This window comes from Suncus etruscus, chromosome 14 (genome assembly GCF_024139225.1).
Source record: "Suncus etruscus isolate mSunEtr1 chromosome 14, mSunEtr1.pri.cur, whole genome shotgun sequence".
Lineage (NCBI taxonomy): Eukaryota > Metazoa > Chordata > Mammalia > Eulipotyphla > Soricidae > Suncus > Suncus etruscus.
This window is the reverse complement of record NC_064861.1, coordinates 30,497,522-30,567,640: the sequence shown is the minus strand read 5'-3', so window position 1 is coordinate 30,567,640 and position 70,119 is coordinate 30,497,522. Positions and strand designations below refer to the sequence as shown.

Here is a 70,119-nt window from a genome sequence, read left to right as displayed (position 1 = left end):
GTCCATTCCCATATGCTAGGTCAGCTTGGTTCAATCTTGGGAGGTTATTAGAGTCCAAGAATTTTCCATTTCTTCCAGGTCAGAGATCTCAAACTCGCGGCCTGTTTACGGCCCTTCGTACAACATTTTGTGGTCCTGCCCTAGAGGAATCTTTTTTTGTTTTGTTTTGTTTTAGTTGTTTGGGTCACACACCCCAATGTTCAAGGCTTACTACTGACTTTGCACTCAAGGATCACCCGGACTTTGCCTCCTGCGGCCCCCAAGTAACCTGAGTTCCCTGTTCCAGGTTCTCTTATTTTGTGGCCTAGCATTTCTCAAAGTAACCTCTGGTCACCCTTTGAATTCCTGTAGTATCTGTAATAATAATCCCTTTTTTATTCCTAATTCGGTTGATTAAATTTCTCTCTTTTTCTTTGCTAGTTTTGCTAGTGGTTTATTGGTTTTGTTTAGTTTTTCAAAGAGCCAAGTCTTGGTTTTATTGATCTTTCATATTTTGGATTTCTAATTCATTAATATCTGCTTTAAGCTTTATTATTTCCTTCTGTCTGCCTATTTTGGTTCATTTTGTTGATCCTTTTCTAATTTTATAAGGTGTATCATTAAGTTATTTATGTAGGCCCTCTTTTCCTTCCCAATGGGTGCTGCAAAGCTATCAATTTTTTTAGTATCACTTTGTCGTTTTTTTTTTCTTTTTGGTTTTTGGTTCACACCTGACAGAGCTCAGGGGTTACTCCTGGCTCTACGCTCAGAAATCACTCCTGGCAGGCTCGCAGGATCATATGGGATGCCGGAATTTGAACCACTGACCTTCTACATGCAAGGCAAATGCCTTACCTCCATGCTATCTTTCTGACCCCAGTATCACTTTTTTTTCTGGGTCCCACAAATTCTGATAATTTATGTCTTCATTTTCATTTGTTTCCAGGGATATTTTTATTTCCTCTGATTTAATCTCTGGCCCACTGGTTGTTTCCAGGTGTTAAAGTTTTTCCTTTGTGTCTGTTTATAAATCACTTATAATTTCAGTGCATTATAATCTGAGCAGGTAGTTCATATAATTTCTATTCTCTTTATTTTTTGAAGGTATATTTTATGGGCCAGGATGTGGTCTATCTTGGTGAATGACCCATGTGCATTGAAGAAGAATATGTATCCAGTTTTCTGGGGATGGAGAGCCCTATGTATATATACATATCTATACACATATACATATATGTATACATATACATATACATATATATATATATATATATATAGTAAGCCACTGTCTTCTTTTTCTCAGTGTCAGTATATTCTTATTAGGTTTTAGCCTGGTTGATCTGTCAAGGGGTGAGTGACATGTGGTGTTGAAGTCTCCCACTGTTATCAACATTTGATTCTTGGGAATAGTAATCAAAGTTATTTTTATAGCTTTTTATTTAAAATTTTAAAAAAGTTTTTATTGTGAAAGCCACACCTCATAGTGTTTAGGGGCTCCAAGGACTTTCAGTGGTATATAGGTCCACTGTTGTTTGTGGACCATGGGGTGCCAGGGATCAAACCCAGTACTGTGCATATGTGGCATGTACTCTATTATTTGAGTCATATTTCTGATCCCTTAAAACTTTTTGATTATTATTTAGTTTGGTTTTGGGGTCATATCCAGTAGTGCTCAGGGACTATGCCCAGCTTGTTGATGCACAGAGGACCCTGGTATACTGGGAATTAAATCTTGGTTTCCTGTATGCAAAGCCTGTTGTGCTAAATTCATTGGGCCTTATCTCTGGTCCCTGATTGATTATTTTAAGTGGAGGAAATGAGTAAGCTAAATATGCTTTTCCAATTTAGTATAGTGTTTGCCTATAAGATTATTTTCCTACTGAGAATGATCATACATACATACATGTTTTAGAACACCAGATACTGAAAGCCCTTCCTTGAAGTCCACATAGATAAGGTATTTAGAAACATCAACTTTATTTTTCATGTTTTATTTTATTTATTTTTTTGTTTTTGGGCAATACCCGACAGTGCTCAGGTATTGCTCCTGGCAGGCTTAGGGGACCATATGAGATGCCAGGGATTGAATTTGCATCAATCTCAGGTTGGTCCCTGGTCAGCCTCATGCAAGTCAAACACCCTACCCACTGTGCTATTGTTCTAGCCCCAGAAACATCAACTTTTTTGTTTTGTTTTGTTTTGGGCCACACCCATTTGATGCTCAGGGGTTACTCTTGGCTAAGCACTCAGAAATTGCCCCTGGCTTGGGGGGACCATGTGGGACACCGGGGGATCCTTCCTTGGCTAGCACTTGCAAGGCAGACCCTTACCTCTAGCGCCACCTTTCCAGCCCCAGAAACATCAACTTTAAAATGAACAAAGCTAGATCCTTGAGTAATGTTAATATTTGTTCATTATGATAATAGTGAATATATTCCTTTGGGGCCAGAGAGAAAATGGGTAAAGCACTTGCACTGCACTAACCTGGCTAACTTGGGTTTGCTCCCATACATTCCTGTACACTGCATATGGTCCCCTGAGCCCTGCTCAGAGTAAGCATTTCTTGTGATCTCCCTCTCTCTCTCTCTCTCTCTCTCTCTCTTTCTCTCTCTCTCTCTCTCTCTCTCTCTCATACACATACTCACACACATATCAGTTCCCTCAGTATTCACTAGGTTTCTTTTTTCTTGACAATGTCAGAAGAACAGTGTATTAAAGAACCTTATATTTGAGGTCCTTTCCTTCAAGACATGGCTTATGCTGTGCCCTTTTGCTCTGAGAATCTCAGAGAATTTTTCTTCTTCCTCTTAGGTGAACTTTATTCTAACACATTGTTTTTTTTGGGGGGGGCCACACCCAGCAACCTAATAACTCAGAAGTTACTCCTGGCAGACTTGGGGACCATATAGGATGCCAGGGGTTGAACCTGGGTTGGCTGCATGCAAGGCAAATGCTGTGCCTGCTGTGCTATCACTCCAGCTCTCTAAAACATTGTTGAAGGACTTTTGTCTTGTTTTTACTATTTCTGGCTTCACAGTTCTTCAAGTGGGGTCCTTATAATTACCACATTTTTTTGCTTCTCCATGGTGTCCAGTATCCTTGAGAAGAGAAAATTTGTAGATAGAACTGTTAGGGCATTCTGGAATATTTGAGTGACCTCAGAAAGCAAGAATTCCACCTTTGGAGCCTTTTCTGTGACCTCAGAATCTGGATTTCAAAGAAATCCCTAAGCAGAAAATTTCTTTTGAATATTTAAAAGCAAGGAAAAAAGTGAGAGAGAAATTGGAAACTTAGATATGTCTGAATCATATCACCAGAATCACCGAAGATCCAGTGCTGTATCTCTGTCTGATAAAATAGTAATAGCGTGCTGTGGCAAAGTCTGGACATTTCAGTAAATATTGTTTTTACTTTTTTTGATAACAAGTGTACAAATGGCAGTGTGGGTATAGGGTGCCGCATGGAGGTACATGTTGTTATAGAGCATGTTCCTCTGTTTAATGATCAGCCAAACATTTAGCATTTAGAGGGCCCGGAGAGATAGCACAGCTGTGTTTGCCTTGCAAGCAGCCGATCCAGGACCAAAGGTGGTTGGTTCGAATCCCGGTGTCCCATATGGTCCCCCGTGCCTGCCAGGAGCTATTTCTGAGCAGATAGCCAGGAGTAATCCCTGAGCAATGCCGGGTGTGGCCCCCCCCAAAAAAATTAGCATTTACTTGCTTTGCTTTTGCGATTGGCTGGGTAAGGTAGATGTTTGACTTTTGTGTGTTAATTTTGTAGCCTGCCACTTTGCTATATGAATCTGGTTTCTAGACGCTTTTTGGCAGTCTTTAGGGTTTTCTAAATATATTATTATGTCATCTGCAAACAGTGAGAGCTTGACTTCTTCTTTACCTATCTGGATGCCCTTGATATTTTTTTCTTGCCTAATTGCTCTGGCAAGTACTTCCAGTACTATGTTGAATAGAAGTGGTGAGAGAGGGAAGCCTTGTCTTGTACCAGATTTTAGAGGAAAGGCTTTTAGTTTATATCCATTAATAATAATATTTGCCATTGGCGTGTGGTAGATGGCCTTGACTATATTGAGAAAAGTTCCTTTCATTCCCATCTTGATACGGTTTTTTTTTTATTATCAAGAATTGTTGTTGACCTTATCAAATACTTTTTCTACATCTATGATCATGTGATTTTTGTTTTTCTTTTTGTTGATATGGTGTATTATGCTGATTGATTTACAAATGTTAAATCATCCTTGCATTCCTGGGATGAAACCTACTTGGTCGTGGTGAATGATCTTCTTGAGGATGCATTGAATTCTATTTGCTGGTGTTTGTGGACCATGGGGTGCCAGCTACGTGCATATGTGGCACGTACTCAATTATTTGAGTCATATATGGGACGCTGGGGGATCGAACTGCGATCTGTCCTATGCTAGCACTTACAAGGCAGACACCTTACCTCTAGCACCACCTTCCCGGCCCCTGTTCCTGTTTCTTCAATTTTATGAAAGAGCCTAAAAGGGATTGGTAGAAGTTTCCCTTGAAAGGTTTGAAAGACTTCATTAGTGAATCCATCTGGGCCTGGGCTTTTATTTTTGGGAAGATTTTTGATCACCATTTTAATTTCCTCAATAGTGATGGGGCTGTTCAGATATGTTACCTCATCCTTATTTAACTGTGGGAGGTTATAAGAACCCAAGAATTTGTCCATTTCTGCCAGATTATCATGTTTCATGGCATAGAGTTTCTCAAAGTAGTCTCTGATTACCCTTTGAATCTCTGCAATATCTGTAGTGATTTCCCCCTTTTCCTTTTAATCTGACTTATCAAGTTTCTCTCAATTTCTTTGTGAGTTTTGCCAGAGGTTTATCTATCTTGTTTATTTTTTCAAAGAACCAATTTTTGCTTTCGTTGATCTTTTGGGTTGTTTTCTGGATTTTCACTTCATTGATTTTTGCTCTAATCTTTGTTATTTCCTTCTGCCTATCTATTTTTGGTTCCATCTGTTGATCATTTTCTAATTTTATAAGGTGTGCCATTAAGCTATTCATGTAGGGCCCTTCTTTCCTGATGTGTGTTTGCAAAACTATAAATTTTCCTCTCAGGACCACTTTTGCTATGTCCCATAAATTCTGATAATATGTGTCTTTATTGTCATTTGTTCCCAAGAATGTTTTGATTTGCTCTTTGATTTTATCTCTGACCCACTGGTTGTTCAGTAGTAAGCTGTTTAATTTCCAGGTGTTAAAGTTTTTCTTCTGTGTTACTTGAAGTTTACATCTAATTTCAGTGCCTTGTGATCAGCGAAGGTAGTCTGCACTATTTTTGTCCTCTTGATTTTATGGAGATATGTTTTATGAGCTATAATGTAGTCTATCCTGGAGAATGACCCATGTGCATTGGAGAAGAATGTGTATCTAGGTTTCTGAGGATGGAGTGCCCTATATATATCTACTAGTCATTTTCTTCCATTTCTCTTTTTAGAGCTAGTATATTTTTGTTAGGTTTTAGTCTGGTTGACCTATCAAGGGGTGACAGGGCCGTGTTGAGGTCTTTCACACTTATTGTGTTGTTATTGATATCTTTTTTGAGATTTGTCATCAATTGTATTGTATACTTTGTTGATTCCTCACTGGGTGTGTATATGTTTCGGAGTGTGATTTCTTCCTGTTGTACATATCCCTTGATTAGTACAAAATGTCCATCTTTGTCCCTTACAACTTTTCTGAGTTTAAAGTCTGTGTCATCTGATATTAGTATGGTTACTCCAGCTTTTTTAAGGGTGGTGTTTGCTTGGATGATTTTCCTCCAGCCTTTGATTTTGAGCCTATTTTGTTCTGAGTATTCAGGTATGTTTCTTGTAGGCAGCAGAAGGTTGGATTCATTTTTTTGATACATTTAATCACTTTGTGTCTCTTAACTGGTACATTTAGTCCATTGACATTGATAAAGATAATTGTCATGAGATTTAATGCCATCTCTGTGTAGAGGTTTGGTGTGTCTGTTGGTCAGTCTTGTCTTAAAATAGATCTTTCAGTTTTTCTTTTCTTTTCGTATTTTTTTGTTTTGGGGCCACACCGGAAGTGTTCAGGGGTTACCCCTGGCTCCATGCTCAGAAATCGCCCCTGGCAGGCACAGGGGACCATATGGGATGCTGGGATTCAAACCACTGTCCTTCTGCATGAAAAGCAAACGCCTTACCTCCATGCTATCTATCTGGCCCCTCAGCTTTTCTTTTAAGACTGAATATGAGTCTGCAAAGTTTCTGAGTGTTGTTTATTCGTGAAGCTATGTATACTTCCTTCAAACCTGAAAGTGAATCTGGCTGGGTGCACTATTCTAGGCGAAGCATTTATTTAATTGAGTTTTGTCACTATGTCCCACCACTGTCTTCTGTCCTTGAGGGCTTCTTGTGACAGGTAGTCTGTGAATCTCAAGGATGCTCCCTTGAATGTAATTTCCCTTTTTGATCTTGCTGCTTTTAGTATTCTATCCCTATCTGTGGGATTTGTCATTGTGATTAAGATGTGTCTTGGGGTGCTTTTCCTTTGGTCTCTTTTAGCTGGACTCTTCGGGCATGTAGGATTTGGTTGCATGTAGTTTTTAGCTCTGGTAGTTTCTCTGTAATGATGTCCTTGACTGTTGATTCTTCCTGGGGATTTTATTCCTGGGTCTCTGGACTCCAATGATTCTTAAATTGTTTTTGTTAATCTTATCAAAGACTTCTATTTTCATCTATTCATATTCTTTGAGTAATTTTTCCATTGTCTGACATTTGCTTTAAGGCTTTTTTCCAATCTCTTTGGTTGTATGGCATTGTTATGCATCTCATCTTTTTTTTTTTTTTTTTTTTTTTTGTGGTTTTTGGTTCACACCCAGCACTGCTCAGGGGTTATTCCTGGCTCCATGCTCAGAAATTGCTCCTGGCAGGCACGGGGGACCATATAGGACTCCGGGATTCAAACTGATGACCTTCTGCATGAAAGGCAAATGCCTTACCTCCATGCTATCTCTCTGGTCCCTATGCATCTCATCTTCCAAGTTACTAATTCTATCCTCAGCTGCTGTTACCATATTGGAAAGACTTTCCATTGAGGTTTCAATTCATCTACTGAGTTTTTCAAAGCTGTTATTTCAGTTTGGAGTTTTCTGATTTATATCTTCATATCCTCTTGATTCTTATTAGTGTTTCATTCAACTTGATCTATGATTTCTTTGAGTTCTGTGAACATCCTCTATATTTCTTCTCTAAACTTCATATCTGAGAGACTAACTAGGTGGTTGGCCATTTTCAGGATATCAGAGTTGGCATCTTCGTTCTCTATGCCTGGTGTTGGCCTGCGTTGTTTCCTCATTGTCACGCTTGTATTGTGGATTATTCTATGTGTTGTGGTGGTATTCACCGACTAGGTGGAGTGTGGCTCCTCTGGCTCTACCCTTTGTGGGTGGGACAACTCACCTCAGGAGAAGGTGAGCCCTCAGGGAAGGATGCCAGAAAGATCAAAGTTCCCCGGCCAAAGCAAGCAGAGAGAAGGCCCAAGGTATTTGTCCTGCTTCAGAGACACAGCAGAGTCCTGTTTCTAAGTTTTGACTTCTGTGAATAATTTTGTGTAAACCTGTTTGCCTACTGCCTACTGTTTGCCTATAATATTTTTTGTTTATTTGTTTTTTTGGTTTGATTTTGGGCTACATCCATCAGTGCCCAATATTTACTCCTGGTGATGCTCAGGAGACCATATGTGTTGCCAGGGATTGAGTCTTGTTTGATCATATTCAAGGCAAGTGTCCTATTTACTGTACTATATCTCTGACCCTCAAATGATATATTGTTTTGTTTTGTCTGAGGCCACATTCAGCAGAGCTCAGGGTTTATTCCTGGTTCTGTGCTCAGGTGTCATACCTGGAGTGGCTTGGGGAACCTTTGGAGTGCCAGGAATCAAACTTGGATCAACTTCATTGCAAGGCATGCCATTGGATTATTTCAATCATTCAAATTATATTCTTTTGGGATAAATTCTATGACTCAAAGGATAGAAAAAGTTCTAAAGTTATTCAGAAAAATGTGTCAATTTATATTCTCTTGGAAATTTATAAGACATTCCATCATATTATATTCTTATCAGCATTATTACATATTAAATGCCAATATTCATCTTTTATATACTCATTTTACTTCATGTCTTTAATTATTAGTATTACTGATTATTTGGGGAAAACCTTGTCATTAGCATTTATCTCCTGAATCAGTTGTGTGCTTCCTATCTTTATAGGGCATTTGATATTTTGTTAATAACTTTTAGTACCTGCATGGGTGATTATTTGATTATGAATTTCCCAACTGCCTACTGTATTATCTTGCATATAGTAGTAGTAAAACTGGTTGAAAGAGTAAATGAGTGGGTTGAATAGGGACCCAAAGAATTTTGTTGAGTAATTTCAGATAAAGCTTTGTTTTGTTTGAAAAGGAGCAGTGGCCCTTTTTTAGAGGTTTATGGAAAAGAAACTGAGTCATCGATTGGGAACATACTGGCAGTATTCATCATATATATATATATATATGTTTTTGGGTCACACCTGGCAGTGCTCAAGGGTTACTTCTGGCTGTAGGCTCAGAAATCGCTCCTGGCAGGCACGGGGACCATATGAGATGCTGGGATTCGAACCACCATCCTTCTGCATGAAAGGCAAATGCCCTACCTCTATGCTATCTCTCCGGCCCCCATCATACATATTTCATTGATGTTTTTAAGGTTTATTTATTTATTGGGGGACTACACTAGACTGTGTCCCTAGCTTGCTTCTGGCTCTATGCTCAGGAATCACTCATATTGGGGCTTATAACTCGTCATTCCTCATCGCTGAAGAATCACTCATACAGGGGCAGGGGAACATGTGTGGTCCCTGGGATTGAACCTGGGTTGACCACTTACAAAACAAACGTCTTCATCCCTGTTCTCTCTCTTTGGTCCTACATGGCACTTTTAAAGTATTTACAAGTTCATATTCACAAAAAGGGAATGTACATTCTAATTTTATTATTATTATTATTATTATTATTATTATTATTATTATTATTTTGGTTTTTCGGGCCACACTCGTTTGATGCTCAGGGGTTACTCCTGGCTAAGCACTCAGAAATTTCCCCTGGCTTGGGGGGACCATATGGGACGCAGGGGGGTCGAACCGCAGTCGCGATCTTTCCTTGGCTAGCGCTTGCAAGGCAGATACCTTACCTCTAGTGCCACCTCGCCGGCCCCTAATTTTAAAATGTGTGCTATTTAGAGATCTAATTCTATTATGATAAGACCTCTTATTCAACTTTTTGACAGGAGGAGAGATACTGAGTTTCGGGCATTTGTGAAGAGATTTCTAATGAGTCGTCTTTTCAGAATCACTATGATTAGCACCATTTCTATGAATGCCATTTTTGTGGTCTTATGGGCTAACTTTACTATAAGACTCAAATTTTACAAAGTGTTTGAGGTAAGTAGGCAAAGTGGGTCCATTTTCCTGTTTTCCCCTGATTTATTCCTGAAAATATAAGTTTTTTTTTTAAAGCATTTTATCAAAGACATTTTTTCTATAGAAAATTGCTAAGGATTAAAAAACTATCTATTCTAATATCTCAAAAAATGGCAGCAACAGTATCAGCACTGACAAGTTTTTTCTATCTTTGAAAAGACAGGGAAAGCAGGGCCCGGAGAGAGCACAGCGGTGTTTGCCTTGCAAGCAGCCGATCCAGGACCAAAGATGGTTGGTTCGAATCCCGGTGTCCCATATGGTCCCCTGTGCCTGCCAGGAGCTATCTCTGAGCAGGTAGCCAGGAGTAACCCCTGAGCACTGCAGGGTGTGGCCCAAAAACAAAAAAGAAAAAAAAAGAAAAAAAGAAAAGACAGGGAGAGTAGATAGCAAGACCAAAAATGTGTACCATATTTACATCCAAGTTGATTGACAAGTTCTTTACTCAGGGCCCCAACCGTCTCTTTGGGAGAGGAAGCAAAGGGCAGTGAAACAGACACTCACTGTGACGTGCCCTCAACTGAATTGAGAACAGCTGGTGACTGGGAGAGTGGAAAGGTGTGCCCAGTCTCATACTAGAGCAGGGGTCTCAAACTCAATTTACCTGGGGGCCGCAGGAGGCAAAGTCGGGGTGATCCTTGAGTGCAAAGTCAGTAGTAAGCCTTGAACATTGAGGGGTGTGACCCAAACAACTAAAACAAAACAAAACAAAAAAAAGATTCCTCTGGGCCCGGAGAGATGCAAAGCGGCGTTTGCCTTGCAAACAGCCGATCCAGGACCAAAGGTGGTTGGTTCAAATCCCGGCGTCCCATATGGTCCCCCGTGCCTGCCAGGAGCTATTTCTGAGCAGACAGCCAGGAGTAACCCCTGAGCACCGCCGGGTGTGAAAAAAAAAAAAAAAAGATTCCTCTAGGGCAGGGCCACAAAGTTTGAGATCCCTGTACTGGATGGAGTGTTGCAAGAGGTTCTGATACATTCTGAAGGAACTAAAATAGAATAGCCTGGTCTCTGTGAATTTACAAAACTGACCACTGAGTTATCTTCAAGAACAGGGCTCCCCACAGGAGAAAGATTGGAAGTACATAAAATTTGAGTATGTTGGGGGCATAGAGATAGATAGTTCAGGGATTAAGGCATTTTTTTATTTGCATTTGGGCAATGCTGGTTCAGTCCTTGGCATCATATGTGATCCCGTAAGCACAGAACCAGTCCTAAGCCCTGAGCACCAACAATTGTGATACAAAGCCAAGAACATAAATAAACAGTTTAAAACCCTGGAGATTCAGATAAAATTGGAGGAGGAGGGGCCGGAGAGATAGCATGGAGGTAAGGTGTTTGCCTTTCATGTAGAAGGTCATCGGTTCGAATCCCAGCATCCCATTTGGTCCCCCAAGCCTGCCAGGAGCGACTTCTGAGCATGGAGCCAGGAGTAACGCCTGAGTGCTGCCGAGTGTGACCCCAAAAAAACAAAACCAAAACAAAAAATTGGAGGAGGAAAAATAGAACCAAATAGGAAAAAAATGAAAGCATAATATAAAACAGAAAAATGGCAATATTTAGTTTTAAAAACCCGATATTATTGTCATAGTCACTTTCATTTCTAACTTATCTTTAGGCTTAGTGCAAACAAAGTGTTGTTCACAAGGTAAAGCAATTAATATTGGTTAAGTGAGGAGAGAGCTATAGTGAGCAATTTTCCCTTTTTTCTTTTTCCTTACATTTCTCCTCCCTTATCTTCCTTTTTTTATCTAAGTATCTTTTCCTTTTACTCCCTCTACTTCCCTTTATCTGCCAAATGTGATTCAAAACAAACAAACAAACAAACATAAGAAAAAGTACCAAACGGGCCCGAGCAGTGGCCCAAGTGGTAAGGCATCTGCCTTGCCCACGCTAGCCTAAGACGGAATGTGATTCAATCCCCGGCATTCCATATGGTCCCACAACCCAGGAGCGATAGCCAGGAGTAACCCCTGAGTGTCACCAGGTGTTCCCCCCCCCAAAAAAAAAAGAAAAAAAAAGTACCAAGCAAAATAAGATATTGAAAAGTACAATAGCAAATTTAAAGATCAGTGGATCAGTGGTTTTAAGCCACCAGTGGTTTTTAGCCACCAGTGGTTTTTAGCCACCAGTTGTCATTTAAGTTATTGCTACTTAATTGGCAGTGGTTTTCAACCAATGGTCTGTGAATCAAAGTCCTGACACATCCATCAGGACAGAGTGAGCCATCTGTACCTCAGACCAGACTGTCCTTCATCCACCAAGATAGTTGTTACCTTTTTATTCAAGAAGCTGTAAAAATAGAAAGCATAGAGGATGTCAGCAATCAATGCACTGCCTACAGAGCAGACATGGTGAGTGCATACATAATGAAGCAGAAAATACTTTTATATTGGATACTTTGAAAAACCAATGTAAAGGCCCTAATGATATTCTACTGGGCATACTTTTTGACATAGATGATGCAAGTTGCAAGTGGTTGAATAACTCAAATGTGACATTTGATAAGTGGACAGATGAAGAAGTGAGTGAAAATTTAATTGACACCTGTGTCTTTTTGCACACCAAGACAGGTGAATGAAAAAAGGGCAATTGTGAAGTTTCTTTTGTAGAAGGAACCCTTTGCAAAACAGCGATTCCATATGAAACAAAGTATTTATCAGATAACCATATTTTAAAATTATTTATTTATTTTTGTTTGTTTTGTTTTTGGGTCAAACCCGGATATGTGCTTAGAAATCGCCCCTGAATATGGGATGCTGGGATTTGAGCCACCGTCTGTCCTGCGTTTGTCACATGCAAGGCAAACGCCTTACCGCTGTGCTATTGCTCTGGCCCCCAGATAACCATATTTTAATATCAGCCTTGGTGATTGCTAGCACAGTAATTTTGATAGTTCTGGGAGCAATTATTGGTTCCTATACAAAAGGAATTTGGATTCTGGTTTCACCACAGTTTTTTCAACTGCCTCTTAATCGCCTTAGATGACTGTTTAGACAGGAAAATGAGTATGCTGTTCAATTTGACTAAGATTTCGGAATTCTTGACAGTGTTTCCCATGCAAGATTTTAAAATACAATGAGAATGACAGCTTATATGTATATCTTAGAACATTATGACAAAAGACCTTTAGCTTTATTATAAATATAAAACCTATCAAAGAAGTGGTTTTATTACCTACACATTTGAAGCTTAAATCAAATAGAAATAAAACCTAATCTATTTGTCTTAAACTTTTTTAATTAAAAAAAATAAGAAATACCATCAGGAAAATAAAAAGAAATGAAAAGGTATATTACAAAAAACATATATGATGAAAGCAGTAATGTATTGAGGACTCAAAAAGATGTGATATAAAAAAATTGAAAAATAACAGAGGTGGGGCCGGAGAGATAGCATGGAGGTAAGGCATTTGCCTTTCATGCAGGAGGTCATCGGTTCGAATCCCGGCGCCCCATATGGTCCCCTGTGCCTGCCAGGAGCAATTTCTGAGCCTGGAGCCAGGAATAACCCCTGAGCACTGCCAGGTGTGACCCAAAAAACAAAAAAACAAAAAAACAAAAAAAAAAAAAAAAGAAAAATAACAGAGGTAAAGTCTTCCAAATTAATAATAAATAAATACATTTGTTGTTTTTGGACCACATCCAGTGATGTTCAGGAGTTATTCCTGGCTCTACACTTCAGAATCACTCTTGTTGTTCTCAGGGGACCATATTGGATGCCAGAGATCAAATTTTAGCTGATCACATGCAAGGCAAGCATCTTATCCAATGTTAACTATCACTACTCCACTTCCTCCATTTTAATTTTTTAATTATTATTATTATTATTTTTTTTTTACCATACACTGGGCACTGTGGGTTTACGTCTGGCTCTGTATTCAAGGGATTGTTTCTGGTAATACTGGAGGATTATTGCAGTGCTGGGCATTGAACCAGAATCAGTTATGTGCAAGGGAAGTGCATTAATCCCTATACTGTTTTTCAGGCACCAGGATTCATTTTAGATTCAAAGATGCAAATAGGCTGAACATAAAAGAAGAAAAAAGTCGTGTAGTTAGAAACTAAAAGAAAATTGCCAGAGAGATAGCATGTGGGTAGAGCAAATGGCCGACCTGGGTTCGATCCCCGGCATCTCATGTAGTCCCCCTAGTCTGCCAGGCACAATTTCTGAGCACAGAGCCAGGAGTAACCCCTTGGTGTGTTTTCCCCCCAAAAAGCTAAAACAAATGATATAGCTGTTCTAATCCTAGACTAAATATGCATTAATACATAAACTACAAAACACAAACAGAACATATTGATAAAGGGCAATTAATTGAGAAGTTATAAAGATGCTTTTCTCATGCATATGATGCTTTCTCTAGGATAAACCTATTAAATTATAAAACAAATATCAATAACTTAAAAATATTAAAATTAGATAAAGTATCTTCTCTGGTCATAATTAAATTAAAGAACTCAATAATTGCAGGATAGCTAGAAAAGCTGGAAATATTTAGAAATTAAACAATGAGGGGCCGGAGAGATAGCATGGGAGATAAGGCGTTTGCCTTTCATGCAGAAGGTCGGTGGTTCGAATCCCGCATCCCATATGGTCCCCTGAGCCTGCCAGGAGTGATTTCTGAGCATAGAGCCAGGAGTAACCCCTGAGCGCTGCCGGGTGTGACCCAAAAACCAAAAAAAAAAAAAAAAAAATTAAACAATGAAAAAACTAATATGTCAAATTAAGGGAGATTAGAGAATATGTTATTTATCATTTTTATAATTAATATATTAACCATATTAATGATACATTAAACACAATTAACATATGCTAACTTATCTTTGAAAATAAACAGTATTATGTTATGAGACCTACAGGATGCAGCAGGAACACTAATTGGAGGGAAAATTATACCTGTATTCTAAAAGATCTCAAATTTGTCATCCAATTTTATACCATAAAGAAATAGAGAGGGGGGGAAAGGCAAAAGTAATATAAACAGAGCCAGAGATATAAGACAGGGAAGAAGGTGCTTGCTTGCCTTTATATAGTCTTCTCCATCCAGTTTAATCCCCAGCACTGCATGATTCCCTGAGCATAGCTGGGAGTAACCCCTGAGTAACACTGAGTATGACCAAAGTCACCCAATGTTTTAAAAAGCATATAAAGAGAATGGAGAAACTAGAAAAAAAAATCAAAATTTTGTTACATGAAAACAATGGACAAGTTTTTAGCTATGTTGACTAAAAAAAGACTCACATTTGATGCCTTTCTTAAACCCTCCCCAAAAATAGAGGGCTACTTTTCTTAAATTAAACTCTTCCCGGGCCCGGAGAGATAGCACAGTGGCGTTTGCCTTGCAAGGAGTCGATCCAGGACCAAAGGTGATTGGTTCGAATCCCGGTGTCCCATATGGTCTCCTGTGCCTGCCAGGAGCTATTTCTGAGCAGACAGCCAGGAGTAACCCCTGAGCACCGCCAGGTGTGGCCCAAAAACAAAACAAAACAAAAAAAATAAATTAAATTCTTCCCAAATATAGAGGGGTACATCTGAAGTCATTCTATGAAACCAGTATTTATTATCCTCAAAGAGCATATAAAGATAATAGGAGAAAAGAAAAATATTTTTCTGGTTTTGGGGTCACACCCAGTGGTGATCAGGGCTCTGTGCTCAGGAATCACTCTTGATGGGGCTCAGGGAACTATATGAATACTAGGGAGTGAAACCTGCCTGGCCACACATACGGCAAACACCTTACCCTCTGTACAATCTCTCCATCTCAAAAATAAATATTTTCATGCATATAGAAGCAAAAACACATAGTTGGTAGTAACTGAATCCAGCAGCATAGTTTAGAGGATTTTACATTGTGACCAAGTGAAATATCCTAGAAATGCAAAAGTGTATATAACAATAAAAAAAATCACTGTAATATACCAGTAGAATGAAGAAAAATTACCCCATTTAAAAATTGTTTTGGGGGGGCACACCCAGTGATACTCAGGGGTTACTCTTGGCTATGCGCTCAGAAATTGCTCTGGCTTGGGAGACCATATGGGACACTGGGGATTGAACCGCAGTCTGTCCTAGGCTAGCACATGCAAGGCAAACACCTTACCTCTTGTGCCACTGCTCTGGCCCAAATTACCCCATTTTTTATGCCAAAAAGGTTTTGATAATTTCTAGTATCCCTTTTTTGGGGGAGGCACTTGATGGCACTCGGGTTACTCCTGGCTCTGCTCAGAAATCATTCCTGGAAGGCTAGAGGGAACCACATGGGGTGCTAGGAATCAAACCTGGTTTGTACTTATGGATTTTAGGTTTGTTAAGATATGTTTGTTAAGTAGGGCCAAAAGCATCAGTATAGTGTAGGACACTTGCCTTGCATGTGACCAAACTGGGTTTGCTCCCTACCACCTCATATGGTCCTCATATGGTCACCAGGAGTGATCCCTGAGTGCAAAACTAGGAGTAAATCCTGAACACTGCCATGTATAGCCCCAAACAAAAACAAAACAAATGTAAAAAAGACTTGCTAAGACTATCCTAAAGTGATTTAGAAGTTCAGTTTATTCCCTATCAAAAATTTCAACACCTTTTTTTTTTTTTGGTTTGTTTTTGTTTTGGGGCCACACCTGGCAGTGCTCAAGGTTTAGTCCTGGCTCTGCACTAAGGAATCACTCTTGGTGGTGCTTGGTGGACCATATGGGATGCCAGGGATTGAACTTGGGTCAGCTGAACTTGAGTCAGCCATGTGCAAGGCAAGCGTCATACCTGTTTAGGGGTTACTTCCTGGCTTTGTGCTCAGAAATTACTTCTGGCATGTGCAGGGGACCACATGGGATACTAGGGCTTGAACCTGGGCCAGCTGCATGCATGCAAGGCAACTAACTGCCCTACCTGTTGTGCTATTTTTAACAGATTTTTAACAGATGTGATGAACATTCATTCAGTGAGGGTAACAATAGTCTCTAACTCAAGAGAAACGTATCTACTGGAATTTCCTACTAAACAAATACAAAAAAGGGATGAAGGAAACTACATCTACATAAGGAAATACACAATAATCATACCTATTAAAGAAATCTAAAGGAATATAGAAGGAAATATATATCCCTTTTAAATCCTTTGAGGTAGTCTGGGGAGTGGATGGAATAAAATCTAGAGCACAGCTTCATCTAGCGACATGGTTTTGTGGAATCTGAAAAATGGCTCCCAGCAAGTCAGGGATCAGGAAATGTCCTTGATCTGGAGTCTCTCAAAAACTGTATCAAGCAATAGTCCACAGTAAAGGGAGGTGGGAGAAAAGGGGCCACTGAGAGCAAATCAGCAGCAGTGGTGGTGACAGCTTCTTCTGGGCTGAGGCAAGGCTTTGGGAGCTGGTTGGCAGCAGATTGGGATTGGGGGGAATGTTCCAATTCTTGAGGAGTTAAGAACTGAGAGTAAAAAGAGTAAAATATAGAGAAATAACAGATCAGGCATCCCTAGTCTTTAGAATGATAAGTGCAAGTCAGAATTAATTTCAGATTTATACTCAAGACACAGCTGTTTTTTTAAAAATAGGGGGCCAGAGAGATAGCACAAAGGGCTGGAGTACATATTTTGCCCAGTTTTGATACTGATACCATTAGAAGTGATCCCTGAGCATATAGCCAGTGGTAAGCTTTGAGGATTTGGCATGACCTAAACCTTCCTGACATCCAAAAGTAATTACAGATAAAGAATAACGTAGATGATTTGGGTAGGGATGAAGTTTTGGGCCAGAGAGGTAATTGGGCTTAGTACCTAGGACGAGCACACCTTTGCTTTGCATCTGGGAAGCTCAGGTTCTATCCCCAGAACTGTATTGTCCCTGAGCACTGCTGAGTGTGTTTTTAAAAACTAAAATTACAACTTTATATGAGACTAATAATTAAGGTAAGATTCTGGTGCATAGATAAATAGATCAATGGAACTGGATAGAGTACTCATAAACAACACGTAACTTCCATGAAGTATAGTATGTTAGCTAGTGCTGTGGACAAGACAACTAGTCAAAAAAGATTAGACTCTTCATTGAATTGGCATTATAATGATGGGTTGTCCATAGGGAAAAGACTAATGTTGTTGCTCTTCCTAATTGTATATAATTGGATTAAAATTTTAATTTGAAAGGAGAAACTTTAAAATGTACTCAGAAGAAAATGTTTAGAAGAAACACTTCCAAATGATTAGAAGGAAATATTGAATATTTATATGACCTCAGGAGGGAAAAGTTTCTTAAGATACAAAATATACAAATCTTGAATACCAAGTTTGGTCAATTTAATCCCATTAAAAAATTTAAACTTCTCAGGGCCGGAGAGATAGCACAGTGGCATTTGCCTTGCAAGCAGCCGACCCAGGACCTAAGGTGGTTTGTTCAAATCTCGGCATCCCATATGGTCCCCGGTGCCTGCCAGGAACTATTTCTGAGCAGATAGCCAGGAGTAACCCCTGAGCACAGCCGGGTGTGACCCAAAAATCAAAAAAAAAATTTTTTTTAAACTTCTGATTGAAGAGAGAGCACAGAAAATAAGGCATTTGCCTTGCATACAGCTATTCTGGGGTTGGCACTGCATTTGGTTCCCTGTGCCCTACCAGGGGTAATCCCTGAGCACTGATGGATGTGCCTCCCCTCAGAAAATTAAATCTTTTATAGTTAAAGAAGTAGAGGATCATATCATCAAAAATTTTTGGTACAAAAATAGCAGGTAAAAGATTAGTATTTAAACACAAATAGGAAGTATTTTATTTTATTTTATTTTTTTAAACTTCATTTTTATTGATTGATTGGTTTTTAAGCCACACTGGCAGTGCTCAAGGGCTGCTTCTGGCTCTGCACTCAGAAATCGCCCCTGGCTGGCTGGAGGGAACCATATGGAATGCCTAACACTGTGCTATCTCTCTGGCTCCAAATATTGATTTTAAACCAGTAAGAAAAGACAAAACAATCTAGCAGATTCATTAAAAGACTAGGGGTGGGGACAGAACAATAACATAGTGGATAGGGCATTTGTCCTGCACTCAGCTGACCTAGGTTTGATCCCTGGCATCCCATATAGTCCCCTGAGGTTTCTAGGAATGATTTTTATTTGATTTTTGGGTCACACCTGGCAGCACTCAGAGGTTATTCCTGGCTCTCTGCTCAGAAATCGCACCTGGCAGTCACAGGGGACCATATGAGATACCAGGATTTGAATCATCGACCTTTTGCATGCAAGGCAAATGACTAACCTTCATGCTATCTCTCTGGCCCTTAGGAATGATTTCTGAGCACAGAACCAGGAGTATCTCCTGAGTGCCACCAGGTGTGGCCCCCCAAAAAAGGACTAGGGAAGGATTTTTTGGTGTGTATCATACTCAGACCTCAGCCATGCAAGGCAGGCACTTTTCTGTGAACCACAAAAGAGGTAATTTGCTATTTAAATATATAAAAAGGTGCTTCATTAATGTAATTTCATTAGTAGAAAAATGACAATAAAAATTAAAAATAAGATACAACCTAGTATTTATCGTGCTGACTTCAGTCTCTCAGAACAGGGCTGGAAAGATTGTGCAGCAGGTAAGGAGCTTGCTTTGCATGAGACTGACACAGATTTGGTCCCTTACACACGCTGAACCCCACAATCCCTCTGATCCCTGAATGTAGAACTAAGAGTTAGCTTTGAGCATCCACCACTAGGAGTGACCAAAATGCAAACAAACAAATAAAAAGTCTGTGAGGATCAATCCCACTGCCACATTTCAGACCCTCTGATTTCTCCTTCAATCTTCCAGGTAAGATTAACCTTCCAGGGCCCGGAGAGATAGCACAGTGGCGTTTGCCTTGCAAGCAGCCGATCCAGGACCAAAGGTGGTTGGTTCGAATCCCGGTGTCCCATATGGTCCCCTGTGCCTGCCAGGAGCTATTTCTGAGCAGACAGCCAGGAGTAACCCCTGAGCACCGCCGGGTGTGGCCCAAAAACCAAAAAAAAAAAAAAAAAGATTAACCTTCCAACTGACATTTCCAGGGCTTTTCTGGAACTGGACGAGAATTCCTATTCCTTCAAGCTAAGTCCTGGCATCCTTCATACCTAGCCTTTGCCATCTTAGTAGGCTCAAGTCCTCATTTCCTGAACTGTGTCTGACTGCTCTTCTCATCACACCCCCCACTGCTCACACTTGTACCTTCTGTTACTTAGTGAAGACAGGGAAGCTACCTACAAAGATTGACTGTTAGCACAGAAGTCACAGAGCAACCCATCAAGCTCAATGAGTAAAAATTACAATATGTAAGGCTCTACCAATACCAAACAGCTCTGCAGATCCTCAGAAAACGACTTTCATAACATAAGGTTGAAGATGTTTATGAAATAAAATCAACAATGGCAGTCAGCAAAATAAGAGAAAGTAGGAGAGTGGAAATGAGAAAACTACAATCAGAAGTGACAAGAAATAGTGTATAGGTGATATAAATATTAAATAGAAAGTCTGAATAGCAAGATATCAGCAGCTGACACTTTATTATCAAAATGACAAAATCCAAAGACAGAAATAATATTGAAAGCAAGATTTAAAAAAAATGGAACTACATGGACTAATGTGATACTACAGCAAGTAAGGTTTTTGCCTTGCATGTGACCAACTGGGCTCAATCTCTGGCACCCCATATGGTTCACTGAGCACCATCAGGAGTGTTTTTAGGCCACACTAGGCTGTATTTAGGAATCACTCTTGGCTGTTCTCAGGAGACATATGCTGTGCTAGGGATTGAACTCAGCTCAACTGCCTGTAAGGCAAACATCTTACTCCCTGTACTATCTGGCCTCTCAGGTAAATATTTTCAACAAGTAAAGCAAATCTTTGGTGCTGGAAAGATAACTCAAGGAACACAGACATGTTTTACATGTGGGAGTCCCAGGTTCTGATGCACAGAACCCCAAGCACCATTCTGAGAGTAGCCAGTAAGCACAACAAGGGATAGTCCAAAAATAGAAACAAATTGCTGGAGTATTTTCATTCATCTATTCATTTAATAAGTTTTCCATAAATACTATTTATACAATGCATAGAATGGGTAACAAAATCAATCATTGTTAGGGATAAATATTAAGTAAAAGTATGAAATATGAGAATATAACAGAATTCCGAATTTGCAGAACGATTTTTTTTCGGGCCACACCCATTTGATGCTCAGGGTTACTCCTGGCTAAGCATTCAGAAATTGCCCCCGGCTTGGGGGGACCATATGGGACTCCGGGGGATCGAACCGCAGTCCTTCCTTGGCTAGCGCTTGCAAGGCAGACACCTTACGTCTAGCACCACCTCGCCGGCCCCTGCAGAATGATTTTGTGGCAAGGGAAAGGAATTTGATCATAGTGGAGTCCACAAGAGACTCTTTTACTATTTAAGTGGGCCATAGTGTATGGCTATGCATCGCAATTTTTATACTATTTTATATAAAATGTCACAAAGTAGTTAAAAATAACAGTGTATATAAATAGTTGTCATGTGGAGACCGCAAATATAAATATAGAGGACAAATAAAGACACCAGCTGCTCTAATGTTATCCAAGTGGAGAGTTGTGGCTTGAGTTTGCATTTCCTGTGAGACCATTTGACACATATTTTAAAGTGGTTTAGCTTCTTCTTCTTTTCTTTTTTTAATCTTTCAAAGGGCATACCTTTCTATTTCCTCCAGAAAACTTTTGACTGCCCTTCATTCCACTGCAAACTCACTTCAGATAGTCTCACCATTTACTCACTCTTGGAATGCATTCACCCAGGTTTTTGTTACAGCTTCATTCCCAGCTTGACTGAAACCTCCAGCCACCCCTACTGCCTGCCGCATCTTCCTTTGATCAGCTTGTCCTTCCCAAGTTCCCTGGGTCAAAGCTGGTCCCAGACTTGAGTCCCAGGGTGTGAAGATGCAGAAAGAGAAGGGAATGGGACTCACATTGTTCTCTCTGGGTAACTTAGAAATGTCTGTGCTGCTGTCCTCCTCTCCCCCCAAGCACACACTCCAGATTGGGCAGCCCAGGTGGGGCAAGGACATGAACAAAGGCTCTGCCTCTGGTTCTCACCTACAATCCTTGTCACCCATGCAGGTGGGAGAGGTCATCTTTGTGTCCATCTATAGTGCCGAGTTCTATGCAAAGCTCTATGTAGACCCCATCGGTTATTGGAAAGACGGCTACAACGTGTTAGATATGTTGGAAATCATCATTCTCAGCATCCCCTTTACTCTCAAGAAGATCAAGGGCAAGCACTATCCCTACCTCAACGTTGCTCATGGTTTACAGTCTCTGCGCATCCTCAAGCTCATTAACTATAGCCGCGGTATGCGGGTAAGCAGGCTAGAAGTGTCCTGGTCCTTCGGGAGCAGGCCATAGAACCCATCTGTTTGTTGGCACATTGCAATAATAATCTTACTATTGTTGTCTAGTTTAGTTGTTCCCACTGTATGACAGGATAGTCTCTTCTAACATTATAACAGTAAAATATATGTGTTTAGAGAAATATAAGAAGCAGAAAGAGGTATCAGAGTGACAGCACAGTAGGTAGTATACTTACCTTGCTTACAGCCATATTGGGTTTGATTCCCCAGAACCTGCCCAGGAATTATTCCTGAATTCAGAGCCAGGAGTAACCCCTGAGCACCACTGAATGTGGTGCGAAAATAAAGAGGAGGAAGGGATCAGAGGAGGGAGGAAAGCAAGATAGAGAATGAAAGAAACATTGTAAGTTATATTGTTAACAAAGAGAATATGCTTCTTCTGGTATTCAATCCTTTTTGGGAGGGTGAAGAAATTGAAGGAAATTGAAGGCTCAGAGTGTTGTTTCTTTTACTTCATTTATCCTTTCATGGCGCCTAGAACTAAATCCAGGGCCTTCTGCATGTAAGGCAAACACTGTGCCACTGAGCAACACCCCTGCATGTGTTGGATGGTTCCAGCTCAAAACAAAGTCATTACTTTCCCCAAGAAATCTGGGGATTCAGAATCTGACCCTCTACTGGGGACTAGACTATTGATTGCAGAATCTCAATGATTTCTTTGGAGAAGGGGCTGTGTTAGCCTGGAGGGATCTGGACCACATCTCTAGTACTAGATTTCTGTGCCTGGATTGTGTTTGAAGGCTGTGGCCATAGCTACAAGGCTGAGACCAAGACTGCTCTGCTTTGCCCTTGATGGTTCTGAGCTCTGCAGGCCTGCTTGTCTGTCCCAGCAGGGATTTCTCCACCCTTTGGTCTGCCTCAGCTACTCTGTGAGGTGCCCTTCTCCACTACCACACTGCTGCTGCTGTAGTATTTCTCCTAATTCTTGGAAGAGAAGTTCTTGCTTAGTCTTCCAGGCAAAGAGGAGTTTCTCTACATTTTAGTTCTTTTAGAAATTTATCCAAATCATAGATTTTTCTGGTGTTGGGGAGAGATAGTACAACAGATAGGGTGCTTGCTTTGCACATTCTCAACCTAGATTTAATCCCTGGCACCACATAGGGTCCCTTAAGCCCCACAAGAACTGATCCCTAATTGCAGAACTAGGAGTAAATTCTGACCACCAATGGGTGTGGCCCAAATTGCCCCCACCCCACCAGCTAAAAACAAAACAAAACCCAAACCTATGGATTTTATTTCTTCAAGGGGAGGAGGGAAACACGCTGCAAGCAGCTGCTGTCAGTCAGTCCACATGCAGGGCAGACCCGTATTTTTTTTGAGTATCACACTACCACAGATGGCCTCAACTCTACTGTCCTGTGTCCAACTCCCTCAAGGATCTTTTTTCATAGCAGATGATGGAATGTTATTAGTTGAAAGGGCAACACCAGGAAAGGATTTGGAAGTGGTACCTGCTCTGCTGTAGTATTTTAAGTGTGACCTTGAGTAAGCCTTTGTGCTGGTCTGAGCCTTCGATTCTGGAAATGGGAAGTGGGATGATATCTGCCCACCTTGAGATTGTGTCTGTGCCAACATCCAGGGAGGGGAACAGGCACTGAGCAAGACTCTAGGTCAAACTGAGGAGGAGGAGTAGCCATACACTACTCCCCTGGAGTGGACAATGTACTAGGAAAGAAGACAAACACCCCTTCCCTCAGGGATTGGAGGAGAGACAGGTCACAATTTAAAGACGCATGCTTGAAAATAGGGTCCAGAAACATTTTGTTCTCATTCCTGGAGTGGATACGCTACTCCCATTCAAGTTGAGTTCAGCTGAGGAGCAGTAGGAGGATACCTTGGGTTGAACATAGATTCAGGTCAGATTTCAAGTGGGGTGGTTAGTGAGGTTCCCCAGACCTGAGATGGCCCATGCCATCAGCCAACAGATGCTGACGATGGGAGTCAGGCATTGGTAAGCTTGATCTCACCTTCTATCTGACATAGTTAGGATTCTTTTATTCATCCACCCTTCTACCTGTTCTTCAACCACTTATTTATTGAGCATCATCATGTACAAGGCATGGCCTGGATGCTGAAGACAGCCATAATCTGGGAAACCCTAACCTCTCTCTTATAGACCCTCATCAATGCCGTGGGACAGACCGTCTTCTCTGTGGCCTCTGTGCTCTGCATGTTCTTCATTCTGATGTACATCTTTGCTATCCTGGGCTTCTGCCTGTTTGGATCATCAGATATGGGTGACCAGAAAAACTGGGGGAGCCTGGCCCTGTCCTTCTTTACCCTCTTCAGCTTGGCCACGGTACTGTATTAGGCAGCAGCGATGGGAGTCCTGAAAAGGATCCACTGGTTCCTGTGTGTGGATATTCTGGGCTTCACAGAACTTGGGTGGAGTGGGATAGTTAAGGCCTGTGCCTTGGCTGGGGGTAGGAGCTCTCCTCTTAGCAAATCTTGACACTCCCTAAAGGGTGCATTTTGTCCCAGAACATTATAACCTTTTCCAAGAGCTCTAAAAAGATCCTTCATTTGGCAGAAGCATAGAATGAAACCCACTCCATGTACCTTTTCAGAAACAGTCAAAGATACACTCAGAATAAGCCTTCAAGGCCCAAGTCCAGAGGCCGACTGTTGGACTCTAGGAACACTGGAGTCTTCCCAAAGCAAAGAGAGACAGGGACACCTTGACCTGGAGTGCCTCACCACGTGGGGTTCCTGCACTCCCAGACCACCATGTATAAATTAGTTTGTGGACTGGAGAGCTGAGAAGACAGAGCCAGTTTTGTCTTTGGTGAAGCTGTGAGAGACATGACTCTGCCTGACACACTGCACCCTGTCCGAGCAGGTGGATGGCTGGACAGACCTGCAGGAGCAGCTGGATGCACGGGGCCTTTACTTCAGCCGGTTCTTTACCATTATCTTCATCTCACTTGCCTCCTTCATCTTCCTCAACATGTTTGTGGCAGTGATGATCTTCCACACTGAGGTGAGAACATATGTTTGGGGTTGGGGTTGGGGTTTCGGCTGGCAAGGGGGCCAGTTGGCCTGGTTTATAAGCCCTCCCTTAACCACACCTGGTCTTCTCCCTGTACCTGTACATTTACTCATGTGGGTGATGGTTGGATCGAAGGACTCAGGAAGCTATTGGAGTTGAGGGCTGGCCCTGGGTGGGGATGTTGTCTTCCTGCTGAGAGAACTGTGCCCCAGTGCAAGTTTGGAAAAAAAGAGGTGGACATGGGAAGAGCCTACAGCGTACCTCTGTCTTCCTGCCCCCCCAGGATTCCATCAACAAATTTGAGCGGCAGCTGAAGATTGAGAGGCAGGTAACAGTCATGGAAGAGAAGCAGGTGATTGTGAAGCAGCAGCAGGAGACCATTAACATTCTGATGCAGGCACAGGTAGGGAAGCTCCATGGGCAGGTCAATGAGTTGGACAATGAGGGCTGAGGGAATGGCTAGGGAAGAGGGAGGGTCTGGAGGTCATGGGGAGGGTTGGGGCCTTAGACACCTCTCATCCTAGGTAAGGCCCTGGTTTTTCCAGAGTCAAGCTTTGGGCTGTGCATATTTAAATCTGTATGGCAGAGCTCTTTGTAGAACCTTTGTGACTCTGAGCTCAGTAGGGAGGCATGGGGAATCCTGACAGGCGCACTTCACCTTGGTTTTTCTAAATCGGAGCAAGAACACACACAACCAGTGGGAGATTTTCTGTCAAGCAGATACAATTGTGGGGTGAGACTGTCAGCCTGAGTGCTCTGTGTTCCCCATGTCGAGGTCCTGGGCACTTGGCCAGGTCCAGACATGCTGTCTCTTCTTCTGAAGCCTATGCCTTTCCCCTGAGCTTTTTATTTTTCCCTCCTCTGGGATGGGGACATTGTCTGTCTTGCTCTGCTCAAGGTTCTCACTGGCTCCTTCCAGCCAATGTCAGGAGAGCTAGTGCCTGCTGAGCCTATGACTCAGGCCCAGGATACATTCTGAGGCCAGCATCAAACTATCCATGAGAGTTCCCCAGGTCTGTATATGTTGGTTTTGCCTGGTTTTTCATCACTGCTGTCTCTGTGCTTACTTCTCTTGAAGAATATTGACTGCAGATGCTTCAGTAATCTGGTGAAGGACTTCAAGAGTACCCTGAAGCATGATGACCCCATGGTTTTGGATGATTTTGGCACCAGCCTCCCCTTTATTGGTGTCTACTTGGCTACTTTGGACAACCAGGACAAGACCATCTACAAGTCAGTTCCTACCCCTGGCCGACAGAGATAATGTCTTCAGGCATTATTGAGGACAGGAATGTTTTGGGTCTTTAGAGAGAGCTGCAGCAAAGCATAATGAGCAAAGGGGTGAAGTCACCCATTTTGCCAAGGGCAGAATTTCATGTAGGCATGTGTGGACTCTATTCCCCTACCTTTCCCAACTGCTCCAGCTTGTACTTAAATGCAGGCTCCTTCTACTATCCAGGGTTCATTCCTCTGATTGCTTTTCAGAGGTCAGAGGAGAGATCACTCACAGAATAGCAGCGACAGAAGCTCCCCACCTGGTTCAAAACACTCCCTGCCCATGTGGTGTGTGGTGTGGTTCACATCTCTGCCCTTCTGCAGCTTTCCATGAGGGGCTGATGCTATAAAAATAGGGACTGGGAGTCTCGAAGTGTGGCCAGCCCCTGAGCTATGCTGAGTGGGGCTCATAGCAGGTCATCTTTGTGCAGAAAGGGGCAGGCAGGGCATCAGTCTCTGACACAGGGGCCACAAGTGAAGTGGTACTTAGATCCTAGCCCAGGTGATCCCCTGACCCCCCTCAACTTGGATGTGATGAATGACAGAGTCTAGAGTGGGGAGTGAGTGGCAATGTTCAGAGTCAGGCCCTGAGTATCCCTACACCCTTTTGTTTCTAGGCTGCAAAAGCTGTACTATGAGATCGTGCATGTGCTGAAACTGATGCTCGAAGAAATGCACAGGAAGGACTCCCAGTCGTAGGAAATGGTGGATGGTGTAGTTAGGCTGGAGACAGATGGGCACTGAGATAGTCCTCATTAAACACTAGCTGGTTACATTGGATACCCCACAGAGGCTGTGATCATGGAGTTTCTCCCTCTTGAGGGATTTGGCTGGGGGTGGTGTGAAATCAAATTCCTGGGAACTCCACTGCAACCCTCACTCTTGTGATAGAGTGAGATGCTGGGAGGGAGAGAAGCAGCATGGACCAAGGCCAGCAGCCATGTCAGGCCCAGACACGGCCTCCTCCTTCTCCTCCTTCTCTTTCTCCTCCTTTTCTTCTATCTCTGTCTCTTCCTCCAGTCCCACAATGAAGACTGCTGAGCTTCTGGGAATGCAGCCGGAAGCCAGGCTGCCAGCAGCTGAAGGAAGATGTGGGCCACCTCTGAGCCAGTGTGGCTCCACTGGTGTGGGCAGCTTCTGCCAGGCTCCTCTGTGTAGGAACTTCCACACCTGGCAGAGCCGTGTCTCTCTCCATGGACCCTTCTCTGGAAGCCTGTTCTACTCATAGAGGCTGTGACTCTGCTCAGAGAGATTGGTTGTGTGTTGCCATTGCATTCAGGCAGGGGTCTGACCAGAGTGTGTGACAGGCACCTCAGAAAGGTTTTGGGGTCATTTCCCCTTCACAATCAGATTGGGTCAGGTTGTACAGCCCTTTCAGTAGCAGGGGAGACTGTTCAACAGGTGGGAGCTCTGGCTTTGCATGTGGGAGGCCTCGGTTTAATCCCCAGTACCACATGGTCTCCTGAGCACTATAGGAAGTAGCCCTTGAATATTGCTGTGTATGTCCCTTATCTCCATGGTGAGAGGAACATTTTTTGGTGTCCTTCCACCAAAGGGTTGTCTGAGTCTGAAAGGTTCTGGCATCTCAGGACAGATTAGACTGGTTGCTCTGGCCTAGCCACTCCCTTCTCTTATTGTTTGTCCCCTTATTGGGCCATCACAAACTGAGTGGTAAGGCCTTGGTTTATCTTCTGTGGGGACCCAGGAGTCAGAGTATAGTCTCTGGGTGGCCTGTGGGCTCCTGGTCTGGGGACAGACTCCCCTGAGGTGACAGGGAAGGGCAGGTCTAGCTCACCTGAAACTTTGTTCAAGCATCCCACACTAAACTGGGTTGGTTTGGGTGGGGGTAAAAAGCCTGCCCTCTGGTCACTGCCCACTAAGTGCCTGTGGCCTGCTGTCCTGGGTGTAGTTGCCCTTCTGAATGCGGAGACTCTGCTGGGGACGGACAATGACGGTGGGATGTGGATAGAAAGTTCTGCCAAGATGCGTGGGTGCTGCATTCCACACTTTGAGAGCCAAATAGAGAATCTTTTACATGAGACCAGTAAAAAGCTGCTGGAGATGAGGCCATCACCCTTCCATGGGGAGCCTTGTCTTCCCGTGGTGGGGGTACTAGGGAGAATTCTGTGGGCACCTGGGCAAGTGAGCCTGAAGGAAAAGGAGTGCCTGTGCCCTTGGTGGCTGCTAGGGTGCAACCACAAGGGCCAAGGACTTCAGGTGGGCACAGCAGGCAGGCAGGGACTGAATCAGGGCAGAGGCAGAGCCCTACTTGTTGCCAAGCTCATGCTTGGTTGTGCCCACATGGCTCAGGGGAATGTGGAAATATCCACCTGCTCTTTCCGGAGTAAGGGACGTGTCCTCTGCAGCTGGGAACAAAAGATTGAACAATTGGCTTTGGGGCCAGGAGATGCACAACAGGTTGGAGCATGCGCTTTGCATGTGGAGCTCGGGGGAGGGGTTCCATCCCCAGCATCCCAGAGATCCATGAGCAATGCTAGAAGTGACGCCTGAGCACTGAGCCTTGAAGAGTCTTTGTACACAGCCCAGTGTGGCCCAGAAACTGAAAAGAAAACACAAAAATAGGCTTCATGGAAACAAATTAGAAAGCACCATGATGGGCCAGAGTGGTGGTGCAACGGTAGGGCGTTTGCCTTGCACACACTGACCTAGGACGGACATGCAGTTTGATTCCCCCGTGTCCCATATGGTTCCCCAAGCCAGGAGCGATTTCTGAGCGCGTAGCCGGAGTAACCCCTGAGCGTCACCAGGTGTGGCCCAAAAACAAAAACAAATAAAAAGCACCATGATTTTGGAGTCAGACAACAGAGATTTCTCTTTGAGATCATGATAGTGACAGAAATAAGGCATTTGCCTTGCATGCAACTGACCCGGATTTGGTCCCTTGTACTACACATGGCATGGCATGTGGTCCCCTGAGCACTGTCAGGAGTTAGTCCTGAGTGCAGAGTCAGGAGGAAGACTGCCAATGGCTCAATATCTTCTCTCCAGACTCCCACCACCTATAAACCTGTAAACAGGTAACCTAGGGCAGAGTATTGGGTCTTAAAGAGCTTTTGCTATTTCTGTTGGGAAATGGGCTGATTGAGTGAAGCAATGCCCAGCATCAAATCAAATCCTCTGGGGGGTTTGAAGGAGGAGTCAAGTCCTGTTTCCTGATGCTCATCGCTGCCTCTGCTGAGCACTGGCTGCAGGGGAGGGGTGGGAAGCCCCTCCCCCCCTTGGGGGGACCTTGCTGTCAGGGCTGAGTGGCACTGGGCCCCATCCAGTGGCAGACAGGAAAGTTGGAGTCTGAGAGCAGGAAATAGAGGTCAGGAATCCTGAGAAGGGCACGAGCAAGCGGGTCTCCAAATGGAGCTGGTGCCAGTGGAACAGACGGGCCTGTGGGAGCAAGAACATTTGGGTCTCCTGCCTGGCAAGGAAGCCAGGCCACAGGGCTGGGTGTGGGGCAGCCTTGAAGGGCACAGGCAGAAAGGCTGTCACAGGGCAGAGAACAGGGAGGGTGCAGAGGGCTGGCCTAGCATGTTGGCAGAACAAGCCAGTGGATATTTGGCGCAAAGTCCTAAAGCAGCATTTCTGTTTGGCTCGTTCGCCTGCAGAGCAAACACTGGCAGATTGGAATTCCCACTTGGGCTCTCACCAACTCAAACAGGCTTGGCCAAGACTTTCAATTGATTTGCTTGGGGCAGAAAGACTGCTTGCCCAGGCCTGGTGGTGGAAAGCAGGACCGTCCTCCCTGCCCCGCAGCCCTAGAAGCTAGCAGAGCTAGTCCTAATGGTTCACTCATCTCCAGCCCACCAGCCTGATGTTGTCTGGCCTGGGGTTGTCTAGGTTCAACCCCAGTTTGTGGGAAGGTTCTAGAATCCAACTCCAGACCTGTCTGGACAGTAGCCATATTTTTACTTATTGAATTTATTTTTAACTTTATTTGCTTGCTGATTCCACCAGTAAGAGGAGACCCTATAATACAGATATCCCTCATACTTACTTGGCCTATGGTCTACTTTTCAGGAAAAAAAATCACTCAGTGCCCTACCACCAACCCCTAAATCTACCTCCTTTAAAAGAATAAATAGAAAGCACACTCTCCCCCACATTGTACTCAAGGCCACTCGCAGCCCCTAGCACCTTCCTGTCCTTGCAGCATGCGGTGGTTCTGTCCACCTTGGGAAGCACTGCCCTCCAGTACTCTATAACATGGGCCTTCCTGGGAAATGAACACTTCCTGTCAACAGTTGCAAGAAAGCCACCCTGCACCAATCTCATCTGCTTGAGTGTAGGGAAGCCTCGTACCTGCCTCAGATCAGGCTCCTATGTGTGTGTCGCTGTCTCTGGTCCTTTGTTGCCTGGATCTGATCAGTGTCCCACAGGCTCTCTTTTGCTCTCAGGAAAAAAAGAGGTACACACACACACACACACACACACACACACACACACACACACACACACACACACACACACACTTTTGAGTCCCCAGAGACACTACCATGCTGGTTCTTCCCTGCGTTGTGCTTCAGGGCAGAGGGAAGAAAAACGTTTGCTTTTGTTCACAGGCCTGTTCAATCATCAGGTTTGCAGGATGCCTGGACCTCCATGGTATGGCCATGGTGGGAGCATTCTGATCCCCCTGGAGCCAGTGAGCAGCCTTATTTGGTGAGAAGGGTCCCCTCTAGTGTCTAAGAGGGACATGCTGTGATTGCAGGTATCTGTGAGCCAGCAGGGCCTTTTACAAAAAGTGTCCAGGAGTGGGCTTGGCCATGTGGCCTCTCTTCTGGCGTGGAGGCCACCACGTACAAAAGTGCACAAGGCTTTACAGATACCCAAACCTCCAGCTGGGCTCCGAGGCCGCTAGACAGTCCCCCAGAGGTGGGAGCACCAACATTGACCTTCTGCTGCTTTGCAGAATGAAATGGGAGTCAGGAAAGGAATTGTGGAAGTTTCTGGGGCATGGTGGAGGTGAGGGGAGAAGATGATTTTTCTTCACAAAATGCAGAACTGAGAGAAAAAGGCTTTTCTTCAACTGTGGCCAGGTGTCCAACAGGGAACAGGGATTTCTGATGACCTGACATCCACAACACACCCAGTGGATGCTTTTATGGTTCCATGAGGCAGGCAGTGCAACTTAGGTTCAGGAGGTGATATATCCATGGCAACACCTCAGAGGCAGAGGCGTGATCCTGTCCCACAATGCTGCAAGGCAACTTAGCTCTGAGGGCCACCAATGCCCTCCTGTTCTACCCCACATAGTGCTGCTGACCACAGACCCTCTGTGGCACTGCAGCCTCATAGCCCATGTGTTCTTGACTTTCAAGGCCATATTTTGAACTAAAAAACTCCAGCCTTGGCTCTCTCCAGGGTGGGAGTATGGAGCCTCAACTAGGCCCTGATTTGCTCATTCCCAGGCACCCTGGAGCTGCTTGCTGGGGCTCCAGGGTGGGGTGGTAGAGAGGACATCAGGGAGCAGTTGGTGTGTGTGGATAGGGTGGTGACAGCAGAGCCTAATCGGGAAATTATAGTCTGTGCAGTAGAGGAGTTTGGCTGGATTCAGGGAGGCAGGCCCATAGGCAAGCTCAGCTGCTGAGGGAGATGTGGGGCAGGTGCTGTGGCCAGGCCACCCGGCCTTCAGAGCCTCTGGGTGCAGTGTGTCCCCAACACATGACAAACCAACAGACCATGCTGCAGACTCCCCCTTTCCATCTTCTGCACTCACTGAGGCCTTACCCGTAAGGTTGAAGTTGGCATTGATGGGGCACATTAGAAATCTTTGGGCCCTGACTTTCTTTGAAAGCCCTCCCAGTAGTGTTTGGGGACCTGGAACCACTTCCAGAAATGTCAGACTTAGTAGTATGAGCCTGATGGTTTATTGCTTGCACTGGGCAGTGAGGTGCTACTCAGGCATAGAGGTACTGGAGCATGAGGGGGAAAAACATCATCTTAGGCCTCGGAAGCAACAGCGAATTCCATAGCTCTGCTTTTTGATCACATCTGGGTCTCTGCAAACATGGTAACAACCCCTGTGTGGGTTCAGTGACTCTGACATAAGGGAACAAGGGGGTCTTTGAGGGGAAGGACATTTTTGGGGGGCTTAAAACCAAAGGGGCTCAGAGCCGTGTTCACTGGTCTCAGTTCAGTGACATTTGTTGACTCAGTGGGCTGGACAATCAGTGAAACCTAAGGCACTGGCTGTGTGTGTGTGTGTGTGTGTGTGTGTGTGTGTATGTGTGTGTGTTTGTATGTGTATCTGTGTGTCTGTGTCTGTGTTGGGGGGAACCCTGACCTTTGGACTAGGCAGAGTCAAGGAAGTTGGAAGGGCTGAGAAGACAGTTCAAATGACTGGGTGCTGGCTTGCATGAGGGAGTCCTGGGTTTCATTCCCGACACTGCCTAAAACTCCAAAGCACCATCTGGAGCACTAGCCAAGAAGCTGTGCCACCTCACCTCTCAAGCTGTGCGAGGTGTAGTTCAAAGATCAAATCAAGAAAAAAGTGGGGCCAGAGAGATAGCACAGCACTGTCTTACATGCAGCTGATCCAGGACAGACGGTGGTTTGAGTACTGGCATCCCATATGGTGCCCAGAGCCTGCCAGGAACGATTTCTGAGCACAGAGCCAGGAGTAAACCCTGAATGCCGCCACCGCCGCGGACAGCACTGGCAGATGTGACCCAAAAACAAAGAAAAAGGCAAAAGTAGCATTGGACGGGAGGACATGAAGCCTGGGAGAAGCTGGGTGTTTAGCTGAAAGTATGGAGGGCTGGCTGGGCTGCCTCATGTGTTGGGGCGGCTCTTTGGATAAATATATTCTTTATGAGAACAGATTTACGCGAAGTGAGAGAGGAGTCAATGTGGGGCCAAGTATCAACCCCAGTGTGAACTGGAAAGGTCCCAGCTAGGCCACAGACGGGCATGGTTTGGGGAAACCTTGGCCAGGCGGCCCCAGCCTGGCAGGCAGTGAAATGGCCTGTACAGTGTGGTTGTGATGTCTCAGAGTGTTTGCCAAGTGCTTTTCTTTTCGTGAGGTCACTGGGGCATTGAGCCTTCGGTTCAATTAGATAGATTAATAAGCTTTGTCTGATCCTGCTGCACAACAGTGATATAATGTAATAATAGCAATAGTGGGGCTGTTAGCTGTGGTTATCACTCACACTCTTGCAGGCACAGAGGGAGGCGCGGTGCACATTCCCGCACACTCAACCCTTATTTTCCACTCATAAAACTCCCTTCTTCAAAGCTTTTCCAGCCCAACTCCCTATATCCATTTTCGGGACAAATTACCAACACTTAAAAAAAATTGGTCCATTTTTCGTGAAAGCCAACTCGAAATTACTGTAACTTTTCCCCTTCAAGTTTAAATTTTGAAAAGGGGCAGAGGTGAGGAGCTGAGAGAGGGGGGGACACCAGGGCTAAAGAGTGAGGAAGAGGCAAGGAAGAAAGTTAAAGAGGGAGAAAAACGGTATGCAAGGAAAAAAAAAAAAGCAAAGCTGCTTATTTCAGTAAAAAAAATGTATTTTGGGAGTGATGTCTCAGTTTACTCAGGCAGAAAAATGAGAAATAGTGTGCTTATTAAACAGGACTAAGTAAGCAGGACTATATTTAGTAATGCAGTAAAATCTTGGTAATTGGGACCTCTTTAATAAAGATTCCATGAAGGTGCTGACTGGCAGGCACCCCCACACACACACGTATGTGTGTGTGTGTGTTTATGTGTGTGTGTGTGTGTTTGTATGTAGGGAAGGTAGGGTTGCAAATAAATGACTGGATGGGGGCTATGTGTAAATGTTCCTTTAACTCTCTTGGCTTAACTTTTCTCTCAGCATCTTGATTGGTACTTATGATTTGGCATTTGTTTTTAAAAGGATGAGTTTGGAGCCAGAGAGATATGACAGCGATAGGGTGTTTGCCTTGCATGCAGTTGATTCAGGACAGGTGGCAGTTTGAATCCCTGCATCCCATATGGTCTCATGTGCCTGCCAGGAGTGATTTCTGAGCTCAGAGCCAGGAGTAACCCAAAACCCAAAAATAATAATAATAAAAAATAAAATTTAAGGATGAGTTTGAAAACTTTTTTTTATTTTGGTAAAATCTGTAAATGTTTATTTGACATCAGTCCCACTAGCCTGCTCTGCATGAGGCTGGATCCTGAGGGTTTAAAGCTCAGTCAGGTTCATGCTAATCGGCCTCTCTGGAGTGACGAGACCCTGTAGGTAAGAAGGCTGTTCCCTGTTCTGCAAGCCCCAGAGTTTGGAATTTTGAAAAGTTATTTATGGTTTCATAATTTCAAAAGAAAAAGCATTCAGAAAAAAAACTTGGAAAGGCCAAATGAAAAAAAATCTGTTTCCCCCATCTCCCCCTACCTACCTAAAGGTAACTATGGCTAATAACTTGGTATATCCAGAAACTTGTTTGTGTGCAAGTAAGAATGGTACTATGTCTAACTGAAGGTCAGGCTTAGTTTTTTTTTTTTTTTAAACAGAAATCCCAAATGAAAACCAAAAACAAAGCAATAGCAAATCTAATTTTATTCTTGTGTTCATAGATAAAAATCACATACAAAGCCCTTGGGATGAGGTAATGAACACCTATGGAGCCAGGGTTTGATCCCATGATGGTATGCTTCAAGGATGGAGAAGCCCTGAATCTCCTAGGCCACGGGAATTCCCATTCTCCCCCAATGCTTACTCTGCCTATATATATAAAAAAAAAAAAAGTGGAGGGAACGCCAAACCCTACCACTGCAGCACCCTTATTTTTCTTGTTTTGTTTTGATTTGTTAGTTTTTTACTTTATTTTCCTTCTTTCCTCCATTTTTCTCTTCCCTTTTCACTCCTGTGATTATTATTTGGTGATTTTTTTTTCTTTTCTCATTAGCCAGGTGCATTTTTTTTTCTTCTTTTTCTCTTTCTTTTTTGGTACGTGCAGCCAATTTTTTTTCTCTTTCTTTCTTTTTTTCTTCTTATCCTTTCTATCGCAAACAACAACAGAATATACAATCTACAACAAGCTATAAAGTGGAGACCAGTTGCACTAGTATTCTGGGGGGAAAGGGAGGGATATAGGAGATGCATGCTGGAAACGGGGGTGGAGGGAGGACAGCACTGGGGTGGGAGTGCCCCACATTCGTTGTCACTATGTACCATAAATAATGCTGTGAAAAATAAAAATTAAAAAAAAAAGAAAATACCTATTCAAAAAAAAGTAATTAAAGGAAAACAAAGTCTGCTGCTCTACCTTAACTGTAGTGGAGATTGGGAAGAGGCTGTGTTCGATGCTGCATGGGGTGGAGAGTGAGTGCAGATCATGGGCATCAGCTCTAACCAGGGCCTCAGAGGCGTTTCCAGGTGGAAAGCCACATGGAGAGGTCGCCTCTCAAGCCATGGACCAGCTGACAGTGGGCTTGGCTCCCTGGAACCCTGGGCACCAGCCTCTGGATGCCCATGTAGAAAAAGGAGGGGTATATATATTTTTTTTTTGTTTGTTTGTTTTTTGTTTGTTAGGTTTGGGGACACAAACCTTAGGAATAACTCTTGATGGTGCTTGGGGAACCATAAGGAATGCTGGGAATAGAAACTGGGTCAGCTGCATGCAAGACAAGTGAACAAACCTCTGTACTATCTTCCAGTTTCTATACATGCATTTTAACTGTGACTTTTACACACACACACACACACATGTGCACATGTGCACACATACTACATTAGCCTTTTAGATTGTGTTCAGTGGCTGGGCATTTGCCTTGCATGCAGCTAACCTGGGTTCCATCCCTGACATCCCGTATGGTCTCCAAGCCTGCCAAGAGTGATTTCTGAAAGCATAGCCAGGAGTAACCCGATTGCTGTCAGGTATGGCCCTAAACAAAACAAAACAAAACAAAACAAAACAAAACAAAACAAAACAAAAAGTGTGTTTAGTGACACAGTTTAATGATATCAGATAATTCACCTTGTGAAATAATTATCACCCTGTTTTCATTATCCCCATCGAATCTTTGTCCCCCCTTATCTATTTCCCCTCCATTTGCACCCAGCACCCTATTTTTTCATTTTTCCTTTCTAGGTATCTTGGCTCAGTGGAATTATAATAAGTGTCCTTTTTCATTTGACTTCATGTGGTTTCTTTATGTTGTAGTATGTACCAGAATTTTCTTCCTTTCTTTAGTTACCAGGGGCTTGTGTGGAAATGGAGTGGGAAGTTAGTGTATTTTTATTTTGTTTTTGTTTTGTGATGTCATGGATGGAACTCAGGGCCTCACGAACACAAGGTATGTATATGCTCTACTGCAAATCCACATCCCTGACCCGGAACTTCCTCAAGTCTGAATAGCATTCCACTGTACAGGCCTTGGCACTTTGTTGACTATCTGTTACTCACAGCTATTATGAATAATGTTGCCATGAATCGGGTAGTACAAACATGCTTTAAGTCCTGCTATTGTTTCTTTTGGTTATATTCTCAGTAGAAAAATTTCTGAATCATATAGAAAGTCTGTTTAAGGTTTTGAGGAACCACCATATTTTGGCCCATTGGCTGTAGTATCATACATTTCTGCCAGTAATACATAAAGACCCCAGTTTTCTACATTTCCTATTCAGTTATTAATTCTTGAAGTGGGAGAAGAGGGAGGTTTGTGTCATATTCAGTGGTGCTCAGGGACTACAACAAATTCTGTGCTCAGGATTTTCTTCCAAAGGTGCTTGGAATACCATGCATTTCAGGTATGGAACCAGGGGGGATTCACATTCTAGCTTTGGGTAGGGCTCAGATCTTAGCTCCATCTTACTCAGGTGTCACTCTTGGTGGGGCTCAGGTTCCCATCTAGAGTGCTAAAATTGAACTCAGGTTGACTACTGCAAGGTAAGTGCCCTATCTTTTTTTCTGTCCTCAATAACTTTAATTTGTGGCATGGGCTAGCCATAAGCAGTTGTACCTAGGGTTCACTCCTAAATTTGTGTTCAGGGATCAATACAGGGTAGGATTCACAGAACCATAGGCAGTGCTTGGAATGGAACCTGGGCTGGCCATGTCCAAGGCAAGTGTCTTACCTGGTATATTATCTCTCTGGCCAACACTTGTTCTTTTCATTTTTCTTCCTTAATTTTCCTTTGTTCTTTTCATTTTTCTTTTCTTTCCTTTTATAGCTTTCCTTGGGGAGAAGTGGTATGATATTGGTTTAATGATCATTTCCCTAACACTAGTGATGTCTTTATTTATACTTGTACTGGCCACTTGCATAACTTATATCCTTTGCCCATTTTAAAAAAATTTTGTCTTTTAGAGACAGACACAGGGAGTACTCCCAACTAGAGTGCAGAGATCTCTCTTGGTGGTACATGGGTGACCTTGTAGTGCTGGGGATCAAACCCAGTCCTCCTGCATGCAAAACATATGTTTCAGACCACTGAGCTGTGTCTCTGGCCTGCGTTGTCAATTTTTAAACAATTTTTTATTTAAACACCAATTGGTGTTTGGAATCACTGTTTATAGAGTTGCCTGTTCAAGGGAGGAATAGAGTGTGTGTTAGAAAAAAAGAAGCGGGCCCGGAGAGATAGCACAGTGGTGTTTGCCTTGCAAGCAGCCGATCCAGGACCAAAGGTGGTTGGTTCAAATCCCAGTGTCCCATATGGTCCCCTGTGTCTGCCAGGAGCTATTTCTGAGCACATAGCCAGGAGTAACCCTGAGCACCGCCGGGTGTGGACCCCCCCACCAAAAAAAAAAGAAGCAGGGGAGGGAAAGGGGAAAGAGGGGCAAGCTGTGTCTTGGAGTGAGGAGGAAGGTGAGATAATCCCTTGATTCTCTTACTTAGCAGTGATTTGTTGAGCACCAACTATATGTAGAAGCTTGTATAAGCATTACTGTCCAAATCTGTTTGTCTAAGACTAGAATGTAGCTTAGTGGCAGAGCATTTTGCCTGTGTGAGGTCCTGGGTTCAATCTCAGCACTAAAAGAAAAAAAAATAAAGTACCCCAATTTGTCTCAAATTTCTGGCTTCACATGTCTGTTACCATCCTGCCCATGTCCCATTTTGGAACCACAGCCATGGACTAGCTGGGAACTAGTCCTCACAGTTGCCTTCACAAAGATGACATCACACCCTTGAGCCTCACTCAACTTTCCCATTTAGAAAATGAAGCCCAGGAGCTGGAGCAGAAAAGGCACTTCCCTTGCATGCAGCTGACCCTGACTCGATCCCTGGCATCCCGTATGGCCCCCCCAAGCATCACCAGGAGTGATTTCTGTGCACAGTCAGGAGCAACCCCTGAGCACCATTGTGAGTGGCCTAAAAGCAAAACAAGAAATAAAATGAAGTTCAAAGAGAAACTCACGTGGCAGGGACCAGGGCAGGTGAGAGAGGTGACCACATGATTCCTCCAGCACATCTTCTAGTTCCAGCCTGCTCCTCTCTGAGCACAGCTCCTTGCACAGGGTCTGTTGCTCTGGGGCATCCTGGTGCCAGTGCGCCTGTGGCTCCATCCCCGCAGTCATTTCATAGGTGGCACCTGCTTGGAACAGTACCAGCCAATGTGGAGGCGAGGCCAAGGCAAGCAGAGGCAGCACTGGGTGTGGAGACAGGGCTTGGGTGAAAGGCAGCAGGGCTTGCTGAGCCAGGAGGAGATTGGGATTGCTTTCAGAACAAGGTGGATGGCAAGTATTCATCCGGGAAACAATCTGGTTGCTGCTCACAGAGTATCAGAGAAATTCTGGCCCCTCTTGCTCCCACACCCACCCCTCTATCCTCACCCAGGGTTTCCTTGGTTCTCTTCCTTGGGCCCCTGGTGCCTCTTGGCTCTCTCTCTTGGATCGAAGCATGGCCAGCATCTTGACAGGAATTAGAATAATTATTTTCTTCCTGGCCCCCCAGTCCCACCCAATTAAAATACAATTTGGGTCTGAGTAAATGGGTTGAATTATGGCTCTGATCAGGAGGCCTGAGTGATTCACCCCTTTTTAACTGCACAGTGGCAGAACTCTTGGTCCTCTCTGAGTTCAGCTTTTTGAGTGACAGTCAAGGCCTCAAGCACCTCCCTCCACTGACATTTTTACTGGAGCTGGCCCCAGGCCTGGCATGCAATAGAGGGCCTGATGTTGTGTTGGTAGAACACAACAGGAAGAGTTGTGCATCTTCACATGTGGTAAGGAACCTTTGAGGGAGAATTCTGAGGTGAGTGCCCCCTTCTTCTATAGCTCATCTTCTGTAGTAGTGACAGTCCTGTCTGTCAGCCTCTCCTGTCAATTGACTTTGGGCATCTGAGACTGGGCCTGTTTTCTCTGCATCTCCCAGAGACTTACCCAGGGGCTGGTGGTGGGAACATGAAATTCATAATGTAGGGTGGTTCCTGGAGGTGCGATGGGATAGAGAGGCCAGCAGGAATGATAGTCATGACACTGACGATCTCCAAGAAAGCTGGGGGGGAAAACACAGCAGGCCATGAATGATATTTTTGGAAAGAACCAATGGAAAAATTTAGAGAATGATCTTCTAGAAAAGATAGTTGAGAACAGGGCCTTCAAGGGGGAATCCTGGACATAACCCTTTAATAGTGCTACTGATTGGGCTGGGGAGCCCAACAGACTGATGTGTGGGAGACCTAGGTTCCATCCTCAGCACAACAAGGTCTCCCTAGCAGCACTGGGTGTGGTCCCCAAACCAAAATAATAATAGTAATGACGCTACTGATACTAATCCTAGTCAAAATAGCCATCAATAATAAGTACATATTGAGCACTGACTATATGCTCATATCACAGCTAACACCTCCCCGTGTTATGCCATTTAATCCCCTAAACAACCGTGTGAAGTGATTGTTAGTACCTGGAAGGAGAAACAGAAGTTCTCCTTCCAGAAGAGAAATTAAGTTTCTTGCTCAAGGCGACCTGGAGGTGGAGCCAGAACTTAAACCCTTGTTCTCAAAGAAGCCTGAGGATGGTAGAGCTGAGCGCCTGGTCCAAGAAAGTGAATTCGGGAAACAGCCCTCCACTCGCCCACTCCTTATCATTTCCCAGCCAGCTCTGCTGCTGTTTCACAGGGAAAAGCAGACTCTGAAGCTGACGGGCAATGCAGAGAAAATGCAGAGAAATTGCCAGGACTTGCGCCCTTGAGTATGTCCCAGTTGAGGCAGAGGCCAGCTGTTCCGGGGAAGAAGCTTATCCAGGTCATCCAGCTTATCCAGTGAAGAAGCATCCACGTCCTCTGGTGCCCCTTAGTGCCTGTAAACAGAGCATACTTGGATCCTGTCCTCCATGCTCAGCCTGTGGAGCTTCCCTTGTCAGAAGCAAGCAAGCACTCATCTGCTCCATTCTTTCCTGGGCTTCAGGCCTGTGCTACCAGCAGATATTATCATCAATTGTAGGCCATCCACCCTGGTTGGCCATGGTGCATAGCATGGTAAAGTCCAGAGAGGGCACTATGCCAGGGAACAGGGGACTAAGTGGGTTTGAATTTGCTTCATCACTTCCTGCTGTGACTAGCTCTCTTTAAACCTCAGGAGTCTCACCAGGGAAGTAGGAAATGAGGACTCTGGAGGGAATATTGCTGTGCAGGTGAAGGGCCTCATATCTGAGGAGGACACGCAGCTCAGGAGTATGGATCCTGAGCGGGCTAGGTGAATACCCTGGGACTTCCCACTTAAGGCTGGGGTGGGGCAGGATTCATTTCTCACACAACCTCCCCCCCCCCCCCCCCGCCTCACAGCACCCTGTTCTTCTTCTTCAAAAGCACTCAGCTCAATTTGTAATTATACATGTGTTTGTTTACTTGTCTATGAGAGCAGGGACTGTGCCTGTTTTCCACGGCTTTTCGCTTAGATCAAGGGCAGGAATGTGTTCGTTCAAAGCTGAATGAATGAAGGAGACCCTTTCCCGCTGCCTTCTGGCAGAGAGAGCAGCAGTAAGATTTCCTGCCTTGAGAGATAGCACAGCGGTGCTTGCCTTGCAAGCAGCCGATCCAGAACCTAAGGTGATTGCTTCGAATCCCGGTGTCCCATATGGTCCCCCGTGCCTGCCAGGAGCTATTTCTGAGCAGACAGCCAGGAGTAACCCCTGAGCACCGCCAGGTGTGACCCCCCTCCCAAAAAAAAAAAAAAGAAGATTTCCTACCTTTATTCTGGGCCTGGGCCTGGGGTATTCCTCAGTGCCTCCGGGATGGTCCTATAACCCACGCTGCTGGGAACGACTGGGAACTGCCTTTGTGGCCACAGAAATCACTGAGTGGGAACAGCTACGTGGGGCTCAAAGCTGGATCTCATACCTCCATGGCCCTTCTTCTTTGGCCAACTGGCCATTTCTATCGCAGGGATGGTTGCTCTTCTCCCCGTTACTTCCTTCCTGCTCCAGCTGTATCCCCATTGCCTCCCATAGTTTCAACCGAAGGGCCTTTTCCGAAGGGGTGCCTCTGCCCCTCTTCCAATCTTACTCTCTCTGTCTCCTGCCCTCCACTGAGACCAGGGCCTTCTGGCTTTGGCAGATGTGTGAGGCTGGGGAGGCACTCTGAGTCCAGATGTGACTGTGTTTATGTTTCCAGAGAGAGAGGGGTCAGTGCTCTGGCCTGAAGCTGTTGGGGGAGGGGTAGTCTGGCTCTGGCCCCTACACCAGTCTTTCCTCCCCCAACCTCCCACTTGCTTCCTGGGTATCTGGCCCTGTCCCCATGGAAACCCGAGTTCTCCAGTGTGGCCATCCTGAGGAAGGATTGGCCCCACCAATCGGAAGGTGAGAAGACCAGTAGAAAGGTGCCTGACTCTGGAGTCGGAGGGCTTTGGGATTTTCCTGACCTTGGCCCAACTGCACCTCGATAAGTGCCTCCATCTGCCCTCCGTGTAGTAAGGACAATCTACTGACTGATTTGAGAGTGCTCACAGGCCTCCGCAGTGATAAGCTCCAGATTAAGCCGTTACTCCCAGCTAGGTCTTCCCAGGGTCCAGATCACCCAAACAGCGCCCTATCCCTATCTCAAGGTGACCCAAGGCAGAATACTAACCCCTCCTTCCTCTGCCGGCTGCAGCTGCAAACATTTTGTTTCACCATTAGAAATGACTTACTTAAGGGAAGCAGAATTTTACAGGCAGTTTACAGGCTAGACTTGTTCAGTAGTTTCCAAAAACCCAGGGGCAGGAGGCCGGGAGTCTGGGGTGGCAGGGAAGTGAGATGTGAACCGCGCGTTGACTGGCACTTTCTCTGCCTCTCGCAGTGCGCTCCCGTGTGCGCTCCCGGGTGGGATTTCCAGCTCTGGAAAAGGCAGACGCTAGAGGTACCTGATCACTCTGGCCTCTAGCAAACAGCCCAGAGCAGTTTTCTAAAGTACAGGGTCAGCTGAAGCAAAGGCAGTCCCACCCCAAGGATCGGGCAGGACGGGGTGCCCCTGGTGCCTCCGGGTCACTTCTCCCAGAGTGAGATACCCAGGTTTTTGGTCTGGAGAGGGAGGTTAGCTCCTCTCCTCTGACTCTACCCTCTTAGTCTCGGGGTTCCGAGGTGTCACGTTCCCTTTCTGCATGTCCCCATCCTCTGCCCAATGAAGCAGACGGGGTTCAGCCAGGGTTAGCACACTTGTACTATGGTTTTAATAGACGTACATGGACAAGTCGATATAGACAGATTTATAATTCTATACAGTCAGTCCGACATACACAGGGACGCTGTAAACAGGGGCGCGGGCCGGAGAGCGGGTGTGCAAAGTGGACGCGGCGAGGGGCGGGGGTGGCCCCGGCCGCACCCGAGCTCTCCCGGCTCGACTCTTGCACGGTGGGTGGTGACAAGGGGTCTTTTTCGCTGGGATTGAGGGGGGCACACCTCCGTGGCCCCGGGAGCGCAGCTGAGGGCTTGGGCCTGCAGCAGGCTGGGGTACTCAGAGACGGGGCCCTGTCCACCCCGCATCGGCTGCTCGGCGGCCTTAAAACTGGACTCCGGGGGCGCGGGGCGAGCGAGGGGACATCGGGGCGCGCCAGTGCCGTGAGCCGCGGGCACAGCGAAGGCCGACACGACACCGGTTCCAAGTCGGATCCGATAGGAGCTCAGGGGGCGCTCGGCCGGGCCGCTGCACCCCGACTCGGCGCACACGCAGCCCGTTCGCCCCCCGCGGCCTTTCAGTCCGGTTCGGCCGCGGTTGGCACGCTGGCTCCAGGGCGAACTCTCTGGGCTGATGGCACTCCCGCCGGGGGCCGAGGGGGCGACTGCTCCCACCGCGCGCACTCCCGAAGGGTGATTGCAACTCATCCGTATTTTGTTTTTTTTTGTTTTTGTTTTTGTTTTTGTTATTTTTTTTTCCTTGCGCGGCACTTTAATCCGACAGCTTTTGCTTTGTCTCGTTGGGGAGGGCAGAGTGGGGTCCAGGAAAGCAAACACAAAACCAGCCCGAGGGAGGTGGGGAGGAGGGGTGCGCAGGCGCTGGGGGGGCCGGGGCGCAGAGTTGGGGAGCCCCTCGCGCGCGCGCGCGCGTCCCGGCACCAGCCCCGCCGCCCCGCCCCGCGATGCGGCCGGCCCCGCGTGGCCCGGCGGGCGGTCAGCTGTTGTACTGGCAGGCGTTGAGGCCGGAGCCCGGACCCTGCAAGCCGCCGTAGCCGAACGACGAGTGCTGCTTGGACTTGAGCCGCAGGCTGGCGAGGCTCGAGTTGCACGTGTCCCGGTAGACGCTGTAGGGCGAGGCGGGGGTGCTGTAGGGACAGGCGCCCGGCGACATGGCCGAGTTCAGCGAGGAGCCGGTGAGGTTGTTGATGTTGTTGAGGCCCGAGTTGGGCATGCCGGGCACGGCGCCTGGGCCCATGCTGGACGGCATGGTCATGGAGGAGATGGAGCTGGGCGCCGAGAACATGGACTGCGTCGACAGCGGGCTCATGGAGTTGAAGAAGGTGAAGCTCTTGGTGGAGAGCGGGGCCGGCGCCAGGCTCTTGGCGGCCCAGTTGTTGTAGGAGTAGCCGGCCGCGTACACGTCCTCGTAGGGCTGCACCAGGCCGCTGAACTGAGGCACGTAGCCGCCCTTGCACAGGTCCAGCTGCTGGTTGCGCTCGCGCTTCCGCCACTTGGCTCGCCGGTTCTTGAACCAGACCTGTGGGAGGGGGCAGGAGAAGGGTCAGGGCTGCCCTGGGCTGGAAGACCCCGGAATCCCCCATGCCCCGCCGGCCCGCATCCCGCTCTCCCAATACCTTGTCTTTCCAAAGCCACGTTTCCACCCCAGCCTTCTCTCTCCTTAATGGTTTCCCTTCCTTTCTCCAAGAAAATGTTAGCCTTTTCCTCTTTCTAATCTTTAGCCTCTTCCCCAATGCAAATTCGTTTTCTTTTCCTAATATGAATGCTCATTCGTTTTGGACAAAATATTCGTTTTTATTCTCTCAGCCAGTCCATCTTCTGATGTTTCACTCAAACAGGCCCGCCTCTATCTCTCTAAATATCTCAGCCTTTTTCTGCCCCTTTGAAAAACAAAATATTTTCCCCCCTTGAATACGAGGTATTTTTCTTCCCAGAAACATAGATTCCTCACACTGCCCGCTCTGCCCGACTTCAGCCTAGTTTTTCAAATTGTTTTATTTCCAATTTTATTGACATTATATTTTCGTTTCTGCCCAAAAGGTTTAGTTTTGTTTGGGCCTCTCCTCAATGTGGATCTCGTTCTTTCCCTTCAAAACAGTTCATTTTCTTCATTATCCCCGTTTTAAATTTCGTCCCCAAAGAAATTTACAAGTATCCCTTCCATTTCCAAGTATCTGACCTTCACTGTTTCTCTGAAATAGTTGATTCGTTATTTTCTCAAATACTTGATCTCTTTGCTTCCCCCTTAAATATTTAGTTTCTTTCCTGCTGCCTAAATATATGCCAACTAGGTTTCTCTGCAAATATTTGATTTCCTTTCACTTCTTACTAGTTTTTCTCCCTAATGCTCCCCGCCCCCTCTGCTTTCTCCTACAAAATCTAGTAAGAACTACATCTCTCAACTCCTGGTTCTTCCGCTTCTTGGTCTTTTGGCTAAGACCAAGTGTATCTGTTCTTATCGGTTTAACATTAGATACACGCGCCCTCCCGACTTCTGGTCCTGCTGAACCTCACTTAAACTCCTACTGTACGCCATCTCCTTCCCCATCCTGAGTTTCCCAGACTAGCTTTTGGGACCCTTGCACCTCATTTTTGTTTTCTAATTTGGGTTTCTGTAAAAACTAGGCAGGTTTGGGATGACAGGCGCTTCTTTACTTCCTGTCCCACAGGACTTGACTTGGCTCTCTGCACACAGCGAGTATGAGATGGAGTTAGGGTGTCTGAGGGCTGGAGGAGATTTGGGTCTGTTTGTTGAAGGTGTTTTCAGTAACCCATGAAATACTTGCACACCCAGAGAAGCAAGATCTCTCTTGACGCTCTGGCAGGAAAGCTTTGCTTTTTACCAAGGACCAAAGTGGGGGGGGGGGGCGAGAGGAAGGTTGAAGTTTGCTGATCGTTGAGGACTAACACATCCCCAAAGGAACTGCGATCAAGGGTGACTGCCCTTTGAACTGGCACCCTCTCTTAAACCTGAGGGCCCTGAGCCCGAGCCCTACAGGAAAGAAAAGCCAGCTTCAAGTGAGTCAGGTAGAAAATACCCTGAGATTTTGGAGAAGTTAGGGTGGACAGAAGCACTGGCCCAGAAGGTTTGAGATCTACAAAACCCATGGACTTTTTGGGTCTCTATCTTTCCCTTTCATTTTCTCTCCCGGGAAGGTGCCAGCCACTTGTGAGGTCCCCGCAGCAGGGGAATCCTCTTCAAGCATTCTACGGTGGGAAGAGACTGGATGAGGAAGGACAGGGAGAGGGATGGAGGAGCCTGCTTGCCTGGTAGGTTTTGCAGCAGAGACTAACTGGGGCCTAGGGTGGAAACTCCTACGGCACCGCACGGGAGCAGGTTTGAGTGGCGGGTTGAATGGGGGATCTGTTGTGGGTCTAAGCACTGGATGGTGGTAGGCAGAGGAGGCCTCAGCTGGGTCGGGTCCCCTTAGGAGCACACGCCCGCCTGTGCTCACCCTCACTCGCGGTTCCGTGAGGTTGGTCCATACGGCTATCTCCTCCCGCATGCTCATGTCTGGGTAGCGGTTCCTCTGGAACGTGGCCTCCAGTTCTTGCAACTGCTGGCTCGTGAAGTGTGTGCGTTGCCGCCTCTGCTTCTTTTTCTTGGCGGGGTCCTCCGCACCACCGCAACCCGTGCTGCCCGCACCGCTGTCATCCGGCCCTTTGGGTTCCCCGCTGCGCTCTTTCTCTGAAGCAGGCAGATCGGGGAGCCGGTCACACTCAAGCTTCTACCCCTTTGCACCCCAGTCCCGGCTCCACCGAAGAGCCCACCACCACCTTCAAGTGCAGCCCTTCTTCCCGCGGGGAGCAATGAAAGCATGCGCATTAAAAAACAAAAACAAAAACAAACAAACCCGGGGCAGGGGCACAGCAGGAACTTTTGGTTTGCCGCTCACCCCACCCCGAAAAAAGCCCAGCTGCGGGCCCAGCTTCCAGGCCGGCCGAACAGGGCCTTGTCTCCTCTGGCGTCAGCCTCTGCTATTGCCGCCGTCGCCAAAGTGTGCTATTTCTACGAGTTTTGGGGCGTGAGCTCTGCACCAGAAGGAAATCTGTTTTCCCAAACTAGGAGCAACTTTGTCTAATGCGTGAAGCAGGCAGGCTACTGGGGCTAGAGCCAATCTAGCCTGCACCTCATTCAACTTTCTTCATCCCAGGACTGTGCTGGAGGCCCATCAGGCAGGCACCTCTCTGCCTGGCTCCTGATCTTAATTCCAGGCCTCAAATTCAAAGGTCCAGGAAAATCCTTTCAGCAGAAGTTGGTACAAGGGGGTTAGCTATGTAAGCCAGTCCCCGCTCCAAGCCGCACCAAACAAATGTAGTCGCAGAAACATTGAAACAAACAATCAAAAAATGTAAAACAACACGGAAGTTCAGAAAAGCTCACAGATCCGTGAACTGAAAACACGGGAAGGATCACAGACGCAAACCTATTCGTGTAAGCAATAGCAAAAGCAAATTGAGACGCCAGAAAACTCCGTGAGTAAAGCCCATGTGGACGCAGACACTGGTGCTGATTTTTCTCCAATAATAATAATAATAATGATAATAATAATAATAATAAGCCAACCAGCCACATGCTTGAAGATAGATTTTTAAACTCCTCAACGACGCCCTTCTAGAAATAAGTTTTAAATGCCAGGAGAAAAAAAAACAACTATGTAAATAGTCAGATAATTAAAATTCCAAAGGCAACTCGCTGCAAATGAATTTTGAGAAAATCCTGGCAAAACACGCCATTTTGGATTTTGGGATCGGTTTGGAAAATCTCCCCAAGAAATGTTGTCAATAGGTAAATTAAATTCCAGAGGAATATAGCAAGGATTGAAGTTTTTTCTTCACAAGCGCGCAGCGCTGTTAAAAACCTTAAATGTGTCTTCATCGATGTGGTTTTTTTTTTTAAAAAAATAATCTATGATGATATATTTCTCTGGGTTTTAGAAAGAAAAACACGCACACGCGCACACGCACACACATACACACATACACGAACACACACACACACACACTCACCAATCCTAGACCACATTTAAAACTTGCGAAAACAAAAGTGAAGTCCAGCACTGATTGTTTTTGAACTCAGCAAATGGAGACTCTCAGGGAAAGTCACTTAAGGATGCAAAACAGAAACAAATAGAGATTAAAAACGCGTAGAGAAACACTCAGAGGGGGATTAGGACGCGCAGGCAGAAGCGGCGTCCACGTCCCCGCAGGCTGGAGCTCCGCGCCCTGGAGTCAGGACAGTGGGCCCTGGCCAGGTTCAGCTACACCACCGCCGCGCAGTTTGCCCTCTGTCCCAGGCCAGCTCGTTGTGGCGAGGGTAAAAACAGAACAAAACAAAACAAAACTGAAAAGCGAACAGCAAAAGCACCAAAACCAAAAACCGACCCTTGAGCTGAGACAGAAAGAAAGCCGAGTGACGACCCGGGAGGCCCGGGCCAAGCTGGAGCCCGGGATGCGCGGCCTGGAGGACCTTGGCTCTGCGGGCACGTGGAGCCGGACGCTCGGGTGTGCGTTCGGGCCAGTCGAGTCCACGGCCCCCTCTCGAAGCCTGCCCTCCACTTGAGGAGGTCTCCCTCTCCCCACCAGCCTGCTTTTCGGACTTTCCCCATTTAGCCTTTCTTTTCGCTCGCTCGCTCGCTCTCAGCCTGGAGTGCACCCTTCATCCCGACCCTCTCGGGGGCACTTTCTTCGGGTTGCTCCCATCGCGCTCTCTGCCCCCTTCGCTAGCTGTCGCGCCCACGCCCCCAACTCACCCCGTTCTATTGCGCCCGACCCAGAGGGGCTGTCAACCCGCTCGCGAGACCCCGTGGGTCTGGCATCTGCCGGCCTGGCCTCCCTCCGCCGGGGAGTCCCGCGCCAGAGCCCTGGGAACACGCGCAGTCGCCTCGTCGCAAAGCGCGTAAGGCGCTTCCAGGACCAGATAGGCCAGATCGAGCAACCTCTGTGGACCCCGAAAGATCCCGAGATCCGGGGCGCGGACGGGGCCTGGGTGTTCGATGCATCGAGCGCCGGGACCCCAGCTGCGGCCCGGTCGGGACGTCGCGCTTACCTGGCAGCTCCGTGTCGGACGACTCGCTGGCGGAGTTCTCGAGCGGCTCGCGGGGATCCGCGGCGCGGGCCAGGTGGAAGGCGGGCCCCATGTCGTGCGGCGGCGGCGGCGGCGGCGGCGGCCGGAGCCCCTCCGGGAGCCGCTCCAGGCTCATGCCCCCCTTGAAGGCGTCCATGGAGGCGGGGACCGCGGCGGGCGCTCCAGGGGCCGGGGCTGCGCGCGCCCGGCCCGGCCGCCCTGGCTGCGACCTGCGGGGACAAGAGCGCAGCACCTAAGCGGCCGCCCCTTCGGGCTGCCTGCGCCCGCAACGACGCCGCGCGCGCCCCATGGGCCGCCCAGGGCTGCGGGCCTGCGGGGGGCAGTGGCAGTGGCGGCGGCGGCTCCTCGGGGCCCAGCGCCCGGCTTCGCGCTGCGTGCCAGCAGCTCCGGCCTCCAGGACCGCCTGCTCGCCCGGCCCGGCTGCAGCTCCCGGTCCCGGGCCGGTTTCTAAGGCTCCGGACGGCGCCCGCAATGTCTGTCTTAAAGCGACAGCGCGCACCGCCAGGTTCCAGCAGTCCCCGCGCCAGGGGTGGTGGGTGGGGTGGGCCGTGGGAGGGGGCGGGCGGGCGGGAGCGCGGAATCCAGCCCCGAGCCGCCCGCGCCGCCGCGCCCGCTCCGCCGCCTCCCGCCCTCCCGCCCTCCTTCCCTCTGCGCCGCGCCCGCCCCTCCGCAGCCACCTTCCCGCCGCCTCCCCGCCCCCCGCTCCCCACCCCCTGGGCCTCGCCGCGCCTCTCCCCGACTTCCTTCCCTGGTGACACACCGCGCTCTCCCTCGGCCGCACAAAAGAAACGCATCTGGCCTGGAAGCCCCGCGTGGCCCGTGCCCACCTCTGCCCCGGACGCCTACAAGGCCGCCTCTGCCCTGGCGGACGAGCCCCACTCGGGACGCGGGGACCGATCGCCTCTGAGTCCCAAGCCAGGGCGAGGGCAGAGCCCGAGGCCGGCCCCGGTAGCTCCCAGCGGCGTCCTCGTCGGGGGGCCAGTGGCCCCACCTTCCCCGGCCTCTCCTCCCCGGACCTGCGCCCGCCTGAGTGACAGCGGCCCGCACGCTAATGCCCCCTCATTCCCCCTGTGCTGCTCCTAATTAACTTGGACCCTTTTCCCCCCAAGGCTGCTGCTCAGGCCTCCCCCTCTGCACAGCAGTCAATTTTCCGGGATTGGGATGGAACTGATGGCTTCTAATCAGACGAAACGTCTCTGTTGGCTCCAGGCCCCCGTCGAGTGCAGCCCGAGACCCCCAAGAGCCAGTCAGGCCCCGTGGCCTTCGGAGGGCACCTTCCCCCTTTTCTGCCTCTGCAGCAGGTTGGCCAGACAGTTCTGGATCAGGCTTAGCAGAGGTGTGTGCCTCTGTGTCTACCCCCTTCAGGGCAGCTTTGACTTCCTCGGCCTCCCACAGGGACCTCCAGGTCCACCCCTTCCACCCTTAGTCACTGGGGGGCCGAGTACAGCCCCAAGGGTCCTCCTTGGGCCAGTCTAAGACCTCCTTCTCCCCCACCCCAAGGATCGAACCCCTTCCCTGAGTCCTCCCACTTTAGTGAAATTGTTGAAGGATTTTGCTCAGCACTTGATAAGTGGCCCTGAGACTTGAGAGTCTTGAGCAAACAGGCAACAGCTGGAGTGTCGGGTGTACCCCCGGCTTGTTTCCCTGACTGTAGCTGGACACTAGGCTGCCCTTTTCTGTCACCTGACCAGATCCTCTAGGCAGGAGCACCGCTAAGCAGGACCAAGGCTGGGGAAGAAGCAAGCGCTACCACTTCCTCTAGCCCAGTACATATGCATCGCCTGGCGACTCTGCTTGGGCCAAGTGCCCTGACTCCAGGACACTCCACAAGCCTGCCTGTCAGACTCTTTTGCTGGCCTCCTTATCCACGGAGGTACCTAGATCCCAGGCTGCGCTGCTCAGGGAGGAATGTGGGGGCAGAGATGGGGCAGAGAGGAAGCAGACCTGCCTCCTACCTCCCTGAATACAGTTTAGGGTCCCCACCTTGGTCCGTGGACAGAATGCACTGTCTTTAGTCCTGACCCTCTGTCACGGTGCCCCCACCCTGATTTTAGCAGTGATTTCTGTCCTTTCCTTCCTAAAAGAAGTTCCTTTAAGTTGAGATCCTCAGGATGAAGTCAGGATGGTACCTGTGTGTGTGTGTGTGTGTGTGTGTGTGTGTGTGTGTGTGGTACCGGTTGCAGGGGTGGGGAGTGGGAGGCAGGGGAGGCCTGGGAGGCTTGGCTACGGGACCTTTGCCACCAGCGCCATCTTTGACGGTATGTCCTGGAGGTTCCTGCAGCAGCAGATTCCTCCTCTCTAGGCAGATCCAGGTACTGTTGCCTACCAGGGGATGCCTTGAATACACCCCCCACCTTATTGGTAGCTTTTTTTCCTACCAGGGGCAGCCTGTCCCCAGGCCTCTCTGGGGCAGGGGCACCCTGTTCCACATCTGTACACGGGACGGGGTGTGTGTGTTTGTGTGTGTGTCCAGTCCCATGTGTGGGACACAATCCGACTGCCAGTGCCCAGCAGGCTGGGGTTGTTCTGCAGGGAAGCAAGCTGTGGGGGAGATGGAGGTGTGTGCTGAGACCAGGGTGGAGTGCACACAGCACCTCTGGGTGCTTCTGCAAGGACATCGAATCACTGGTTGATCTCTGGACTCCTGGAGTCCCAGCTCCCACATCTCAGCATGTCTAAAAAGTGGGGCCCTCCCTGGATGGACTCTGTCTCGCTACTCCACAGCATCATTGAGTCCATTGAAGGGGCTGGCACACCTAGGCGGCTGCATTGAAAGCAGCCTAGGTAGGAGTACCTGCTGAATATATGCAAAGACCCTCAGATCTTTTTTTTTGCGGCGGTCACACCTGGCAGTGCTCAGGGATTACTCTTAGCTCCACACTCAGAAATCGCTCCGGGACCATATGGGATGCCGGGAACAAACCCAGTTGGTCCCAGATCTACAAGGCAAACGCCCTACCACTGTGCTATAGCTCTGGCCCTGCTATCAATGAAATCCTCAGATCTTTGCTGGCAAAGTTCCATATGGCCAGAGGATTCCCCCCACCTGAGAGGGGTCATGGGCAGTGGGCACTGTGTGTTCTACAGGCCATGGGCAGCCCTATGCGGGCAGGAATGGTTGATGTGAGGAGGCCCTGGCCTGTACCCCAGGTGTTGGGGTGTTGGTCACTGCTGCTCTACACTCCCAGCAGCACCCTGTGCTGGCTTCTGTCCCAGGAAGGGCCAGGGCTTCCTGTCCACTGCACAGGTCACACCCGGACTGCAGGAGTAAAAGCAGGGGGCTTCAGTGAGCAGTGTGACCTTGGGCTGAGCCCCATTTCCGTATATGCCTTTCCTTGATCAAGGACCGGGTGTCTGAATGGAGATCAGGGGTCCTACCTCTGGTAGGATGAGAGCAGGAGATGGGCATCCATGCACCCCACTCCCTGCCCTTGCAGCCCACACAGCCAGTCATGATGCTGCAACTTTCAGGAAATTTGGGGCTTAAGGAGTCCTGGCTGGTTGAGCAGAGGAGACAGGGTTGCCATGGGGGGCTACATTAATCACCATAGGGACCCTTCCTGAAGCTGATTTCACTCAAACACTCTGTGCCCAGGAATGGTTTAGTGATTTAACTTGAGCGGGTAGATAGAGAGCTCTCACTCGGGCATCCTTCCATTCACTCCTGGGGGTACCTGGCCTTCATATTTGCACCAAAATTGAGGGATTTTAGGAAAAGGAAAGGAATGTGCCGAGGCTTGCCCTGGGGCCATCCTGGCTCCCTGGGACATTCCAGCCCTAAGCCTCTTAGGCCGTGGAGAAGTTCAAACTAGAAAACCCTGTTTCAAGAGTGTGGGCCCAGACCACCTACCTCCCTTCTGCCTGATCTAAACCCTCTCCCCAATAAAAGATCTCACTTCTTTAAATGCAGGTAATTACTGGGCAAGCAGACAGAGAGGTTCTCCGGCTGGAGTCCGAAAGATCTCACTGGATTCTTTCCCTTTCCCAGGGCACAGAGCAGGGGCTTCCCCATCGTGCTCTGGTAGAGGGGTCTGAATGGGACTCTGAGGGAAAGCCAGCTCTATCCTGAGAGGTTCCCATCACCTTCCTCCCCTGCCCAGGACTTACTGAGGGCACCCAGAAGGCTGGCTGATTGGGGTTGTGATCTGAGCAAAGTGACGGGGACTGACCCATCCCGCAGCTAGGAAGTGGTGTGGATCTGGGAAGGGGGTCCCTTTGTGCGGTACCCCACAGTCTCTACTCCCCATCAGATACTTTTCAGAGAGAATGTCTCTCGCTCTGGAAAGTGCTGCCTGGAAGGTCAGCGAACACGTACACCAGCTCAGTGTCCAGGCAGCTTGCTCTGCGTCCTGTTCCCTGCCCAGAGCCCGGTGAGGAAAGCAGGGACAGAGGGCCGGTCTGCCCCCTTAGGTGCTGCCTACACTGACTGTGGACTCTGCGATCACTCTAACCTTGAGGCCTGGCTCGCCTCTCTCTGACCTGGTGACTATCAAAGCTTCCTGGGATGCCAGGAGAATACCCGAACCTCGATTTCTCAGAAAGATGGCCAACAATAATTTTTTAGGTTCCCAAATTGTAAAACACTGGAACCAGGATTTCCAGCCTGGAGTACCTAAGATATGCCACCTGGCCTCTGGAGTGGGAGAGTTAAACTCGCTGAACTGGGAGTCCTATCAGTTTCGAAGACTCCGGAGACCCGGTTCTAGAGAAGCGCGGGGCACTGGGGACCGCTGCACCCGCAAGCGCACTCCTGGGCAGAGAGTCAAATTGGCGGGGATGTCCATGCAGGATTTGCAAACAGTAATTTTAGGGTTTCCCTAGGTAAGATTATGGGGGAAGCCCGATCCGTGCTGGTGAGGGCAGTCAGCAGTGGGCCTGGAGGACGCTTTTCAAGTCCCAGGACGGGACGTCGGGGCACGCGGCCGAGAGAGCCAGGGTGCGGGAACTAGGGCAGATGTCTGGTGTTTCTCTGCGACACCGCTGCCCCAACAAACGAACGAATAAAGAGGTTTCGTTTAAGGAAAAACAAACAAACAAAAACAAAACAAAACAAAAAACCAACCCTCTTGACGCGAAGCTAAAACCATAGTCCTGGGGCCGCGTTGAGGGGCCAGAGCTTTCCCTTGGTGCGGGGTGGGGGGGGGGGCCGTGTCTGGGCGCACCGTGAAGCGCAGACGGTGCTTAACTGTCTCCCCCAACCCCTGAGATTTCACAGTGGCTGCGAGAGGCGTCCAGGGCCGTGGCGTTACCAAACCCTGGGTCAATCCCTCACGTCGATTTCTCCTTTCTCGGGGTGCCCGGGGCGAGCCTGCTGACTTAGGTGAGCCGTGCCGGCGACGGCATTCGTGGTGGTGCACCGGGCACAGGACGGGCTCCACGCGCTGCTCCGAGGGCGCCTGGTTCCAGTGCGCCCTGGCCGGCGCGCGCACTGCGGTCTGCACCCCACACACTCCCGGGCACAAACGGAACGCAGTCACCACTTCCCTGCTCCCCAATTGTGCGCCCCAACCCCGTGCCCTTCACCCCCCGGCTCTTACCCGAGTCGGGCTACGTCGTGTCTGTGGCTCGTCGGCTCCGGGCTCGCCCGCCGCGGATTCTGGATTCGACTGGGGCTGGGGATCCAGCTGCGTCTCCGACTCGGGGCGCAGCTCCGGCCCGCGCGCGGCTTCGCTACATCCCCGCGCACAAGGTCGACGCTGCCGCGGCTCGGCTCGGCTCTGCTCGGCCCACTCCACTCGCCGCCGCCGCCCGTCGCCCGCGGGGAAGGCGGGGACACCGACCGGGGAGGCGGGAAGGGGGGAGGGGAAGCGAGGCGCGAGCAAGGATCCGCGGGGAGGGGGCGGCGCGCGGTCCGGCGGGCGAGGGGTGCGGGCCTCCCTGGGGGCGCACGCGGGGGTCTGCGCGGTGCTGCCGGAGGCCCCGGAGCGCGTCCCGGTCTTGCGCGCTCTTCCGAGGGGCACAGGGACGAGGCCAATCGCGAGTCCTGCCCACTGTCTCCCTGGGCCCAGTTTCTTGGCACTCGAGGGACCGAGCCTGAATTTCCCTTCGGTCGGGTCGAGTTCGGGTCGGAGTTTCCCCGAATCTTGTCAGGTGCCGCCGGGCAGCTGAGGTTTGGGCGCGGGACCCTTGGCCCCTCCGGACTCAGCCTGCGGGAGCGAGCTGGGCTTGCCTGCTGGCAGGGAGAGTCGGCGGAGCACACCGGGCAGCTGCGAGGGCTGAGGTAGATAGAGCCCAATGTTTCGCTGGGGGGGGGACTATGGGGGGCAACTCTATTGCTACTTCTTTCGCTTGGAGACCCCCAAACTGCAATCTTTCCAAACTGCGAAGCTTCCAGACCCTCAAGGAAAGGGGGAGATTGATCTGCGAGAACAGACACTTCAGGCACCTTGTCCCGGCCCCTTACGACATCCCCCCCCTCCTGAGATCTCTCTGTTAGTCTGGTATAAAGGGGAAGCTTCAGCCCATCCACTCTCGGGAGGCCTGGTTCTGGCCGACACACCTGGGAAATGGGCAAGATTGAGGGTGGGCCGCATCCCTGATCCACTGGCAGGCTACAGGGTTCTACAGGTTGTCTATGGTCAGACAACTCAACACGTGCCACCCGTGGGACAAACCGTCGGTTACTGCGACCCTACTTCCCCCTCTTTCCTTTCTCCTCTTGTCTAAGCTGCTCAGGCTTTGGCCGCCCCGGGTGGTGAGTAAAGGAGTGGCCCCTTCTGGCCTGACACCACACTGGGGGACAGTAGCTACAAGCCTGCCGGCTGTCGTCTGGCTCTGTCAGGGGCTCCCGTGCTTGGGCGCAAGGTGCCGGGAGATGGCAGTGCGGCGGCCTCAGCATCAATGTTTCATGAGGTGCCTTACCAGTGGCGCCTCGCTGCCTGCTTCTAGCCCACAGCTGCTTAGGGAGCGGCCACAGCCCCGCACCCTGCCTGGCGCCCCATGGCCGCCCTACCTTCTAGGCCCAACCGCCTGCACCTCTCCCACAAACCCACCGACCCGAGTTGGGGTTCTGGCTCAGACCTGGTGTGTGTGTGGGGGGTGAAGAGACTTCCTGGCCTGCTTCTTCAGAGCTCCACAACCTCCCTAGGCATCAACTGTGGGGTTCAGTGCACACTGGGTTACCTCCCCCTTAGCCTTCCAGGCCTGCTGCTAAACTGAAGCTTTTTGATTTCTGTCACCTTCACCTTCCCCCCACACACCCCAGAAGGTGTCTTTGGCCCTCACATATGAGAGTGGCTGGCACCTAGTTGGGATAATTCTTTATGTGGCCTTATCACTGGGGGGTGGGGGTGGGGGGACCTTTCCGTGCGGCACTAATTTCCAGTGTGTTCCAGAAAGGACCCTCTGCTGGGAGCTACTCATGCATTCCCAGACAGAGCCCCACTGAGACTTCCCTGACGCCCAAATTGCCAGTTAGATTCTCTGTGTCCTTTGCTATGTGCCCACGAGCAAGTCGCTGGTTGCCTCGGCTTCCCTCTCTGTGACTTTAGGAGTATCAGAGTTTCATCCAGACTGAGAAATCTGTATTGCCAGGGGTGAGGGGTGGAGCTCTGGCGGCTGAGCTGAGTGTTAATCAGACGGTGTTAATTCTACCAGGATTCTAATTCTAAACCCTTTAAACTAGTGTGTCTTTGTTTCCTTCTTCCCGAAGGCTGATCATTGGTCGCCTGAGGCAGATGCAGGCAACTTTCCTGAGTTAGTAGTCAGCTCTTCACCTTCTCAGCAAGTTCCAGGCTAGGAAATTCAGGTAGGTAAGAGGCTGGGTCAAAAGAGGCTTCTTCTTCTTCTTCTTCTTCTTCTTCTTCTTCTTCTTCTTCTTCTTCTTCTTCTTCTTCTTCTTCTTCTTCTTCTTCTTCTTCTTCTTCTTCTTCTTCTTCTCTTCTTCTTCTTCTTCTTCTTCTTCTTCTTCTTCTTCTTCTTCTTCTTCTTCTTCTTCTTCTTCTTCTTCTTCTTCTTCTTCTTCTTCTTCTTCTTCTTCTTCTTCTTCTTCTTCTGTCTTCTTCATCTTCTTCTTCTTCGTCTTCTTTTCTTTTCTTTTCTTCTTCTTCTTCGTCTTCTTCTTTCTTCTTCTCTTTTCTTTCTTTTTTTCCTTCTTTCTTTTCTTCTTCTTTCTTCTTCTTTTCTTTTCTTCTCCTCCTCCTCCTTCTTCTCCTTCTCCTCCTTCTCCTTCTTTCTTCTTTTCTTCTTTTCTTCTTCTTTCTTCTTCTTTTCTTCTTTCTTCTTTTCTTTCTTCTTCTTTCTTCTTCTTTTTCTTCTTCTTCTTTCTTCTTCTTTTTCTTCTTTCTTCTTCCTTCTTCCTTCTTCTTTCTTCTTCTTCCTTCTTTCTTCTTCCTTCTTTCTTCTTCTTTTCTTCTTCTTGTCTTCTCCTTTTTGTCTTCTTCATCTTCTTCCTTCTTCATCTTCTTCATCATCATCTTCTTCATCTTCTTTCTTCTTCAAAAGAATGACAAAGAAAAAAGAAAGAAAGGAAGGAAGAAAGAAAGAGAGAGCTAGTTCTCATTTGCACTTCTTTTAAACAGAATGACTTTCCTCCCACGGTTCCCTTTCAGGTTTTGACAGCTTGTGTGGTACATACATTTCCCCTTTAGGAGTCAGAGGGATCAGGCAGCAGACAGAGGCAGATTGGAGCTGGACCTACCAAAAGCAGAGCTGGGTGTCTGTTGCACTTTCAAGTACAATGAAAGGTCAGCAGAACGTGCCGCTGCATTTGCTCTGCTGTTCTTTCCAAACTGACATGTTTCCTCCAATCAGAAGTTTTCTTCCCTGGCACATAACTGCAATGAAGTTGTCACATGGGCTCACACTCAACAAAACAGACAATGTCTTTAGCCACAGTTCTGCTGACAGAAAGGTATGGGGCTGGTGAGGTGACGCTAGAGGTAAGGTGCCTGCCTTGCAAGCGCTAGCCAAGGAAGGACCTCGGTTCAATCCCCGGCATCCCATATGGTTCCCCCCCCCCAGCCAGGGGCAATTTCTGAGTGCTTAGCCAGGAGCAACCCCTGGGCATCAAATGGGTGTGGCCCGAAAAACCAAAAAAAAAGAAAAAGAAAAAGAAAGGTAGAGCAATTAATCTATTAGTGTTTCTTATCTCAGAAGCCAGTGAAAGAAGGGAAAGAAACAAAGAAATGCTCCCCCTTCCTAGCAGTTATTGCAATCATGTTCACATTGTGTTTGTGCAGTGAAAGACTCAAGCCCCATGCCCACACCTGTCATAGGCTGCCCATGAGCAGTGCTGAACTTCTCTTGCGAATCCCAGGCCACTCTTTAGGAGAGAGATTTGCTATGCTGGTTGGCAGAGAGCAGTTTTGGTGTCCACTTGTGAGGAGGGTTGATGGACAGTTAAGAAGCCATAGGCTTCACTCCAGAAAGACTCTTCATCTTGTTTGGGGGCCAAACCTGGTGATACTCAAGAGTTGGTTCTCAGGGGTCACTCTTGAGATGCTCAGAGGGAAGGGGGACTATGTGGTGCTGGAATTGAGCTTCTGAATGCAAAACACGAGCTCTAGTTTGTGGAACTCAGGCCCTAAGCTGCACCATCATAAGAAATAGCTGCGGGCCTCTGGCAGGAATCCTGGCTACTGTCCTGAACAAGTTCTCTGAGCTCCTTAAACAGAGAGAGCATTGATCTCCAGAAGAATCCCAGGGAAGTGTAGGTTCTCAGGGAAGGGACTGCTGAGCTTTGGGTATTTAGGACAGTCTGTATTGCATCTCTGGAGAGGGGTAGAGAACTGCCAGGCAGTTTGAGACGAGGTCAGAGTATGTTGATACATGTGTTGGGATGGGACAGCAGAAGAGGGGAGGGCATCTGTTTCTACTTTCTTTTTTATTGGTGGATTGGGAATTGGGGTCTGTATGCATAGAAAGGAATCCCTAGGATCAGGCCAAACATTCATTTGTTTGAGACTTAGCCCACTCTCTGAGCTTCCCGGCAGCCAAAACAAAACTATATATATATATATATATATATATATGAAAACAACAACCATTTGGGCATTGCATGTATCTTTCAACACAAACTGTGAGCTTCATCATGGAGTACTGGAAAGAGTCTGGCCAGAGACACTCCTAGACTGGTGTGTCCTGTGCTGAATTAGTGAACTTTTAAAGAGTCATATTTAGAGAGTGTGAGTGCAGGGGTACAAAGATGAATAGTGCCTGCTTCTTTGGGTTGAGCTATGGAGGCAGACACACCAGCCTGTAACCATATTTGGAACACACTTCTTCAGAGAGGAAGCCTGCAGCTCTGGATTGAAAGGCCTCAAGTGACACATAGGCTTTGGATTTGCAAAGAGCAGTGTGTGTGTGTGTGTGTGTGTGTGTGTGTGTGTGTGTGTGTGCATAGCACTGGAGCAGGCAGAAATGCAGAAGCATAAGGAAAGAGGGAGCTGGAGAACACAGTATGGTTTCTCAATCCTTATCTGAGAGTGGGAGCACCAGAGGGAAGATTTCCAAGGTGAGAGACACTTGCCCTTTAGAAAAGCTCATCCTGCCTAGAGTGTGGAGGATTAGGTTTGAGCAGGAAAACAGATAACTGGGATACTGTTCTCTCAATCAGTCCAGCATCCTTTTCTCCTCTGTCAGTCTGTCTGTTCATCTACTATGCACTATGTATGTCAAGGCTGGGCGCATTCTTTGATATGGGCACCATATGAGGAGACATTATGTACCCCTGGCTTTCTGGAGTTGCCCTTTAGAAAACCCTGTTCACCCCGGCAGTCCCTCAGATGTTTGTGGTGCTATATGTGTGTGTGTGTGGGGGGCAGACAGCAAGTACAAGGCTCAACAGGGCACAGCCACCAAAGCAGACAAACAATTTGGGAGAGCCACGTGGAGAATAACCCTGTCGGAAGCTTTTAAAATAATTACCCCTGCTTGCTCTGGCTGACTGGCTAATGGCAGCCTATTAGCCCTGAGTTGGAAATTCTGAATTGTTTCATGACAATTGAAACACATTTGGTGGCCAGGAGGGAGATGCCCATGAAATATTGATGTTTCCTTGGTGTTATGGGGCTGTTCCCCCGCAGTCAGGGAGCCTTGCAAAGCCAGTTTTTCCTGGGTCTTCTGGGATTGGACCCCCCAACCCCCCACCACACTGTCTCTTACACCCCTGTCAGTCTATGGAAGTGGGACAAGCTTTTGTACAGAATTAGGTGGATGGATTGAAAATATGGACCTCCACTGCCTTACTCAGAGCTGTGCCTCCCAGTATCCCACCCTCCCTAATTCCAGGTCTTTCAAAGTCCCCCAAACATACTGGGGACTGGAAGAGTCATGTTTTATGCATGCCTGTCACTCTGCTTTTTCTTGGCACTCAGGGCTTATGTGGAAAATCCTATTGGGTGGCAATCCTGTGACCATTTTGAGCCTGGCTTTCTTGGCTGCTCTGATGGGGATGACAAGAGGTTCTTTCTTGCAGGGCTGGGAGGAAGAGGCTTCCCAGTTGTGTAGGGTCAGGCCTCAGCTTTAGGTTCATGAGCTCACCTGAATCAGCCCTGGGTATTTCAGCAGTAAGGGGAGCCCCTGCACTCTCTCATCCCGACCCAGTGCTTTGAAGTACATTGTGTTCCCCTTCTGCATCCACCCTAAATAGATACTGGCTTGGGAAGGAGGGCACTTGCCTGGTGGACTTCTCAGATGGATGAGATGCTCTGGGGTATGGTCAAGGATCCCAAGTGCCTAATTGCAATGCTATCTGTGGAGCAAAGGTTTTACCCTGACCGAGGGAGGGGGTGCTGGCCACCCAGCTGCTTGCTTTTACAATTGGAAGCCAGTATCCTCAGCAGGGCTCTGGAAGTGGTGTTTGCCCATTTTATGGATGAGGACCATTTGTTTGGTAGGTGATTATCAAGGACTCACTGTCTAAACTTGCACTGGATGTGAGTCCAGGAACTCAGGGTCGATGATGCTGATAATTTTGTCACCAGATGCCTCTTAGAAGCATGTAGTCTTAGTAATGAAGGCGGACAGAACTCTGTAGGGGCTGGCTTCCCAGAGGCAGCAGCTTTCCTGTCTTCTTCATCCCAGGTGCTGGGCTGAGGAAGGCAGGCCTGACCTGGTGAGCCCGTCCATAGCCTTGGGGTACCTGGGGGTCCATGTGTTTGAGGAGCAGCCTGAGAGGCCCCCAGAAGGCCTTTACAGTGTTGAGATGCCCTAGTCCCCTGGGTGTGGTTTTGTTCCCTTGGCAAACAAGGAGGGCATGTTTTCCAAAGGCACTGAGTGCAAATCCCAGATGGTCTGGATAGAGCTGGGCTCTCCTGGCTTCACCCTTACATCCCTTATTGGAACCCTAGGGTTCCCAGGCCAGTGTGTTGGCTGTGTGGGCCCGGGACCTGAATGTCCAGCCTGACCTTTAAATGTCCTGGTCTGAGGGGTGATCAGGATGCCCCCTTCATTCTGTGGAGGTGCCACTGGTCCTGCCGTTCCTTGCTCCTTTAGCCTTCCTGCTAGCTAGCCTCTATGATAAGCATCACAAAGGCAGGCCAGACCTATGGCCAGTGGCCCTTGGATGCCTGCATACATGGTGAGTCTTTGTGCATGCGTGTGTGTTTGAGTGTATATATGTATGTGTGAATATGTGAATGAGTGTGAATGTATGAGTGTGTATGAATTGTTGAGTGTATTTGTGTGTTGTGTGTATGTGTGCCAATGAATGGGAGTGTGTGAGTGAATGTGAGTATATGTCATATATGTACATATGTATATGTCACACAGGTACATATACGAATGTGTGAATGTGTGTTTGTCTGTGCGCATATGTGTGTGTGCGTGTGCACACAGGGCTGTGGGGCTTGGTCTTCTAACCCTGCTATTGGCAGAAGCCTGAGGATTCATCAAGTCTCCTGGACAAGAGTGAGGCTGAGTCCAGCTCCAGGCTTCCTTGGCATGGGTCATTGCTGTGTCCCTCTGTGCCAAAGCACCATGATCTTGGAGAGGTCTGGAAATGGGGCCATTTCCATTGCCAGGATTGACCAAGTGCTGGACAGACTGGGTCATGGTTCTTCCCAATGTAGCCCGTGTCAATGGCCACGTGTGTGGCCCCAGGTGAAGAGACCAGCCCCCCACCGACTGTTGCTACTCTTTGTGACTCTGTCTGACTCAGGCCTTCACCTGTCTCCTCCCAGCACTGCCTAGACAGTCTGGCATCGCCCTAGGGATGTGCCTCTCTGGGGACTGCCACTGTCCCATTGGGGCACAATGACACGGGCCACTGGGTGGTACTTTCCTGAGCTTTCAAGACGTGGGCTGCTGGGTGCGGGGCCAGTGTGCTCCATGTGCATACTTCTCCTGTAGGGTCTAGCTCACTCAGGCATAGCCCCCAAACTTAGATATGCACTATCAGTTGCTGGGGATACTTGCCATGGACAAGCTGGTATGGGGGCTATGGTGGGGGGAGCTCCTAAACTGCACAGAGCCCTGTTCTCTGCTGCATAAACAAACACCAATGATTCTTTTTTTTTTTTTGAGGGGGGTTTGAGTTTTGGATCACACTCTGTGGTGCTCAGGGGTTCCTCCTGGCTCTGTGCTCAGAAATCGCTCCTGGCAGGCTCAGGGGACCATATAGGATGCAGGGGATTGAACCTGAGTCAGTCTCAGGTCGGCCACGTGCAAGGCCCATCTCTCAGGCCTGACAGGATGATTCTTTATAAGCATTTGCTGAGTCTCTAGTGGATTTTGTGAATGGGTTTGGCAGAACCAAAGGGAGAGCTACCTGCAGGAGGGTCCCTCAAGTGTTCTTCTGTGTCCCACATACTTGGCTCCAGCTGGTTGGGCTGGAGCCAAGCCCTGGGAGCCCCATAGGCTGGGCTAGGTGGGCAGCATGACCTGCACATCCCTCTTCCCTCTTCCTCAGGGAACCAGGAAGCTCCAGACAGCACCCCTTCCTTGCTCCATTCTCTAAGAGGGGGATGGGAGGGTCAGGCTATGACACTTCCTCGTGGGGTTTAGCTTCTTAATATGTGGCCTCCTCCTTGGCCTGCCCCAATGGTGTCAGGTGGAGCAGAAATCCAGCTCTCAGAAGACACCAGAGGACAGGCCTTGTATGCTGGGATGGACCCAGATGTGGATTCACCTGCCCCAGAGAAGGTGGGGGAGAACTTGTAGGGGCATTCAGGACACACGGGATCCCACAGGTGTGGGGACAGGGAGTGTTTGGAGATCTGATGTTTGGAGAGTTAGATTTTTTCCATGTGGTAATAGAAATGACCTTGGTTGCCAAAGCACAGGATCTCTGGAAATGGAGCATGTCTGAGGGTGCTGGAGTCACCTACAGTGAGAGCAGGTTTGGGTGAGGTGGGTAAGAGTGTCCAGGACCCCTATTTTTCTCTTTTGCACAAGGGAAGGAACTTGCCTCCCCCAGAGGTGAATTCACAGGGTCCCGCTCAGTGCCAGTGCCCACACACTACCCTGTACACTGCCCACGCTTCCCCCAGCAGTGACTTCTGGGCACAGCTGAGAGGTGGGAGCCTCTGCATTCTTCTGCTTGTGACTTGGTGCCTTGCTACTTTGTGCACTCCCCTTCCTTACCTCTCACCAGCCATTATGATCCAAGGCATGTTTCCAACAGGCTATTTATCTGTTTGTTTGTTTATTTATTTATTTATTTAGCAGCCTTTGCTGCTAGTGTCCAGCTATCTATGATCCTCCCCGAATGCTCCCAAGCTCCCCAGTTCCAGCCAGAATGGTTAGAAGCAGCTTCCTTCTTCTCTTTCTTTTGGCAAACTTCTACTTACTCTGCCGGGCCCCTCTTGGAATGCCCTCCTGGGAGCAGCTGTGGCCTGCCCCCACTCCTGGCCCTGCTCACAGGCTCTGCTTCCCTTGACCCACTCTGAGCTTCTGCACCCAGCACAGCTTATGTCTGCAGCTTTATCTTGGGCCACATGTTGTGGCCTCAGCTGGCCCAGGACTGTGTATTCTTCCTTTTCTATAATGCTTCACCACACCCACAGGCACCATGATCCAGGGTGGGGGGGCCCAGGAAAGTGCCATGCAGGGGAGAGGGCTAAGATGTCTAAGGCATGGCTGGCTGGTGGGTACTAACATGATCACTACTGCTCCAGCCATCTGCAGCTCATTTCACAGACAGGAACGCTGAGGCTCAGAGGGCTGGATTCCCCCCCCCCCCAAGTAAGACGAGCAGCTGTGCACGGATTTGGATATTTGAAGAAATGTCTCTCCTATCCCTCATCATGTTTTTCTGTTAGCATACTCCCTGCAAAATTGGGGGGTGTGTTTAGCATGGTTAACCCCAGTCCCAGCCTGGACACTAGGCTGTTGTGACCCTACAGAAGATGGATGTACCATGGTACATGCTGTGACCCTGGTCTGGCTTGTGTGGATTTGAGTACCAGGGACCCAGAGTGGCCCATGCTGGTCAGGGTGTTCTTGCTGGTTAGAGGAGGCCCCATCAAGTCCTGGCTTCACATGCCTGCAGTCTGCCTTAGCTTTTTTTTTTTTCCTGAGGGGGGGTGGTGGTACTGCTGAAATTTACTGCTGGGCTCAGGAATTCCTTGTGCATCCACATCTGGGTGTCTGGGGGTCAGCTGCCTTACTGGGAGGGGCCCAGGGTTATCTAGATGGAGAGAAGTTGCCTGGAAGGGTCTCTGGCTGCTCTGGCCTTCCGGCCCCTGATAAAGAGACCCAAACACAGGGCAGTAAGGAGCCATAAAACCCAAGCAGAAACGCGCTGGGATGCTTATCAAAGCATCTCGGACACCAGTCGGGCCTCCCTCCTTCAAGTTTATTTCTCCTCCTCTGCTTTCTCTCAGAAGGTGTCTCGTAAACAGCTAAGAGGGTCATTTATAAATGTCTCCGCCTGCCTGATCAGTGCAGCCGCCCACTCTGCTCTTTCTGTTCCTTCAGGCTCAGGGACAGGAGAAGGTGCAGGCACCCCCCTTCTCTCAGGGGCTGGTACAGATGAGCCTGGAAAGGTCCCTGCCGAGGCCCCCAGAGGTGAGTGCTAATGACATATCTGATCCACTTGTCTCCTGTCATGGAGGAAGTGAAGGTGAGGACCTGGGCTAGGGTCCCTGCTGTGACTTGGTGGGGGTGAACACAGTCACAGAATGAGCCCTGGGTGTCCACGCCAATGGGACTGTATTTCTACCCTGTGCCAGTTTTTCTGGATGCCAGCAACACCCTCAGATAGGGGTGTGTGTGTGTGTGTGATGGTGCCTTCCAGAGGCCTCACAGTGAACTGGAGAGAATGAGGCTCTCCATTGCCTTGGGGAATGCAGCCTTCTACCAGAGAAGCCCTGTTACCACTAGTGGAGCCCTGCCATGGTGCCAGGGACTGGCCCATCAACCCTTCTCAACTGACTATAGGCAACTCTGGTGAGCTCTTACTACTTTACAGTTGTTGAGGGGCCCAGTGGGTTCGGATGTGGACCCTTGCCTGCCCTGGCCTGTACCTCTCTCTGTTCTTCACTAATGCTTCCTTGCTGGATTTTTTCCCACTCTTTTTCAAGTGGGATTTCCTGGGGGTTATCCCCACAGCAACCTTCATGTATCCCTCAACTGCCTGGAGCAGAATGGGGGCATCTCTGCGCTTTCCCCTTCTTCCCTGCGGGTATTTGAATTCCTCCAGTTTAGGATGCTTGATTGGGTTGGGCAAAGCTCCCCAAAGGTATGAAGCTCTGCAGCCTTGGGGTTCTGCTTTGGGGAGTCCAGCCTGGAGGGAGGGGTTCTGGGAGTGCATTACTTCCTGAGGATCCATCCCAGTCTGAGGGGACAGAGGGCAGCACTCAGAGGAAGCTGATTACACACATTCATCCGACCATGGAGCCCCCAGTCCACTTCATCTGTCTCTGCTGTGTCCCCCTCAGTGCAGAGGAACCTACACATTATGTATCACAAGTGTGCCCCAGATCCTTTCAGGTCAGGTGTCCCCATGTGGGCTGCTCCTCTGCCTCGTTTCCCTTCTCTTGCCTGCACCCAAACTCAAGTTACCTTTCTTGAGTTTCCGGGCACACATGGACTGGTCTTCAGAAATGGGTGCAATGCTTTGGAGAACATTTGCTCCCCTATTCTGCAAAAGTGGGTGTTCCTGGGGCCAAGGGCAAGACAGGCCTATAGCAAGAGAGGGCTCTGCCAGCAATAGCCTGGCTTTTGAGGTTCCCTGCCTCCCACATTTCTGGCTATGTACTTGGGGGGTATATGGAGATGCCAGGGAAGGCCACATGGGGAGGTGCCTGTGGCCAGTCTGGTGTTTGTGATATATGTGAGTTATTTTGGCTCAAGGAGTCCTGAAATAGCCAAGAGTCTTGAAGTAAACCTCAGCTGGAGGACAGAGACAATTGACACTGGGCTTGAGCACTTCAAAGGTTATTGGCACAAAACTGTCGGCTTTGTTTAGCCGAGGACCCATATTTATGACGGCACTCACAGGCCACTGCCATCCATAACCTGCCGGCCACTGGCTGACATGAGACAGTCTCCTCACCACCCCACATGGCCTGTCTCTCCTTGGCTGGGAAGCACAGACACAATTCCAGTCTTGGCCAAGTTGCTTTATGGGCTGCTGGCTGAGGTCTGGTGCCATTACATGGGGCTCCAGTCTCTCTGGCTGGGGCTGAACCACCCCCATCAGGGCCCTGGTTTCCTGGGCGAGTGGTGGTGGGAAGGTCTACAGACATTTGGGGGAACCTCAGTGGGTTTCACTTTGACCCCTCATTGAAAGTTCCTCTATATAGGAGAAGCATCTCAGAGTCAGGCATCTGGGCTTTGATTACTGCTCGTTTCCCCTAGATACTGGGGCTAGTTTCAGGAGAAGGAGCTTGGATTAGTTGCCTTTGTGTCCTAGACCCTAAATTCCCTGTAGAGGGAAGGAACCCAAGAAAAAAGCAAAAAATAAAAAAAAAATAAAAACTGTGCTTGGCCAGAGCCCTCAAAGGGACTTGTAGGTGACCTTTGGGGTAAAAAGAGGCAATGTGGACCCAGGAACTTCTTAGGCACTTTGCTGATGACTTGCCTCTTAGTTCACTTGGGGATGGTCCTGAGGTGAAAAGTTCAGGTGTTGAGATGTTCATCATAGTCACTTTTGAAAGCTCAGAGTGACACAAATCCCCAATCACAGTCTATTGATAAAATGAAAGATCATCCCTGGATTCCAACTGTTCTGTAGGAACAACCGTTTTTGCTTGATTTGGGGGTCACACCTGGCAGTTCTTAGGGTACCCCGTATCCTGTATAGAAAGCTGGGCCTTCTGTATATGAAGTGGGTGCTTCAGCTCTCTGCACTGGGCCCCTGGCCCTTTGATGATGTCAGTGTGATTCTATGCAGAGGAAGGGAAACTTTATTATTATTTTTTTTTTTGGCAGTGCTCAGGGGTTACTTCTGGCTCTATGCTCAGAAATCGCTCCTGGCAGGCTCTGGGGACCATATGGGATGCCGGGATTTGAACCACCGTCCTTCTGCATGCAAGGCAAATGCTGTACCTCCATACTATCTCTCTGGCCCTGGAAGGAAAACTTTTTACTGATTGTCTGTGAACTGTGTTTTCTGTTTGTAAAAAAAAAATCTGCAGAGGAGGTGGGGATGTACCACTGTAAGCAGAGGTTAATTGGGAGGGTGGGAGAGATTTTCAATGATCTTTTCTTTTAGTGGAATATACTTTGATTTTTTTTTTTTTTTTTTTTTTTAGTTTTGGGCCACACCTAGTGGCGCTCAGGCGTTATTTCTGGCTATGCTCTCAGAAATCACTCCTGGCTTGGGGGACCATATGGGACGCCAGAGATTGAACCCAGGTCTGTCCTGGGTCAGCCACATACAAGGCAAAGGCCCTACGGCTGCGCTATAGTTTCGACCCACTTTATACTTTTCTACCTCCATTCTTTCCTCCCCTCCTCTCTTTCTTTCTCTCTCTGTCCCTTTCTTTTCCTTCCTTCCTTCCTTCCTTCCTTCCTTCCTTCCTTCCTTCCTTCCTTCCTTCCTTCCTTCCTTCCTTCCTTCCTTCCTTCCTTCCTTCCTTCCTTCCTTCCTTCCTTCCTTCCTTCCTTCCTTCCTTCCTTCCTTCCCTCCCTCCCTCCCTCCCTCCCTCCCTCCTCCTTCCTTCCTTCCTTCCTTCCTTCCTTCCTTCCTTCCTTCCTTCCTTCCTTCCTTCCTTCCTTCCTTCCTTCCTTCCTTCCTTCCTTCCTTCCTTCCTTCCTTCTTTCTTTGTTTCTTTGTTTCTTTCTTTTTTATTTCTTTGTCTCTTTCTTTGTTCCTTCCTTCCTTCCCTCCTTCTTTCTTTTTTTCTTGGTTTCTTTGTTTCTCTCTTCTTTCTTTCTTTCTTTCTTTCTTTCTTTCTTTCTTTCTTTCTTTCTTTCTTTCTTTCTTTCTTTCTTTCTTTCTTTCTTTCTTTCTTTCTTTCTTTCTTTCTTTCTTTCTTTCTTTCTTTCTTTCTTTCTTTCTTTCTTTCTTTCTTTCTTTCTTTCTTTCTTTCTTCTTTCTCCCTCCCTCCCTCCTTCCCTCCCTCCCTCCCTCCCTCCCTCCCTCCCTCCCTCCCTTCCTTCTTCCTTCCTTCCTCCTTTCCTTTCTCCCTTCCTCCCTCCCCTTCCTTCCTTCTTCCTTTCCTCCCTTCCTTCCTTCCTTCCTTCCTTCCTTCCTTCCATTCTTTTCCTTTTTCTTTTTTTCCCTATAGCTGGTAGTGCTTAGGGCTTATTCCTGATTCTGTGCTCAGGGATCACTCCTGGCAGTAATTGGGGGTTCAGTGGGATGAAGGACTAGAACCTGGGTTGGCCTTGTGAAGGCAAGCCATCTACTTGCTCTACTTAACTCTCTGGCCCCCATACTTCATAGTTCTACTTTCATTTTTAAGAGTGATTGCTACATGAATCAATTAAGCTAAATGTCTACCCCTTTAGAGGTCTCTGGGCCTTTTCTGGCCTCAGTTTCGCTAATCATGAAAGCAGATTCTCTTTTTGCCCTGGCCTGAATCCTGGGCTGGGGGAGAGTGGTGACCCCCAAGCATGATTGGCAGTCTGTCCCTGACCACAGTGTCCTGAGTCTGGTGGGTCATCTAATTTTAGTTTATGTTGGGGCAGCTGTTGAAATACAGCCTCAGCTTCAGGTCGACGCTGAGGGGGGTGTATTGGCATCATTAGCAGCATCTCTGCCAGGCAAGTGAGGTGGCACAGAGCCCAGCTTGCTACGACAGGATTCTCAAGTGTCCATGACACAGACTGTGTGCAGGAAGAAATCCCCATGGCCAGGATTTCTGGGCTGTGTGGAGAGCATCTTGGGGGTAGAGAGGGTAGCTCACAACCTGCCATCAGGGTTCCCATCGTGGTTAGGACTTGCCTCTGGAATGATTTGACCTGTCAGTAGGGGGTCTACATAGAGACATCAATAGACCCTTCAATAACGCTCAGGATCTCTTTTGATGGGAGACAACTTTGAGTAGTTGCAAGTGTGGGGTCTGGGATATGACTTTCCTCAACTGGAAAGAAAATTTGAGGGTGAATGGAGGGTAGAGCTCAGAGGTAGAGGGGCTCCTGGGCCCACCATCACCTATTACCTGCTTTCTGCAAAGCCTTCTCTCAAAATCCTGTTCGAATGCATTGCTTTATGTCTGACCTTGCCCAACAGGCCCTGTGAATAAAGCCAAGGATGCTTTCAAGGAGTGTGATTTTTTTTTTTTGGTCACACCCGTTTGACGCTCAGAGGTTACTCCTGGCTATGCGCTCAGAAATTGCCCCTGGCTTGGGGGGACCATATGGGACGCCGGGGGATCGAACTGCGGTCCATCCTACGCTAGCACTTGCAAGGCAGACACCTTAACTCTAGCGCTACCTTCACAACCCCGGAGTGTGATTTTTAAGACTTTTTCCCAACTTGACTCAACCACCTTGCTTTGATCTATTTATTTATATTTTACTTTTAAAAAATGTATTGTAGTTCAGGCATGTGTTTACAATGGTGTTGACATTTATGGCCTTGGAGTACACAGTTCTCATACCTCATCATCACAGTGCCAAAGATCCCACACTGTGTCACCTTATGTTCCAAACTCTGTTCCAGATAGACCTATATCCCGTCTCTTCTTTCCTCACACACATTATAAATCTAAATCCCTTGGCTGGACTGCTGTCCCTCTGCTTTGCCTCATTCAGTTACCGTTCTTTGAAATGACTGCTAGCAACTATATAAAATTCATTTGATGAACTCCTACTCATCCCTTAAAGCCCCAGTGTATAATAATTTGATACTTTCCCCACCATGACCTCTGGGACCACTCTCTACTGATGATGTTTTATGTCTCATATTTTAGAATTGTTGTATCTGCTTTCCCCATCGGACTTTGCTAACTTTTCTCTGTGTTCTTGGCCCAAGGCACATATCTTCATAAATAGCTTTTGGGACCTGTCATATAGAAAATATATTAGCAAATGC

The 70,119-nt window shown here is 47.9% G+C and overlaps 3 protein-coding genes and 2 pseudogenes across 3 annotated transcripts; 4 read left to right on the top strand and 1 right to left on the bottom strand.

Moving 5' to 3' along the window:
- The first annotated feature begins 3,275 nt into the window (after positions 1-3,275).
- CATSPER3 (cation channel sperm associated 3) lies at positions 3,276-26,839 on the top strand. Its single transcript, XM_049787368.1, has 8 exons — positions 3,276-3,373; positions 9,308-9,461; positions 21,587-21,826; positions 23,993-24,175; positions 24,716-24,856; positions 25,149-25,268; positions 25,944-26,098; positions 26,758-26,839. The coding sequence occupies exons 1-8, from the start codon at positions 3,276-3,278 to the stop codon at positions 26,837-26,839; spliced, it is 1,173 nt and encodes a 390-aa protein (XP_049643325.1).
- On the top strand, positions 9,899-12,469 carry LOC126027497 (CD302 antigen-like; annotated as a pseudogene).
- Positions 26,840-43,640: 16,801 nt separating the features above from the next.
- Positions 43,641-48,888, bottom strand: PITX1 (paired like homeodomain 1). The gene is made up of 3 exons (XM_049786780.1): positions 48,714-48,888; positions 46,120-46,352; positions 43,641-44,183 (listed from the first exon to the last, which is right to left on the bottom strand). The coding sequence occupies exons 1-3, from the start codon at positions 48,886-48,888 to the stop codon at positions 43,641-43,643; spliced, it is 951 nt and encodes a 316-aa protein (XP_049642737.1).
- Positions 45,078-45,189, top strand: LOC126028921 (uncharacterized; annotated as a pseudogene).
- LOC126028359 (basic proline-rich protein-like) lies at positions 48,887-50,083 on the top strand. Its single transcript, XM_049787367.1, has 3 exons — positions 48,887-48,892; positions 48,975-49,782; positions 49,962-50,083. The coding sequence occupies exons 1-3, from the start codon at positions 48,887-48,889 to the stop codon at positions 50,081-50,083; spliced, it is 936 nt and encodes a 311-aa protein (XP_049643324.1).
- The last annotated feature ends 20,036 nt before the right edge of the window (positions 50,084-70,119 follow it).

Coding starts and splice junctions, on each gene's coding strand:
- CATSPER3 (XM_049787368.1), top strand. CDS start 3,276: ATGTCTGAATCATATCACCAGAATCACCGAAGATCCAGTGCTGTATCT. Junction 24,857..25,148: donor TGATGATCTTCCACACTGAG/GTGAGAACATAT, acceptor CTGCCCCCCCAG/GATTCCATCAACAAATTTGA. Junction 26,099..26,757: donor CAGGACAAGACCATCTACAA/GTCAGTTCCTAC, acceptor TTTTGTTTCTAG/GCTGCAAAAGCTGTACTATG.
- LOC126028359 (XM_049787367.1), top strand. Junction 49,783..49,961: donor CCGGACCTGCGCCCGCCTGA/GTGACAGCGGCC, acceptor TGTTGGCTCCAG/GCCCCCGTCGAGTGCAGCCC.
- PITX1 (XM_049786780.1), bottom strand. CDS start 48,888: ATGGACGCCTTCAAGGGGGGCATGAGCCTGGAGCGGCTCCCGGAGGGG. Junction 46,353..48,713: donor GTCCGACACGGAGCTGCCAG/GTAAGCGCGACG, acceptor TGCCTGCTTCAG/AGAAAGAGCGCAGCGGGGAA. Junction 44,184..46,119: donor TCACGGAACCGCGAGTGAGG/GTGAGCACAGGC, acceptor CCCCTCCCACAG/GTCTGGTTCAAGAACCGGCG.